At 39.3% G+C, this 72,089-nt stretch overlaps 2 protein-coding genes across 2 annotated transcripts in view; one reads left to right on the forward strand and one right to left on the reverse strand.

The window, feature by feature from the left end:
* Positions 1–2,167: 2,167 nt before the first annotated feature.
* On the forward strand, positions 2,168–50,066 carry LOC124130478 (short stature homeobox protein 2-like). The gene is made up of 4 exons (XM_046493610.2): positions 2,168–2,715; positions 21,094–21,281; positions 39,398–39,455; positions 48,285–50,066. Exons 1-4 carry the CDS (start codon positions 2,490–2,492, stop codon positions 48,620–48,622), a joined length of 810 nt encoding a protein of 269 aa, XP_046349566.1. The 5' UTR covers positions 2,168–2,489; the 3' UTR covers positions 48,623–50,066.
* A 15,531-nt stretch (positions 50,067–65,597) lies between these two features.
* Positions 65,598–72,089, reverse strand: part of LOC124130489 (translationally-controlled tumor protein homolog) — an 11,727-nt gene continuing 5,235 nt past the window's right edge. The window contains exons 4-6 of the mRNA XM_046493619.1: positions 71,258–71,391; positions 68,036–68,157; positions 65,598–65,964 (exon numbers count right to left, since the gene is read on the reverse strand). Of these exons, the coding sequence (XP_046349575.1) occupies positions 65,962–65,964; positions 68,036–68,157; positions 71,258–71,391 (259 nt within the window). The 3' untranslated portion in view covers positions 65,598–65,961. The remainder of the gene's footprint in view (positions 65,965–68,035; positions 68,158–71,257; positions 71,392–72,089) is intronic.

The raw sequence follows: 72,089 nt of genomic DNA on the forward strand, positions 1-72,089 counted from the left end.
TCTCTCAGACATTTACCAGTTCATTGTTGGTTTTAAAGGGTAAGACAGTTTACTTTTAAGACTACATGTATGTGTTATATTTGTACATTAATTTTTATATATATTTATATTTTAAGTATATAAATATTTTGGTTATGTTTTAAAACGTAATTCATCTCTTTTTATAACTTGTTGTGGACAGATAAAAAAGTACAAAAACATATGGATAAAAAATATACGATACGAAAATATTTATTGATATCGAAAACTCCAAATGACAATTTTAAAAGAGTTTTTGTTTTCCGAAAATATAATTACACACAAGGAATTATTGTTATTAAAACGGTTTACAATGAACAAATAGAAGTGTCAAAACCATTTCCACGATCATAAGAAATATCTGCTAAAAACGCTGTATGTTCCGACAATATTATAAGCATGTGTTTATGAATCACTATCAAATATATAGTGATGTCACCAGGTGTTAGCGAAAAGGTGAATATGAACTGTTTTGTAATTATTTAGATGTATTGAAGCCTCACTCACTGGCACTGACTTCATTGATGACAATTGTGTGGCAGGTGCTACCGGAAGAGCAGGCCAGGATCACCATTTTCCCGATCGCGAACACCCGATGTCATCACTAAATTTCAGTAATCCATTTAAACAATTTTCATAATTATATTTCCCTTTTCGCCCAATGGAATCTGTTTCTAGCTATTTCCTGGTATTTGTGTTTAATCTTAATCTTACCGAAAGTTTAATTAAAAGTCAAAAGTAACATGTTTACTTTCAACTTGCCTTCAAAGATGTAATTGATTGAAAGTAAATTAATCTAATTTTCATAATACGAATTATAAAATAGAGAATCAAAATATTAAATGCGAACCATGTAAACGAAGATGTTGATCGAGCAAATGTAATTATCTTTTTAAAATGCTGTAGTAAAACACCAGTGAAGGTACCGGAGAAAGACAACGGACGCCAATCCACAAGCAACACAAAGAAATATCGCCAATCCGGAAGGCTAAACTTTGGTAACTATCGTTCACATTAACGGGGATCCGTTTCAGCGAGGTATTATATTATAAGGGATAAATTCATTCATTTTTTCATTATCCCCGCAGCACCAGCCAGTATATGAAATATGGTTCGAATGAAAAAAAAAGGCTTCATGCAACGACGACTAAGTTTCGAATCTTGAATACCTCACAATAATAATAGTGAGTAAGTGAGTGAGTATTTATAGTTACATTGGCAATATTTCAGCCATATCGTGACTAAAGCAATTTATACGTTAAGAAAACCACAATAATAATTATAATAATGATGATAATAATAATAATAATTATTATTATTATTTATAATAATAATAATAATAATAATAGGCATATTTTTATCTTTATCCTTATTATCGATAACGACAGTCACATTTACGGAACAATCTAATCCCATATATATTATGATATCGTCATTCATCATATCGCTGTATGTGACACAGTCAATTAATCTGTCACGGACCATGCTATTATTATCGTAATCATCCTGCTCGGAAACAGCAGATTCCTAATGACTACAAGCGCGTTATGAATTATGAATCTGGTCCGACAATTCTCATAACTTCCCACCGTGTCGTCCCGGCCGCCTTCTGTACAAAAATCATATCACATTCGGACATCAAACCAAAATTAATAATGTGTTGACAGCATAAAAGCTGGCCGTGACCCCAAGAGATCGTTAACAAACGGTTCTGCGAGATTCAGCTCTCGCCCCCCTCAAATGGACGTATAAAAAAGAAATTTGGAAAAATATAAAAACGGGAGAGAGAGATATAAAGCCATTCACCACAGGCCAATGGATGCTCTGGTTATATTTTCCTAATTTCATAAACACCATTTGACTCGTGCCATAGTCAAGCATATGGGCCGCTTTGATATCGCCAAGTCTGAACGACCGGGCGCGTGCCAATGACAAGCAATCGTTGATGTTAACCGCTTTCTGCGCCCTCTGTCGGCACGTGACGTCACTTGAACTGGCCAATCACAGGAGTTATGGCTTCTACAGTAAATGTTTAAGAAGATAATTAGCAACTCGGCAAATCTATCTTATTAAATTAATTACGCTTCTGTGTTGAATATGAAGAATGGACCGGAGGCCCTTTAGGACGAAACGACTCCGGCGGAGGACGCGAGAGGACACATTGAGCTCCTTGTCCGATAGTCTAGTTAGAATGTGACGAGCTGTGCCGGTCTTTGACGATCCTTCCTGTTCCAGGAATTTGTCCGAAGACGGTAATAAATTCTTTATAGGACCCTGCTTGAAACGTTTTTATCTCGGATCTTATTACAAGCCCTTGGAGGAAAGTATTTGATGGGGTGCCGTGAGTTTTAAGGTTTCCAACCTTTTAAGGACTCATTTTACTATAGTTTACCTGAGAAGAATTTTTTTTGAAAACTTTTTTTTCTTAAAAGTGTATCGGTACTTTAAGGTATTTTTAAACGGATTCAGCGATGGAAGGATTGACGGAATTTGTGTCCAAGTCTTTTGAGGAGTGCACAGATAACATCAAGAAGGAGACACTCAGTATACCCGTGGTGTGTGATGACAAAAACAATTTGGACTCTGAAAATATCAAGATCACCAGTTCGGGAAGTGAAGATGAGAAGAGCTGCGACGAATCTGACGACGACTTGTCCATAGGAGGGAGAGAAAAGGGTGTTCTAACAGTAAAAACAGGTAAGGAAATACAGATTACCTGAACAGTGTAATCGTTATCCGAGTTCGTTCATGGAATATTTATATATTCTTGTCAATATTGTATTGTTGTTTAATTCTACAATCTTTGAACTGAAAGATGAGATTGCATACATTCACATTTGTTTATTTTTCACTTTTAATGTGATTTTTATACAGTAACAAATATATACATAATCTGTTTTATCGTAACATGTGCTATTTAATTCAAATATTAAATATATCGTTTTATTAGAATATTTCACATTTAAATTCTATTGAAAATATACTTTATCAGACCATTTCAGCAGTTATTTGTATGAACCGATTAACCGTCATAATGATTATTATGAAATATTATAGAACATATCTCTTCTATACTACCCCCGACGGTGTGTCAGCATATAAACACTCTTGTGAGTTACTGTTATAAAATAGATAACTAAACAGCCAAACTGTCATAATGGTGTCAAGAAGAGACCATGAGAAGAGAAACGCGTGGTTGAAGATATCGAGGAAGCTGTGTTTACAATGCCGACTAATCGTTTTTTATACATAAATACTCTTCAGGAAAATTGTATAAAATAATATAAAGGGTTTATTCATTCAACTTAATTCAGGGGAAGGGTTATCGGGAAATTGTGTGTGTAGATGGCATCAATAATATTAGATATTTAGATGCAAGAAAATAACGTTTGATTTTATGAATGGTGAAACGTTGTTTTTGTGTTGTGTAAATCTGCACCTCTCCAACACTATATTCTATATAAAGATAACATGAGGTTATTCTTAAACTGCTTCAATATAGTTGAATTTTGTCTGATATTCTTTAAAGAACACACTGCAGTACACATGAACAAATAATGGCAGATACATGACACAAATAAAATACAGTTTCTTTGGTTATTATATATACTGTATTTTATTTCGTTTCATGACGGTCTTCCACAGATAGAATCTCTCTAGTACATTATTCTCATCAGTACATGCATTGTTGTACTGAATAAGATATTCTACACATACAGTCTGAAAATATGAACGAATTACGATAACCTCACCGTGGATATGATATGCTGTTCTTATGATATCAGTGAGTGCATATATTTTATTATGTTTCCATATTATTGTGTATTGTTCAAACCGCTATTATTTCGTTATTATAAAAAAATGTTTTTACTAGAGATAGAGACGGATCATCATTTTTAAAGTTCATAGATGTGCTCGATAATCAGGCAAAGCAACACATTTAAATTTTCACATTTCAATATAATATTACATTCATATTTATAGCCAATCCAAACATTTCGTTGAAGTAGAAATATATTACGTTATTCATTTGATTGTTGAACTGTTATGTATAAAGTACATTGTATTGTACATGGAATACGCCCAATTATTAAATAAGGTTCAGTGAGCAATAAATGCTAAACAATCTTCAAAATATATATAAATAATATATAAACAAAATTGATATGGGCCAATATAATTTTGGAACTAAGGATGCGTGAGGATATAAAGGGTCACATTAAATGATTGTACAGGGTTATTGCAAAGTGTGTTTTGTAGCCAGCAAACAAGGGTATCGCAATATTCATGTACAGTGTCCTATCCATACTTTTGTGATTATATCGCAGCATACTACATAATATAATATTTAAACATTTTGGTGATTATATGAATAAAATTACACAATATAGTGTACACCAACTCCCACATCAAACGTCCATCAAAAGACGATACGTGTATAACACTCGGTCATTTTTACCAAGTATCTAGTATATTAGAATGAATATCCCCTTACACATGAATAATTCTTATAGTCGCAATACAAAAATCTATTACCTTATCTAAAAAAAAAAATATTAATCAAAATAATCGCCCGGGAGTATTATTTCACCATCTCTTTAACGAATAAAACGAGATAATGATCCACGCTTGTTAATAACGGCTCACGTGGTTCATAATACACATGTTATAACAAACCGTGCGTCTGTATAATGGAAAATGTCGAAAGAAGAAATAGGACTTCACTTAGTTCTAGCAATACGTATATACAAATGGTATATTCAGAGTAATATGTATGTAAATACACGCGCTAATGACGGTCGAGTATCCATTCCAATATTTGAACGCAGGGTTTCGCTTCGACGCTGAATCCACGGGAGAAGGGCTTGAACGAGTTATCGTAATATGGCCCGGTGCTGTGTTAATTACTCGTCTCTAATGACTCCCTGGTGAGATTTCAACTAATTTTAAGCGTCGTTTGTTTGAATGTGCATCAGAATTATGGCATGAAATGTCAGAGGTATTTTTCGGTTTTTGTGTGGTATTGCTAGCTTAATATTAACGCGAAGTCATCGAGTGATAAACATTTACAACTATACATTGTTTTATGAAATGTAGTTTTGTTCGTTTACGTATGAATTACCAGGGAGTAAAACATGAGAATTTCTTGTTTGTCGTTACTGGCTTCTCTGTTACAGCCAAAGGGCATTGTGCCAGATGAAGTAATTGTTGTGGTTGGTGTTGTTTGTGCTATGAATTACAAACAATTAAATAAATTGCAACATTTGAATCAAGGTAATTGATATATAAGTAGGTTTCATTTTTTTATGTTGACAGTCTCACCCAAACTCGTGACCTTGCATGAAGGATATTTTTTAACCGACGCGCCTCCACCATGTCAGTAATAGAATATCATTTTCACAGATCTCAGACTAATATATTTGTCCCTTGAGTTCCTTGAAGCGAACGCAGAGTTGTACACTTTATTATTTCATTTTTTCGTTAAAACATTTATATTTCTTCACAGGATTTGAACACAAACATTCATCATCTGTTTTATTACTGTAACAATTTAACCTATAAACAATAGTTTTATTATACACGCATCCGAGGGATGTTTTGATAGAGCTGTTCTATATCATCCAGGAGTAATCATTTTATTATATCATCGTAATTCGTAAATATTTCCCGAACCAGTCTGTATTAATTATTTATTCTACGGCCAATGTACCGTGTTAATGAAATGAGATGTACGTTCTGTTAAACATTATCGCTACTGTGTCTCTCCTGCGTACGAGGGTATGTCTATATAGCATTATATCAGTCTGTACCTCTGCATTATATAAACACAAGTTGATAATGCAATATAATGCTAATGGAACGAGGCCTACAGACACGGGATGAAAAGGCTAATATCACGAATTGAGCGTGTAAACCACTTTAAGGGAACGAGAACAAAAATAAACTCGTTCCGTCCATGTTCTTCTCTGTCTCACATCAGAACGAGTCTCGAGATCTCGTTACAAATTACACCAACTCTCGCGACATTCCCTCTTCTGAAAAATCAAAGCGTCATTGATCTGTCGCGCGCCCTGATCGGAAGCGTTGTTCGCGCTTCATAGGATGATAAGGGCAAGCTTCAAATTAAAATGACAGCGTTAGCCATCGTTTATTACGTCGTGCCACAGACTCCTATAATAAATGCTCGCCTATTAGCTTCCAATTACTAACTGAAAGGAAATAACAGGGTAAGAAATTCGCTGTTGCCCAGGTTGACAATTTCCTTAATAAAATGATAGCTTAGAGATACCGTTAGGGCCTTGCGATAATGACATCGCTGAACAAGAGCTCGTTACTTTAATACATTAAAGGACGAAATCGGTCTAAAATTGTTCTAATCGCCCGCCAATGACTCTGCAATGAATTAGCTGCAATCAGTAATTGATTTTAGCTAATAATCTCATGTAGTAGATTTTTAGCGTCAATTTCTGACACTGATTCTCTCTCTGTAATTTCGTAAATATATTCCGGGGCAGACGAACGTGGTCGGCTTTTTATACACACCAATGGTTTTGAAGATTTGGGCCTTTGCGTTGTTGTCGGGTTCGGAAGTGGCGCACTGCTAGACGAAGAAGGAATTGGTAGATGGATTGTTGGTACCTGGATTGAAATGTGGATTGAGAATAGGTGGATGTATGCCAGATGGGTTGATGGTACCAAAATTATGGATTGATAGTAGATGGGTCAGTCATTTTGACAGATGGATTGATGGTTGATGGATTAGAAATAGAAGCATTTATGATGGATGGATTTGTGGTAGATGGGTTGGTAATGGATTTAGATTTATGACAGATGGATAGATGGTACATGGATTGAAGCATATTCACATATAATAGATACCCGTATCAAATGTATCCCCATCGAATAACCATTTCTTGTTTGTTTCTTGTTCGGCTACCATCAAACATGGGTGCATACTTTCTTTTGACGACAGTTTATGTATTAACGCTGGGTTAGCTAAACCAATTTCTGTATGGGGGAATATATTTGTATTTGGATGAATGAATGTGTGCATGGATGGAGGGATGGAAAGATGGAGGGATAAAGAGATGATAAATGAATGTCATATAATCGAACAACAGTACTGGACAACACATGGATGCCCAAACGTTGAAACCAACCCCGGCATGTCGGTGACACGAACGTGCGACCTCGCCTCTCTGCATCCCACTGGCCGGACAAGTAGATAGGCAGATAAATGGATAGAACGTATGTGAGATAGTACGATATGTCTGTACAAACTCTATTTTAGAAGGCTAAATACGTATTGATAGATATCTGTATACACGGAAAGGATCACATTCAGACAGCAAGGGGATGGGGTGGATGGACAAACATTTTACTATGTTACAGGAGCTATTTAACTACACTGTATTCATTTTAAAATTGCACTTTCCTTTCAAAGCAGTGTTAAAACATCCATAAATTAAAGATATAGCAAAATGATTTGAAACAATATTTTGGAACAATTGTGCTATCTAACTAAATGATTAATGGAATATTTGTTGAAGCTTCTACCCATGACACGTCCATGTGGGATGGGGTATGTTTCCGCTGATGATTCTTCAGTAGATCAGAACCAATTTGCATATAATGCAGGGGCGGTCGAGTAGACTAGTGGTTTAGGGTTCGCTCGTCACGCCGAAGACCAGGGTTCGATTCCCGACATGGGTACAATATGTGAAGCCCATTTCCGTGATATTGCTGGAATATTGCTAAAAGCAGCGTAAAACCATACTCACTCTCATATAAAACAGGCCATTAACATGAGAGAATAACCAGTCTCGCTTATCTGACGAAACAGATTCCATTGGTCGTAAAAAGCAAAATAGCGATAAAGAAAATTATGAATAGATCACTGAAAATCAGGTGTTCGCAAAAAGGGTACGTATATCCTTCCATAATGCAGGTTGTCCATCTCATCACTTCCTTCTACGCATATCCGCTGATAATTTTGTCATTTGATAGATTAGATTTATCAATGTACAGGCACTGCGTAAATGGGAGGACAATTAAGCTTATGACACGTCATGCAACTAACCAATGGCTAGGCATCCTAGGTGCAAATGCATAAATATTTTGTCTCGTAATACTAATTACTGTCGCGTTGTTCAGCCAGCTATTTATTGTAATCAATAGTAAATAATACCTCCGTGACTATAATAAATCAAACCGAGGCTTGTCCTGCTCATTATACGTGACAGGGATTATAGGCTTTTCACCAGTTTGTTTCACGAAGCCCACAGTCTAATCACTAGTACTATTTATACATCATTTGAATTTTATACACGTTTATAGAAATCTATAACAATATCCGGCTTTGGTTTTCATAAGTGGTCTTTAATTTCGAGATGATTAATTTGATCATCAACGGAGCTACATGTATACGTGTTGTACTGACATAGTAGTAAATGTGGTAAGTGAGTGAATATGGTTTTACGCCGCTTTAAAAATCATTCACGCAATATTACGTCAGTGATACCACAAATGGACTTCATATATTGTACCTTTCTGAGGACTCGAACTCAGGCGACTTGAGCAAACGGTTTTACTTCTACGTAACACAAAGGTCTTGTACACCTGTAACCCTTTCTACGCGTAAAGATTAAACTTGACGTTTTACCTTTTTGTCTGCGATGATTTATGTTATATATGCAACTATGAATGTTGCTGAATCCTCCATGATAACATATTTTACATGTTTATGACATATGGAACAGAGACATTGAGTCCAACGCTACCATGCTTGAGCCACCAACAGAGACAAAGGTGTTTGGTGATGTGTCGAGTGCGTCCTTTCCCATCTGGTTAATGGTTTATATTGGTCAATGTTATATGAATTCTATACCACATTAAAGATGATTTAGGACGACAGCTTTATATACTAAGTCCAAAGACATCTTCGTATAACAGACAAGATAATTGTAGCATTGATTTCTATTCACCATATAAACAGAGATAAACATATATACGCAGATGAACATATATACACAGATGAACATATATACACAGGTGAACATATATACACAGATGAACATATATACACAGATTAACATATATACACAGATGAACATATATACACAGATGAACATATATACACAGGTGAACATATATACACAGGTGAACATATATACACAGATGGACATATATACACAGATGGACATATATACACAGGTGAACATATACACACAGATGACCATATTTACGAAGATGGACATATATACACAGATGAACATATATACACAAATGGACATATATACACAGATGAACATATATACACAGATGGACATATATACACAGATGGACATATATACACAGATGACGATATATACGAAGATGGACATATATACACAGATGAACATATATACACAGGTGAACATATATACACAGATGGACATATATACACAGATGGGCATGTATACGTAGATGACGATATATACGAAGATGGACATATATACACAGATGAACATATATACACAGGTGAACATATATACACAGATGGACATATATACACAGATTAACATATATACACAGATGGACATATATACACAGATGACGATATATACGAAGATGGACATATATACACAGATGAACATATATACACAGGTGAACATATATACACAGATGGACATATATACACAGGTGAACATATATACACAGATGGACATATATACACAGATGAAAATATATACACAGGTGAACATATATACACAGATGAACATATATACACAGGTGAACATATAGACACAGGTGAACATATAGACACAGGTGAACATATATACACAGATGGACATATACACACAGATGAACATATATACGCAGATTAACATATATACACAGATGGACATATATACACAGGCGAACATATATACACAGATGGAAATATACACACAGGTGAACATATATACACAGGCGAACATATAAACACAGATGGACATGTATACGCAGATGGAAATATACACACAGGTGAACATATATACACAGATGGACATATATACACAGATGAACATATATACACAGATGGACATATATACCAAGATGAACATATATACACAGGTGAACATATATACACAGATGAACATATATACGCAGATGGAAATATACACACAGGTGAACATATATACACAGATGAACATATATACACAGATGGACATATATACACAGGTGAATATATATACACAGATGGACATATATACACAGGTGAACATATATACACAGATGAACATATATACACAGATGAACATATACACACAGATGAACATATATACACAGGTGAACATATATACACAGGTGAACATATATACACAGATGAACATATATACACAGGTGAACATATATACACAGATGAACATATATACACAGATGGACATATATACACAGATGAACATATATACACAGATGAACATATATACACAGATGGATATATATACACAGATGGACATATATACACAGATTAACATATATACCAAGATGAACATATATACACAGGTGAACATATATACACAGATGGACATATATACACAGATGGACATATATACACAGATGAACATATATACACAGATGAACATATATACACAGATGAACATATACACACAGATGAACATATATACACAGGTGAACATATATACACAGGTGAACATATATACACAGATGAACATATATACACAGGTGAACATATACAAACAGATGAACACATATACACAGATGAACATATATACACAGATGAACATATATACACAGATGAACATATATACACAGATGGATATATATACACAGATGGACATATATACACAGATTAACATATATACCAAGATGAACATATATACACAGGTGAACATATATACACAGATGGACATATATACACAGATGGACATATATACACAGATGAACATATATACACAGATGAACATATATACACAGATGAACATATATACACAGGTGAACATATATACCAAGATGAACATATATACACACAGGTGAACATATATATACACAGATGGAAATATACAAACAGATGAACATATATACACAGATGGACATATATACACACAGGTGAACATATATACACAGATGAACATATATACACAGGTGAACATATATACACAGATTAACATATATACACAGATGAACATATATACACACAGGTGAACATATATACACAGATGAACATATATACACAGATGAACATATATACACAGATGGACATATATACACACAGGTGAACATATATACACAGGTGAACATATATACACAGGTGAACATATATACACAGATGAACATATATTCACAGATGGACATATATACACGCAGGTGAACATATATACACAGGTGAACATATATACACAGGTGAACATATATACACAGATTAACATATATACACAGGTGAACATATATACACAGATTAACATATATACACAGGTGAACATATATACACAGGTGAACATATATACACAGATTAACATATATACACAGGTGAACATATATACACAGATTAACATATATACACAGGTGAACATATACAAACAGATGAACATATATACACAGGTGAACATATATACACAGATGAACATATATACACAGATGAACATATATACAGAGGTGAACATATATACACAGATGAACATATATACACAGGTGAACATATATACACAGATGAACATATATACACAGATGGACATATATACACAGATTAACATATATACACAGGTGAACATATATACACAGATTAACATATATACACAGATGAACATATATACACACAGGTGAACATATACAAACAGATGAACATATATACGCATGAAGTTGACCACCGTGTCACATTGATGTTAATATTAACCAACTAACGATAATAATTATGCATTATATGATGGTTGCCACTGATGACATTGTCACATAAGTATTGTAGCAGTACTAACTGTATTAAAAATCACGACAAAATCATCAGAGATATAAAATTTATCTATTTGGATAAATTATGTGACCAGAGTGCAACCTTATTTTTGGCTGGCAACTAAATCAAGTTCCTGGAACGTGTTTGTACAAGGGAAATATTGTTGCGCCCTGGAACGTGTTTGTACAAGGGAAATATTGTCACGCCCAGGAACGTGTTTGTACAAGGGGAATATTGTCACGCCCTGGAACGTGTTTGTACAAGGGAAATATTGTTGCGCCCTGAACGTGTTTGTACAAGGGAAATATTGTTGCGCCCAGGAACGTGTTTGTACAAGGGGAATATTGTCACGCCCTGGAACGTGTTTGTACAAGGGGAATATTGTCGCGCCCTGGAACGTGTTTGTACAAGGGAAATATTGTTGCGCCCTGAACGTGTCTGTACAAGGGAAATATTGTTGCGCCCAGGAACGTGTTTGTACAAGGGGAATATTGTCTCGCCCTGGAACGTGTTTGTACAAGGGAAATATTGTCACGCCCAGGAACGTGTTTGTACAAGGGGAATATTGTCACGCCATGGAACGTGTTTGTACAAGGGAAATAATGTTGCGTGTGGAGATATTTCCCTAACTCTTCCTAGCGTTGCTGTGCATATGTATTGTGATGAATGATATATCCGACACCCCATCGTTCTGAACGCCGTACACACTACAGCGTGTTACCATTAAGTCCTTGCATGAAATGTCAATGCCAGGAAAAGACGCGATCAACTTGCTCCACATTGAGAATAACAACATTTTCAAAATCAGTTTACATTAACCCATAGAGTGTCCTGATTGCATGTAATATGCCTACGCCCCCTTGTGCACAAACAACGCAATATAGTATTATCTCACATAATGGCATGGACACCTTCAGCGTTCTCCAACAGAGAGGTAACGCTTATTTCATTTATGCTTTATTTTATCATCGAACCTAACGCAGCATGTGTTTCATAAATGTTAACGCTGCTGTGTGTGTTTCATCAATTGACCGCACATATAGAGAAAACGTGCATTACATATTATGTATGGAATTTAAATTCAAATGACTTAGCGTGTTAAAGTGCGTGTTATTGTAGGCGCGCTTTGCACGACGCAATACTGAATAACAATGCGTGGGGACAAACGCCCTTGTAGTCCTGGTGCAGAACATGCTATATGGTGCATAAAGTGCCAGGGTAGATATGTTCAGGACCACAAATTTTGACTCATCAGTGACAACAATTATGTCCGATGCAATTCCCAATTTTGCCTTGTGCGATATGTTCCCGTGTTTATATGAACAGTTGACTTGTCTTTGCGTGTCGGAATCGTACAATCGACTCAGCTTTAAGAAGATATTTCTTCTGATAGTGAAAATAGTTTCTGTGTCATTTATTTACGCGACACAATACTGAATAACGATGCGTGGGAATAAACCCAATCGCATTGTCATTACGTGGTCTGGATATAGCACATGCTTGAGAAATAACTTGTTCATGCATGGAGATTATACCATCTGTCTGGAACATTTTGCACAATATTTGTTCTTTACATTATCTGGCCTCCAATATGAGCCAAAGAAAATTATATTTTATTAACAGCTTTCTGAGTTATGATTTTTCCAAATTATTAAACAGGTAGGAAGACAGTTGAGTTCACTATTGACATGATCGATACCTATAGGGAATTGATTGATTTTCTTTGAATCAATATTTCCTCATACTTCATACAGGCACACGTACACATCCTGGCTTCGCTAATCTTATCATACCACGTGTCAGTTCGCTGACCTTGGACATGGCATGACATAACACACAATGTGTAAATTGAATGACAGCTCTACATATATTTCCGGGTCTATATATGCCACGCCCCAGACATGTAATTAACATCACGTAACCAGCAGTTACAAGAGAAATGCACTGTTAAATATTTAGGTTGCGTTATCAAATCTAGCGATGCGCTCAGTACCTTACAATACCTAGCTTGATAAAGGCATATGTACTAAAACGATAAAATAGTTGAAATTCGTATGTCTTTATTGTTACTAAAAGTTCTAAAATGTCACTAAAAGATAACACCTATTCTGTGTTAAGGTATTGAAGGTTACCGTATTCAACGTAATAAGCTCCCAGGGCGCTCTCAAAATTATAAATAGGGGGCGCTTATTAGAATATTATTTTGAGTTGAAAGACCGTAAATTTCGTGGTTTATGCTAACAGTCTGAAATGTTTACATACGACAGATATATTTTTCAAGAATTTAATTGCCCATAATTAAGGGTGATATAACGCACGAGTGCGTATTATACACGAATAAATAAGTCTTGTGTACATTGATCAATCGGAAGGGGTGATAATTGGGATTGTTTTCTAGCCAATATATTAGCAAATATCGCCGTGGGCGCTTATCAGAGCGGGGCGCTTATTACGTCGAATACGGTATTTACATTTTGTATTATTGTGACCTATGTGATACGCATGGAGACGTAAGGCCCTATGTATCCTTACAGATAAATGTCACACAGAACCCATGCCGCCTTTGTCCAAATGATACCGGGGGCACGCCGCGATTCGCTGTGCAGAGTTGCGTCCCTTGGGCACGCCAGAAACCTATGATTGTGGGTTCGAATCCCGGTTCGCCGCGATTATGTTTCTAGGTTTGTCAGCACCATACCTGTGCTCGTTGGTTTCACAGAAGTGGTAAACGTCTGAGACCTGCATCACTTCGGGCTTTCCTCCCACATTAAGCTGACACGCCGCGATATAACTGGAATACTGTTAAAAGCGGCGTTAAATCCAACTCACTCACTCACTCACTCCAAATGATACCTGTATTTCCGTAGAATACAAAGTATCTCTTTATTAATACCAAGTTATGATATTAAGAGAATGTGGCATTTGCATGTATTTGTGACGGGTGCCACCGGTGGGGTAGGTGGGGTAGGTGGGTCAGGATACGCTCACCCCCTCGCGAGCACCTGGTACCTTCTCTATTTGGTATTGAATCATGAACACATGCTTATGATATACAGTAAACTACGGTTATAACGAACACGATTATAACGAACTGACGGATATAACGAACTACTTTTTTGGTCCCGACTATTTGCTGTAGTTATGCTGTATGTATGCTTATAACGAACTACGGTTAAAACGAACTTAAAGTTGTAGTCCCTTTGAGTTCGTTATAACCGTACTTTACTATAGTCGGAATCGTACAGTGGGCTTATTTCTCTTACGAATGTGGAGTTTTGTCGCTTATTTTCATTAGGATCAAAATAATTGATGTATTATACAAGGCATTGTATGTAATACTATGTGTACTGCCCGAAAGCCTGAGATAAAGTACAGTTTTTCTTCTTCAAAGGCAGAGGATGACAGATAGAGTGCAGGTACACAGGAGCCATGACAACTGCGACAATTCCGACTCACCTGTAGAACGGTAGAACATTTAATGTTACAAGAAAACCTGGCTTGCATTGCTGATCATATTTATTGCAGTTTGAATCGACAGAATTTCTGCCAATAATAATTCCTCGTAAAGACGAGATTTATGTAGTTTTTAAAACCATGTAATAACGATTCACCGATGTTACTTAATTTGCTATTACATGCGTAGGGACATAAATCTGAAATAGAGCTTTTCCCCAAGTTACAATTCTGAAGTCGGTATTCTGGCGCTCTGCGGGTAATTCTAACATTCAGTCCTGAACATAGAATTTCAGTACTGCTGGCTTTATAGACAACAGATATAATGTGCTCAAATAATAACAACATGAAGGAAGAACAACACTAATTGAATGTTTTGAGCATCAGTGAGTCAGCTTTTGGCTGTGTTTGTTTTTAGGTTAATGTGGGAGTAAAGCCTAATGCGATGAAGGTCGTGCCACTACTACTACTACTACTACTACTACTACTACTACTACTACTACTTCTACCACTTCTACCACTTCTACTACTACTACGACAACTACAACTACCAATACTACTACAACCACTATGACAACTACCACCACAACTACTACTACTACCACTACTACTACTACTACTACTACTCACCACCACCACCACTACTACTACAACTACTACAACCACTGCTACATATTTGAACATTTACGATTCAAAAGGGGACGATGTTCCACGGCTTTTGACTAGTATCGTTTCATGAAAATGAGACATCGCCTAATTGTTTTTAAGTTAAAATAGAATGTTATACATAATTACAATTAAAATTGAGTAAGCAGACAGACAAAGTGGCGTTTAAACAATTGCTAGGACTGCCATTTGAATCTAGCCTCTTCCTCAACCCCCATCACCCTCTCTCTCACACACACCACCACCATCTTAAACTTAGCATTTTAAGGATCTTGGGGGTAGTCTAGCAGTTAACGTGTTGGGTCGTCACGCCGCAGGCCATGCTCCCAGTCCCCACGTGGGTACAATGTGTGTACCCCTATTTGATGCCCCCGTGGAGATAAGGCTGAAATAATGCTAAAAGCGAGCGGCGTAAAACCATACTCACTCACTCTTACTCTTTCAGATGTGGCGTTCATGAAATGTCACCTTCTTTGGGTGTTTTCGTTTCCATGGTAACGTCTAGTTAATCTGGATTCTGAGTTTACGAAAAAAGGGTAGAAAAGATAGCATCATCTGTTCTTAATGATATCCGCAAATGTAACTTCAATTTGGCCGCCATAATTCGCACTAAAGTACCCCTGTTTGGGTGTTTCTGGTCAACTCGTGTTTAAAGTAAAGTATTTTGCAAGATTTATATTTGTAAATGAACATTGTTATTTTTCAAACCGACTTAAAACAACAAACGCTTATAAAGTTACCGATAGATAATTTAGTCTAATATAAAAGCATTCAGTAAATAATGTAATGTGCCGAAGGTAAAATATCATAAAGAGGATGAAAATGCAATAATCTTAGAAAGTAGAATATAAAGCCAGCTAATTGAATTACCTCTGGCGCTTCACGATGTACTGTTATGTGATAGTTATAAATATCTCTCTAGAGCAGATTTGTTATGTTCATAACAAACACTAAAAACCTTTTTGATGTCAGATTTAATTTTAAAGTATTAAAAGACAGAGTTTTACTAAAATTTGATAAACAATTCAGTATGATTAACTTATGCAATGTTGACAAAACATCTTAAAAGAATTTTCTGTTCGAACAGCAAATGTAAAATTACGGACGGTTTCTTTAATATCTAATGGGACGAAACGAATCTTCAGACAAGATCCCTTGGTGATCTCTCAAGCTGAAATATTGGTGGGTGTTTTAATCGTATTTCCCTTGATTTGCCCGCCACTGCATAACTCTTATTTCTACACAACTGTGTTCTATGTAAAGCAATCACGAAAATTACAAATCCAATAGAACGAAATAATGAAATTCCAGCCAACTCGGCTATCGTCTCTTTCGAGAACGAAATCAAATTACGAAATTCTCACTTTTTCTCGTCTCTATCATTTAATAACACATAAAGCTCAAATTTCAAGCCCAAGTCCAAAACAAAAGCTGTTATCGCCAATTGAAAGAGACGTGGATACATTTCATATGATCTCGTATCCACTAACTACGGTTGACTCGCGGATGGCGAAGCTAGCTCGGACCCTGCGCGGTACGCTGCTCTAACGCAGCTTTCATCGAGCGATGTATCATCTTAATTGATTTTACATAACACTTCAGCATTGTAGCTGTCGCCCATTCCGACTAACGGCGAGTGTATCCAACTGATTGAATATGATTTTCACTTAGGCTAAAATTCTCTTCACACGCGGGTTTCAACTTGTATACGGGTAATTGTCTCCCTTGTGACAGCGTCCTGTCATGCTGCGCACCGCAGACGTTGCGCATGTCTCTTGCTGTTAAGCCTGACGTGCGTCGCTGTGTCATCCGACGGTCAGACGGACATTTTGTGGTACAAAAGCAAGCCAGACTGCTATCCCGATCTAATTTTAGCGTTACGTGTGTCAATTTGGGGTAGAATTTCAAACGATTTTTTTTTAAAACGAAACTGAACCTTTATTTGCATTCACTTGCTTTGGCGGTGGTGGGTAAAGGGGCAATAACTGACCTTGATTTGGATTTTACTTTCATTTTTGGACAGGTTTCAAATTATTTGATATCATCGTACAATTTTATTGATATTACTTTCAAGCCACGATCTTAACTGTCGTGGCGAATTTTTATTGATTTGGTGTTATTTTAAAAAAAATAATTTTTATTACAATATACTGTCTCGTAATGTTATTTTTTGTTGTTGTGTTGTCTGTTTCTCATAAGAATGTACTGCGTTTATGATTACCCGAAGGTGACGACTGTCAAACACAATTATTGACTCCGGGCTGGGACAAAAAGAGCAATACAGGAGCATGACGTGTACTTATTTTTTAGCAGTTCTATACACAAAAGTGAATCTGATGTCCCACAAGTGAACCGTTTCTATTTTATCTTCTTCACATCTGTATACGTCTACATTATTAATACATACATATGTAGTTTCAGAACAATACGAACACGTGGTATCAGCACTGACTTTTCGCTGATCCATTCCTATAATTTCCACCGCTACATTTAACGTTTACGACCAAAGAATGGAATCTTTCGGTGGATAATCGAGACTTGTTATTGTCTGGCTTTGACGTTTTATATTTGCGTATATTTTAAATAGGAAACTAACGAAGGAATAACATTTCACGAGTAAATATAAAACATGCTTTTTTTTCAACACCAGTGTTGTAGGAGTTTATTCAGAAATCAAGGGAATGGGATTTGGGTTACATGATTTGTGACGTCTCTCAAGTGTTTGTGACGGATGCTACCTGTGGAGCACGTAACGCTCACCTTTTTTCGCGAGCACCTGGCATCATCACTATTTGATAGTGATTCATGAACACATGCTCATGATATATTCGGAATCGTACGGTCGACTCTGCTTTTGGCATAAATTTCTATTGAATATGGAAAGGGTTTTGTCGCTTTTAATAATTTATTTCAGATGATAACAATTGATTAAAGAAGACAATAAACAGTGACCTTAGTCTATGAAGACGTCTCAAAATTCAAAATGAATAAGGGAACAAAACAAAGATAATTTAATAAAATCACTTGCAAATGAAGCACTGTTAAAATATACATGGTAAGAAAGTAGAGGTCCGTTTCGTTTCTCTATTACCATATGTTCGTCTTGATGCACCGTGAAATGTTGGTTTCAGGTTTGATGAATGACATAAGCTTTAGACGCACGGTGACAGCGGTGCAACGAGCGGTTTAAGTTACATTGTGTAATTTGTAGCTTGTCATGTTCAATGTAACAGACTCTTCTCGTATTGTTAGTTTATGAAATATTAAAAGTGTTATTGCAAATACAATTGCTCATGGGTGTTCTGCCATCAAATTGTCGAAGATGGTTTCTAGTGCAGCTGATATACGACGTCAGGCATGTGGACAGCGCGCATCTAGGGTTGAATAAATGGAATTCAACCATCAGCATTAGAACCGGAATGTGTCATGTGGTGAAACGGTTCAAATCAAGTTTCTACGTTTTAAAGGTGTCATGACTTCACGCGAACACCTGGTGTCAGTACTGATTTTCACTAATCCATTCATATACAGTAAACTACGGTTATAACGAACTCAAAGGGACCACTAATTTGAGTTCGTAATAACCGTAGTTCGTTATAAGCATACATACAGCATATATACGGAAATGACCGGGACTAAAAAATAAGTTCGTTATATCCGTCAGTTCGTTATAAGCGTGTTCGTTATAAACGTAGTTTACTGTAATTGTCACCGCTAGTTTGCCTTTTACGCCCAGTGGAATCGAGACTTGATTATACTCTGGCGTTGACGATACAGTTTAACCGATGGAGCAGAATACGCTCAACTTTTCGCGAGCACCTGGTGTCACTATTCGATAGTAACTCATAATTGCATATCCATCATAGGCGGAATCATACAACGGACTCTGCTTTGAGCAAATATTTCTTAGGATTACGGAACGGGATTTATCGCAAGATGTAACAAATATATACATACATAAGTATCAAGTGAGTGAGTGAGTTGGGTTCAACGCCGCTTTTAACAGTATTCCAGTTATATCACGGCGTGTCTGCTTCATGTGGGAGGAAAGCCCGAAGTGATGCAGGTCTCACACATTTACCACTTCGGTGAAACCCACGAGCACGGGTATGGTGCTGACAAACCTAGAAACATGATTGGGGCGAACCGGGATTCGAACCCACAATCATAGGTTTCTGGCGTGCCCAAGGGACGCAACTCTGCACAGCGAATGGCGGCGCCTTAAACGACTGGGCCACCCCCGCCCCCACCCCCCACCCCCCACCCCCATTAGTATCAAGACAATTGTTGATTCCAATTAATAATGGTTAAAATACTTGCATTATACCAGGATAGAAGTACAGCGTATGTAGATAAGTATTAAGTTCTATCAACATACCTTGAGCCAAAGTAAGATATCCGCCTTAAGCAGAGGTTTCTTATGATTATGGAAATGTTTTTTGGCGATTCTATTTCAATCTAACTATTTCAAAAAGAAGAATAAGTGACACCACTTTCCCATTATTAAAATATTTAAAAATTAAAACGTTAATTATTAATTATAATTTCGAGATGGGAATTCATAGAAAACATACAATTTGATCCACTTAGAAACAACTCAGACAACACTTCAAACTAACAAGGCATAAATAATTATATTTTTCTTTGCATACCGTATCGACATGAAGAAATGTAGTATCTGAGAATGTCAAGAAATTATTTCGTCTACGAAGCATCAATAAATATCTCAACAGGTCATAGAGTATTGTTGACAAGGATTGAAGTTCCTCTGCAAAACATATATCGTCCAAAGTAAACAATTGACTTGCCTTTGCAGGTGTTTGTGACGGGTGCCACATGTGGGTCAGGATATGCTCCCCTTTTCGCAAACACCTGGTATCATCATTATGTGATAATCATACATAAACACATGCTCATGATAAAGTCGGAATCGTACAATCGACTCAGCTTTTGGCAGATCTCTCTTGTGAGTGTTGAAAGGGTCTTGCAGCTTTTATTTATGTATCAAAATATTGTTTTGTTTACAGATTTGAAGGAAGGAAAAGAGAAGGAGGAAGAGGGCTCCCCTAAAGTCAAACAGAGACGCAGCAGAACAAACTTCACCTTAGAACAATTGAACGAGTTGGAACGTCTCTTTGACGAGACCCATTATCCCGACGCCTTCATGAGAGAAGAACTCAGTCAGAGGCTTGGACTCTCAGAGGCCCGTGTTCAGGTGAGTTTTTCTTATCAGGTATAGTTTCGAAACTCGGTAATAGTGTTGGTTTGTGTGCTGTTTAACGCCACCCTCAGCAATATCTGTAAATAATCGAATCTGGACCACACAGTCCAATGATTGACATCGTGAGCATCGATCAACGCAACTGGGATACGATGACATGCATCAAGTAAGTCTGACCACCCGATCCCGTTTGTCGCCTCTTACGACAAGCATGAGTTGTTGAAGATCAATTCCCACCCTGATCTTCACGGGTTACATCGGTAATATTCATCTGAGATGATTGACATTGACACATACTCACGCACTAACACGACGAACTCAACAGAAGCATTTTCAAAGACAGTTACACAAACAACTAACAATATTTCAGTTATTAAATCAGATGTTGTGTATATAAATATTATATAAAATAAATAGAAATAGAAATATATAATTGGTAATATCTGAAAACATTCGTTAAATCAATGCCAATAACGAATTAAGTGTCCAAACTTGAAACTATCGACACATTTACTGGGTTCAGAATATGTGCTAACACCCAATAATACAGAAACTAAAATTTGTAAAAATCAACACGGATCTATATTTTTCGTGTAATATTATTCTTTGTGTGTAAACACTCAGACTAAAATAAACAAAACAAACGAAGCGACACGAGCCCTGCTCATTTAAACCCATTCACAAAACCCTTATACCGCCTTGCAGCATTCGCTCTTCTTTTTAACCATCACAAGCTTCATCAAATAATCATCTTTTTAACCTAAAGGAAGGAAATTAGTCTTTCTTTTCTTTCTTCATAAAAAATAATGATACAAACTGAAATATCTGAAGGGCTTTGGACGAGAGAATCTGCGACCACTCGAGTCTATTATAACGAAAACAATGGCAACATGGCCTCTCCTCCTTGGAAGGAAGCCGCCAATTAATGCCCATCTGTGTCAGAAACTCAGCAACTCCCGAAATGCCCTGTTAAATGGGGAAATTATTCCAGTCAATTGACACGAAGAAGGCAATAAGGCCTGAGTATAATTTGATTAATCGTAAGGTTCGCAGATTAAGTGTCTCCTTGAAAAGTAGAGGTAGCGGTCAGTAAATAAAGGACAACTGGCCCGTCTGCGCGTCTTAATCCAGTCGAAAATAAAGATGGCGGACTAGGGTTAGGATTAGTCTAGGGGAAGTAGTACTTTTAAAATTAAAACATTCGAGGATATTAAGTTGAAATTTAAAGTTCTCAATTTGCTTTCTTTAGTTTTTTAGGGGGTCTTTATTTCCTGGAGAATCTCAAGCCGTAATTGCATGCATGTCGATCTGCAGTTGGAACCGTAAGTGATGCAGGAAGCTTATTTATAGCGTGGCTCTGCGTTGAACGTTCGCAGTGTCTGGGTTTAAGGATAGGCAAGACATTTATGAATTATCTATTGTTTATAATACCGCATATGCTAATTAGTTACAACGTTGAAATGTGCCTAAGGAGATCTCTATGAGGTCCCATGGAAGATAACCCGGTCTAGGATCAACATTAATATACTTTTGCAACACTTCTTGATAACATAACTATAGTTTAAGCAGCATTTGCCATGTACAGTGACACCCCGTTAATCCGTTCCTTTCCAGTATCATCTTCCGGATAAACGAATGTCGGGAATGACACATCACTGTTCTAATTTAGACGTTACCGACAGTCAGGAAGACGGAGTGAGTGAGTCAGTTGGGTCTAACGCCGCTTTGAACAGTATTCAAGTTATATCACGGCGTGTGGGGTGATATTCAACACCAAAAAGTATGCACTTGAAAATAGAATTGGACCAAAAAATTAAAACGTTATCAAAACGTTAATCGGTTGAAAGCAGTTCAAATGTAAGGTCCGAAAGGCAACAATGATACCCGTAGAAAATATATAACCATCGAATAACTATTTCTTGTTTCCTTTCAGACAACATAAACATAGATGTATTCTTCCTATTGCCCATCACTTGAGGTTAATAAACATGGATTTTCACTAATTTTGATAAAAATAATTCTCTGAGGAAGATAAGATACAATGTGCGATTTGAACGTGAACAGTGATTCGTGATCTCTGAATGTGAGTTAATACTAGTTAGTTGGGCAGATAAGTTGCGAAAAAGGATATGTGCTGATTCTTCGGTTGCATTTAGAGATACATGTGACTGGTTTCCATACAGTAAACAAATACTGTAGCTTCGTTCATGTACTGATAAGAGGAGAATGTATAACTTGTTTAGATAATTTACTTGGTAAAATGACCCGACGTAATATGTCTTGACTAGTGCAATTTCAGCGCAAAACACAACTCACACGATTAATTTATATGTTATGTAATCATAAGTATTCTTCGAAGAAATAAACATTTAAAACGCCATATACACTGTATTGTGACGAAATGCTGTTCGTACAAATATGATCATGTAGGTGAATGTTTTTCTTGTGCACAACAGAAAAGTACTGTTATTTTAAACTTATTTTAATATATGATTTAATACATTTTTGTACTCATTTACCTGGAAGAATATATTACCAGTGTAATATAATTGGAGCAAGTTGTTAATATAATTTTACTCAAAGGGGGATAACTGCAGTGTGGGGGATAATTTCAACAGGAAATAATTTCATGGGAAATTTGTCGTCTCGTCTCTCAGCCCCGGATGTGATACTTTGATCGCACATGCGTGAGTGAGCGACACGTGACTTACACGTGATCGATCAGATAAGCACGTGCAACCCATGCCCTTCTCATTTCGCTCTTTTGTTAATTCATTTATAATTGATTAACATTGTCAAAACAGGTCTTTTACTCGTGTACGCTGATGAAAATCGCGTCTTGATTCAATGATTAACTCTTCTTTGGGGCAAAGTTCAGTACTTTCCAATTCATTATAATTAAGGTACAATATTTCTTCATTATAAATTTTTCGAAAATAGGAAAATTGGGTGCATGTTGGACATTGTATTATTTACGCGCGGGAAGTAAATGATTCTTTTTTTTAACTTTTGTGCCAAATAATACACTACTCAAAAGAAGTTAAAAGAACATAAACATATTTAAACAAAAGGTTAATGGAATGGGGCTTGGACCACGTCTCCACCTTCTGAAACATTCTGTTGTGCCTGCATCTGTTTCAAAACATGTACCCAAGGCGGTTATTGAAGAATGGCGTGTTGCCTTTTCAAATAATCAAATTAAAATTCGAATTCACAATACGATTTTTGTAAAGAGAAAAAATATGTTTACAACATACAAATGCCTTAAACGGCTACTGAAACAACGTGTAGGGGAATTATCTGTTTAAATAAATATAAACAAGACGGTTATTTTAAAAAATGTTTATTTTGTAAATAATTACAAACAAACAAGACAAGACAAGGTCTTTGAAAGGCATTTAGAAGTAATTCACATAAGGAAGAGAATATACGGGTGTCAACTTCTTTATTATGAGGAACACAACGTTTCGGAGTTGATGCTTACTTCTTCATCATTCGCCTGATGAAGGAGTAAGCAAATACTCCGAAAGGTTGTGTTCCTCATAATAAAGAAGTTGACATCCTTATATTCTCTTCCTTAAGACAAGACAAGATATCTTGAAATATTGTGCTGCTGGGTTTTTGTACAAACCAAATCTTTTTATTTGTTTGTTTGTTGTTTAACGCCGCACTCAGCAATATTCCAGCTATGAGACGGCGGTCTGTAAGTAATCGAGTCTGGACCAGACAATCCAGTGATTGCAATCATGAGCATCAATCCACGCAATTGGGATACGGTGCTATGCATCAACCAAGTCAGCGAGCCTGACCACCCGATCCCGTTAGTCGCCTCTTACGACAAGACCAATATTTTTACCATTCTATATATACACAACAGTTAATTTTCTTCATTCCGAGGTTATCAAATTACACCCCGCGGGGAGTCCAATGAAGAATAGGCTCCCAGTATGCAATGCTTGTCGTAGGAACCTTGCAATGAACATTGGAATGTACGGCTGATTGTGTGTGATCGTACCCTTGTTGGACATCGCTCATGCTGTCAATCACTGGTTCACCCAAACTCCAATGATATAGCTGGAATACTGCTGACGGCATGTAACAACATTCACTCACTCAGTCATCGACTCGTATCGATAAGTCATATCGACTAAATATAATTTTGTACAGATAGAAGCTTACACGAGTATCATACACAAGAACTCTTGTAATCGATAAAGGGACGGTCGGTAGGGTAGCCTACTGGTTAATGCGCCCGCTCGCCACGCCAAAGATCCCGGTTCGATTTCCCACATGGGAGCAATATGTCAAGTGACTGGAGTACTGAAATGTGAAAATTAAAGAGACAAAACCCTTCAAAATCATACAAAAAATCAAAACTCACTCACTCATTCCTAAATAGGATGAAGACTAATTCATAGCCGATGTTCACGAAATCTTAATATCAAAAGTAATATCATATTATTCATTCATCGGTATTGGCCCATTTTCAGTACGTACGCCCGCTTCTTCCTCTTCACTTGCAGAACCAATTCTTAGTGGCTGGTACCCACTCAGATTGGTCTTGTTCACTCACAATTAAATAAAAACTATCAAACTTGAAAAAATGCTGTATAAAATCTACACTTAATATTGTAACAGAAATAATAAAACAGTAACTAATATCCGATATATTTCATACAAAAATTCTGATTTTATTTCTATAAATCTAATATATGATTATAGGCAAGCACACACAATGAATGCTCAGCCGTCAGCAACAAAAGAAAGCACCCGTACCCATGAGACTGTATCTATAGACGGTATCCTAATAGTACTACTTGCAACGCTTCTTGAATATTAAACCAGTCCTTCCGACATGCACAGACGTATGGATTCCAGCCCCATATTTATAACTGTCGACGCCAGCAACCGTCGGGGAATAAGAAGGGGCTGAGTCAAGGAGAGCCTCTTTAATCTTTCATATTTATCAATTATACTTTATAATGAATATGGTATCACTCAAGATCACCTTCGGTATCTGTAACGTTAGCGTAAATTGCATTTCCTTAAGCTTGAACAATAATTCAATTTCTCGTAGGAGAGTAATTGGATTATAGAATATGAGGACGTATTTCACGTAAGATGGTATCGCGTGAGGCTCCAGTGTTATGGCTTAATTTTTTTTATTCATCAACCATATCACCACAAGTTTTTAATAATTTGTTTGTCTCGTAAGGACAGTAGTTAAATCGCCGAAGTTCTGTCCAAGGTTTTCCCAATTGAATTAATGAAATGAAATATCACATAGGTTGATGAAATTCACGTTTTTTGGATACGTTTTATTTGGATTTTTTATCACAGAAAATAGATTACCTTACAAATCTTGTTCATGATAGCGAGACAAAGAGGGCTAAAAAGTGAAAATTATTCAATATAAATTTTGAATTATTTAGTCGTTGCATCGGAGGAATTGAAGAGAGGGAATTTATAAAAAATATTATTAAATGAATTATCGCTTTAAAAAATACCATATCAATAATTGCATATATATCGTAACTGAATTACGTATCACGAAAATGATTCTATGGGCAAATGTATTCTGACTGTAAGTGAATAGTTTACAGTTGTAAGTTAATAGTGATACGATGAAAAAGGGAAGTTACAGGTGAAATGTGAAAATAATATAGTGCAACTTATCGATCTCAAAGATTCTACCTGTAACTGAAGTGTATTTATCTTGAGTTCTTTTAGAACAAACAGGAATTGTGATTTCTTCAATATTTTCTTATTGCGATGTTGAAGTTTTCACTTGTAAAAGCGTCACCTTCGTTTGTGAATAAATGTCAATATCCATATATCAAGCTTTATGGTCACCTGGAAAGGGGCGGTCGAGTAGCCTAGTGGTTAAAGCGTTCGCTCGTCACGCCGACGACCCGGGTTCGATTCCCGACATGTGTGAACCCCATTTCCGGTGTCCCCCGCCGTGATATTGCTGGAATATTGCTAAAAGCGGCGTAAAACCATACTCACTCACTCACCTGGAAGCTATATGTAGATAAGATGTTGAGTATAAAATCTTGGAATCAGAAAAAATTTCAGTGTGGAAAAAACATGCTTTTACACAACTGCTTTGATAACTGGTGTTATAAATGGGGACCTATTTCTTTAAGTAGCAAAGTTGAAAGATTTGTTTCATATTATTTAATTAATACAACTTTTTCGGATTGCATGCAGTACTTGTACATTCGAAGTAAAACCCCAGAGATTTTATTTAAAATAGAAAAGGTTTCAATTTCACGAGTTTTATTTTTACGAGAGATACACCACTAAGTGCCCAATTTTGTACTCGTGTGATTGTTCAATGTGATTGTACAGGGTACGTACGATAACTTCATGTTGAACCTAGACCAAGTGGGTAAAAACCTGCGTTGAATGACATCGATTGTTATTTATGATCATAACATAATAATGATATCCTGTCTATGGTCTTTGTCCCAAGAATTTATTTCATCCTCATCTTAACTGTGTCATCCCATTATTATTGTGTTATTAACATGGTTCATATGTCACTGAAGGAGTGCAAAGTGCTGACAAGTTGAACTGATCTAGAAGCTAACAACATTGCAGGCGAACTGCACCAGAAACTAACAACATTGTAGACTAACTGCACCAGAAACTAACAACATTGTAGTCGAAATGCACCAGAAACTAACAACATTGTAGTCGAAATGCACCAGAAACTAACAACATTGTAGACTAACAGCACCAGAAACTAACAACATTGTAGTCGAAATGCACCAGAAACTAACAACATTGCAGACTAACAGCACCAGAAACTAACAACATTGTAGGCAAACTGCACCAGAAACTAACAACATTGTAGGCAAACTGCACCAGAAACTAACAACATTGTAGATGCACTGCGCCAGAAACTAACAACATTGTAGTCGAAATGCACCAGAAACTAACAACATTGTAGTCTAACTACACCAGAAACTAACAACATTGTAGTCGAAATGCACCAGAAACTACCAACATTGTAGACTAACAGCACCAGAAACTAACAACATTGTAGGCAAACTGCACCAGAAACTAACAACATTGTAGACTAACTGCACCAGAAACTAACAACATTGTAGATGCACTGCGCCAGAAACTATACAAGTCAATACGTGATGGCACACACGTGACGTGATTATTCAGGTCAACTTTCATGACAATTTAAGACATAATCATACAGGCCTAAATACTAGTAGTTCCAGCAATCAGACAACGTGTAAGATGGAAGAACAATTACTTTGTTAAGCTATTACAAGTATACGGATTGTGTAGATTAATTCTCCCTGGTTGTCTGGAGTGTGGTTAACACCGTTCTGGAGATAGCTTACATGAAGCTTGATATAGATATATCTGTCATCCTTTGTCACACAGTGACGTGTAGTTTATAAGAATACACTGTACTGAAGAATATTCAAGGACGTGAGTAGTCTCCTTGTCGCAACACATTAACACAGTACAGTCATTGTGTTATGAAATGTGGGGAGACCATGGATGACATCAACAGGAACACTTCCTTCTTCTGTGTAACGTAATGTTCTAAAAGTAGCTAAAACTGTCTTTTACAAACAAGTATAAATATTCCTGATTAAATAAGATTTATGTGATTATTATGAATTGAGACTGTACCCACAGCTTGTTTATTTGTCTAACTGTTAAACAATATGCACTTAACAAATTGGGCGGTCGGGTAGCCTAGTGGTTAAAGCGTTCGCTCGTCACACCGAAGACCCGGGTTCGATTCCCGACATGGGTACAATGTGTGAAGCCCATTTCTGGTGTCCCCCGCCGTGATATTGCTGGAATATTGCTAAAAGCGGCGTAAAACCATACTCACTCACTCACTTAACAAATTATTATTATTAACAATGGTGACGATGATGATGATGATGATGAGGAGGAGGAGGATGATATATATTTCGATGTTCAGTTCGAATCCGTGGTTTAGTCCATCAATTCGTCATAATAATTCTAAGGGAATACCATTACAAATACACACATCATAATATATAAGCAATTTGCACGTTATTGCCACAATTACAACAAAAATACTCTTCAAACAAACAATTCCAAACTTTTGTTTTGTTTCACCAAACACGCAGTGTAATTTCTGGTTCCGTTCCCGCTCGTAGATTTTCAAACAAAATATTCTCCTGTAGCCGTTTGACGTCCTCTCCGAGCATGATACTACTTACTTCGCTTTTTTCTGCAACCAGAGCTTGTCATCGACGCCATAACAAACGCGGCTTCAACAATATCATACCTTTCACTTACAGCCCGCCATCGAAATCAAATCATATTTCGTAAAAAAAACGTTCCTGATTGATAGCTCTTCCAATGTGTTCGCACGCATTTTGCCTCTCGCAAAGGCTATTCGTTACAATGTTCATCAATTGTATTTAATTTACACCAGATACATGATGTGCTATTATTGTCTTATGCTGTCCTCTCCATTATCCTATTGTCGAGGTGTTCTGAAGATGTAATTGAAGCTAATTTCCTATTGGGACAGAAATTTAATCGCCATACTGCACACGAGCACTCTGTCTCGGACGAAATTCCATTTATGTCAAAAACTCCCTACACTGTCATTTTGCCAATTATACTGCGGTTTCCATATGAGGTCGAAGGCAGGCGGGCAGTAAATAGCAGTGAAGTGGAGTTTCATTTTCTAAATTTGATCAAGATGACGGGCCGTCATAACGTTGTGACATCGGTTATTAAACACGAGAGCATTACGAACGAAGTAGTTGTGACCTCTGACCTTGCATGCATTCCCGTCGGAGCAACACCTGGTACGCGCGCGTGGACTATGTAATTAACACCTCCTCGTGGCACGCGCATGAAATGGACACCACTGTCGCGGCCGCAACTTGACAAACGAAAACATACGGTGTGAATACGAAATAGCGGTTATCGGAGGCCGGTGAAGATTTCTAGGGATTTGACGATTAGCAAAATTGGGCGAATCAATAACTATATTGCAATAGCGCTGTGACAGCGATTAGAGCAAGCCATGGCGAAGGAATATAATTCAATCGCCGTTGCCGCCCTGCACTCTTGGGACATTGTTTTCGCTAGAATGATAGACAATTATGAATATGGCTCTGTGCTCTCTATTTTCGCGAGAAGCGTTTAGAGGTTGGCGGCTAAACACTGCAATGAAAACATCGCGCCTAATTTGGAAATTTTAGTTACTGTAGAGAATAAGAATTACATTTTCGCTTTCATACACAAATGTCCCATTTTTGTATGTAATTGAGGACTGGATTCTATCTCCAAGATTCAATTTTATAGTGTGTATTTAATCTTGTAAGGTGGAGGCAGTGCATGATATTGATATCATAATTCAATGGGTTTGTAAATTTGTATTGTTCGCAGCTCGACTGTGAATGTAATCTAATAAACAACCGAAGCCTTTTCATTTCTGATTGGCACTGGAGAACACGCTTTTAATTCACAGACCCCACAGAGCAATTTCTTCCGCTTGCGAAATTATCATTTATATTCATATTTCAAGGGAAGGGAAACAAGAATATGCATTAATAGTATTATCGAAAGTGGAAAAGATACCCTTAGGTAATATAACTTTTCAATTTAAAATCTCTTTGCTCCAAAGAGCGCCTCGAAATTGCTATGTTTGATTTAACAACTTACAACTGCAATAACGCCGCGAACTTTTTACGAACTTGGGATCAGGGAATAAATTGTGGGATGCTAGGAGCTTTTTCACTTTTTTGTTGGAAGATATTATTTCTTTGTAGGGTACACAACTTTATCGATAAACTAATGAAGGAATATTGAATCCTTATCGTCGATATTATATTGGGATTTTAGTGCAGTGATTTGATTGGATTAAAATATTCATGCACAAGCTATCAGTTCGTTTAGTCGCCCAGTTGATTATAAAGAAGGATTTATTGGCTAATGGAGGCGATTTGTTGGTGAGGCTCACTAATGACCTACATTATTCCAGATTAGACGTGCACTATAAACTAAATTAAGTCGTTTTAAGCTGCAATAGCAACAAGGACGAGAGTAGCAGTAGGAGACGTGTGGCGGTGTTTCAAATATTGTGTTGAAATTTTCACGTCATAAACCCTGTATCGCTGTCAGCGGTCCTTGTGGAATAAAGAACGTGTGGCAATATTGTGTACATTGAGTTGCACGTAGGTGTACAGTGGGTGAGTGAGTGAGAGCGTGAGTGAGAGTGAGAGCGAGGCTAGAGTCATGAGTGAGAGTTTGAGTGAGAGCGAGAATAAGTGAGTGAGTGAGAGGGTGAGTGAGAGCGAGAGTGAGTCATGAGTGAGAATGAGTGATAGCGAGAGTGAGTCATGAGTGAGTGAGAGGGTGAGTGAGAGAGAGCGAGAGAGGGTGAGTGAGTGAGCGATTGTGAGAGATTGAGTGAGAGCGAGAATGTGAGTGAGTGAGTGAGAGTGAGTCATGCGTGAGTGAGAGCGTTAGTGAGTGAGTGAGTGAGTTCGGTTTTACGGTGCTCAGTGTCTCTGTTGTATCACGGCGCCACACCTGAACGTGAGAAAAAAGCCCAGATTTTACGAGCATGGGCATGATGCTTAGCAGGCAGGGATAATACATTGGGCGAATCTGGATTCAAACCCATGACATCATCGAATCCTGGCTGCCAAGGAATTTTTTCTGTCCCAGCTGATGGGAACACCCCTGGCTTCGTAGTTGTAGAACACGTCGTAGTATTGTGTAGATGTAGACGTCGTGACAGTAGTTGTTGAAGTAGGTAATAGGTAGATGAATGGCGTCAGTAATAGTCCAGCTTTATTAGGTCGGTCTGATAAAACTCGAGTCTGACAAACCTGTGAGACATGAAATCGCCGAAGTGAGCCATCCAATCCCAGTTAGTCGGATCTAACGACAAGCACAGGGGGCAGTCGAATTAGTTGCTACAGCAGCAGTAGTTATTTTATTTGTTTGTTTGTTTGTTTGTTTAACGCCGCACTCAGAAATATTCCAGCTATATTAGGTCGGTCTGTAAATAATCGAGTCTGGACCAGACAGTCCAGTTATTGATATCACAAGCATCGATTAACGCAATTGGGATACGATGACATGCATCAATCAAGTCTGCGAGTCTCACATCCGATCCCGCTAATCTCCCCTCACGACAAACATGGGTTGATGAAGATAGATTCGAACCCAGATCTTCACGGTTCGCAGCAGTACTGATTGATGCACATGTAACCGTTGTAGAGGTAGTCGTGTTGTATGTTGAATTTACAGTGATAGATGTACATGTAGTTGCAGTTACCTAATACGTCGTAAAGTAGATGTGAGAACAGATACAGCAATAGACGTAAATGTTGATGTCGGGACGTCAGCCTCATGGAGCGTCTCTGGCTACAGGTAGAGTTATTGATGTTTTGATATGAGCCGCACTTTAAGCGTGGGGCTTTAGGGGAGAGTTCTGAAACTAACGCAACTGTTGAGCCTGGAGGTGGACATGTTTTTTTGTTTGTTTGTTTGTTTGTTGTTTATCGCCGCACTCAGCAATATTCCAGCTATATGGCGGCGTAGGGCTGTGGGGTAGACTAGAAGTTAAGGCGCTCGTTCGTCACGCCGAGTCTCGCGATCTGGTGCAATTCGGAAATGGAGTTTGGCCACTTATACCCAACTTTTGGTTCATTGCAATTGGATACGTTCAGCTCAGTGGAGAAAAAATATAATGCTGTTCAGTTCACCACAAGACTGATCTGTATAGCAAATTTCATCTCCGGAAACGAGCACTACCCTCATTTTCAATAGAAGTCCAACTTGTCGCCATGAATAAAACAATAAAAAGTCTCAAATCTACAAAAGGCACCAGTTCACCAACAGACTGATCTATATAGCAAGTTTCATCAAGAAATATTTAACGGTTTTGGATTTCCGCTCCGGAAAGGGAAAACAACTTGTTTTCATCATGAAAATGCATGAAAACAAAACAAAATAAAAAGAAAACAAATTCCAAATCATCAAATGGCACCAGTTCCCCCACAGGCTTATCAATAAAGAAAGAAATATTTAACGGTTTTGGAGTTCCGCCCCGGAAAGGCAAAACGGACGTTTGACGGGCGGACATGTTGATCGCTAAATCTCTCGATTGTGTCGAATGCACGATTGTTACCATCTATCCAATTCTTGGCTTCAAACACGCCAAAAACTTCTTATCCAATGAAAGATCGTCTTTTGATCACGTGTTGTAAATTACACCACACTAACTGCACAATAGGAATGTGTGCTGCACGTGCATTCCATGCGAAATTGATATTTAGCTGTGCTTAAAGCCAGGAACCACAAGGCAGAACATTCTCCGAACATAAGAGCAGTACTTTAATCTCGTGGGTTTGTACAGGCACTCTCCTTCTTACTATTCGTCATCGAGGTTTAAGAAAATATCATTATTGTCAGTTTGTTCTGTGCGGCCTTTAATCTAACGCAATGTATCGATAACATAAGTTTCTTTGAACATGCCAATAATTTATTTGCGTTATTTTAAATCAGACAGACGATGCAAAGGGTAGATTCCGGGTTAATCACCGACATTAAGGCCTCCGGTTTTAGACACTTAATTAAAACATTTAAGTTTTCGGGGTCAGCATAAATTGAATTAAAGGTTTGGGTTAAACCAGGGGCTTAAACCCAAACGCTGGTATTTAAGGATTCTTAATTTCAACCAAACACACATCTTCTGTCCATTTTTGATTAAAAACATCAATCGCGAACATAAATATAATAAACCCTCATTTATGAGGTGACAACTTGAAGCCAAGCACGTGCTCGAGACGAGACAAGCCCACATACGCTAGTTCACCAACGTGCCGCAGGACATCTTTTACTTTGTCAGCCCATAAAAACTAATGAATACGAATTGAATAAACCCCACTCAAAGCTATAGCTACCGCCTCTTCAATTGCAGTCAAACAGCGAAACAATATAGAAACTATTTGCTACAATTTTCCGCGGATCATTCACATGTCGAAATTTAGTGCAAATATCGTTTACGATGATTTAGTCAAAACCTCTTCTCTCAAAGACCGGGGAGAAGGAACGTGCCGGGAGAAAGCAAAATTCAATTACGGATTTTGAAGAATTCTTTAGGGCTCTTATCAGTATTATACGCCCGGTACATTGTTGATAGAACTCGTGCAGATACGTAAAGAAATCTATGCAGGGGGGCACAGACGCACGCGCTCGACGTCGCTTGGTTGTCATGGTTTCACGTGACCAAACAATGGCGGACAGGCAAGACGGTGTCGTTTGGTGGCGGAGTGTGATGTCCTTAAATCAGAGAGATTTTCTTTGGGATTTCAAGAATTTTAGACTTCTGAACTTACAGCGTTCGGTTTATAACAGCAATTACCCAAATTGGCTCCTTTACGTCCAAATCTCGTTGTGTTTCTGGGCCAATTATGGCGAAAATGAAGAACGTGAGTCTGGTCTTGGAATCCTAGGTTAAACGTCATCTTGGTTTCAGCGGTGCCGGATTGAGTGTGCGGTTCCATGTTGGGCCGCTCTACAGAATTTGTGGCGCGTTCAGATTATATCCAGGGCAAGCGGCGCCAGTACCGCGTGTTTGTGCTCACGAGATTTAGTTCGGATGGCAAGAACTCGAAAAGGCGGAATTTCCGAAATATCCTACAGTCTTACAGATATGTAAGAAAATAGTTCTAAACATGTCACAGTTACATATCATCATAAGTTAACAGATTCTTTGATAAAAACAGTTTATGTATTTCTCAAGATAATAAAGTAATTGTCTAGCTGGAGAAGATGTACTAAATTATACCAAATATGTCATTATAATGAAATTACCGTTTCCCAGGACACTTCACGGAACAAAAAAGTCCACCTTATTTGTAAGGTCACACCTAAAAAATGGATAGTAAATGATACAAAAACTCACGATTTCCTTGATGTGTGTTTCACATCGACTGATCATTTTTAAAAAAAAAACTTACTTCAGAAAACAAAATCATATTAGATCTGTTTATTTCAAATTAATGTAATTGTTACTTTCTGTTTTGCGTGTTAAACAAGTAATGTTTTATCAAAATATCTTTCACAAGAAAATTAAACGCAATTATTTCTCTGCATGAATATTGAAACGGCAGAGAGTTTTTGCGATGTTTTGTTGAATTGGTCTAGATATCGAATTACATTGAAAATAGCTTGTACATCTCTATCCAGAATCAACATTTAAAAACATCCCCCGAAGGATGACGGTGGTTCAATGTACTGTTACATCGTCTACGGAGATTTGATCCTTAAATTAAATCAAAGTCTCAGCCTGCAAAGTTCTTTGGTGTTTCTTTGCCTCCTGTGCTGGGAAAAGGGTAATTTAATTTATCACTTTTGTAATTCCAATCCCATTTCAATTTGTCATTTAGCGCCAAATTAGTAGTCAAACACCAAAGAAGCACGTTGTTCGGGGCGTAGGTTTCTACTGTTGCCTTTCTGGACGATGTATATCGAGCCTTTGTTGTTGTTTCCTAGATCAGATAAAACGCCTACCTTACTGGGGCTCAAAAAGGTACAAGCTTTTTCGGGAGAGGTTCCTGAAGGAATATGATTCATACGGGTTTTTAAATTGTTATAACAGTTTTTTTATAATTGAAACCAGCTATTGAGGACTGTAAAGTTCCTAGTCACGGTATTAACGAATTTGGGTACCAGGTGATATGTTTTTAATTTTAAGTAAATGTTACCAAGAGTAACTGTCCGGAAGTCGGGGTTTCTGGATTAAAAGGTGTCCGGACTGCAGAGGTTAAACTGGAGACTAAGATTTTGTTTTATTGAAGAAATATCCATGGGAATATTTTGCTAAAGTGCCGTGCTAGATAAAGTATCCATCCATGTTTGATGGTGGCCGAATGAAAGAAACAAGAAATGGTTATTCGATGGTGATGTATTTCATACGGGTATCGACCCGTGAAGATCCGGGGTAGAATAGGTCTTCAGCAACCCATGCTTGCCGTAAAAGGCGACTATGCTTGTCGTAAAAGGCCACTAACGTGATCTGGTGGTCAGGCTCGCTGACTTGGTTGATGCATGTCATCGGTCCCGATTGCGTGGATCGATGCTCATGATATTAATCACTGGATTGTCTGGTCCAGACTCGATTATTTACAGACCGCCGTCATATAGCTGGAATATTGCTGAGTGCGGCGTTAAACAACAAACCAACCAACCAAATCATACGGGTATCACAGATGTGTTTTGGATCTTCAGTTTACCGTGTTTCCGCGACCGTTTTCAGCCGAGTAGCGTTTCGATTTATAATGTTTTGGTCAAATTCATTATTCAAGTGTATACTTTCTTTTGCCCGGCAGTTAATGTACAATGTTTGAAAAAGAATTGTAAGGAGGTGTAAGGACATCTGATTGATTTGGTGTTTTACAGTCATACATTGTTGCTGTTCATTCCCTATTCAATGTCAAAATAATTACTCACTGGACAACATGCATCGTGATCGATAGTGTATGAATAAATACGGTAAGGCCACATGAAATGCATATATTTTGTTTGACCCAGTTGCTTGGCGAATTCTATCATCATTATTTTCATAATCATTCTGAAATATTATTTCATTCGGTGAATGAAATATCGTTTCATTGAAAGCAATGCCTTGATGTCATTTCTTGCATGACGTCTACTGTTTAATCAGACCTGTAGTCAATATCAGCCACCAGAAAGCCTATTAATTCAAATCCTTCTTTAACTTTGAAACTGCATCGATTATGGGTGAAATATGTGGTCAGATGTTTTGCAAATTGATAAAATCAAGGAGCCAACGTAAAATTAAAAATAGAATATATGATATGAATATAATGCTCTAAATAATAATCAGATGTACCGGAAAACAGTTTAAATATATCTTAATATATTTGGAAGCACAAGTTCACATAATGTACCCAAACCGACCAGTGACGAGCGTACATTTGAATTAGTGAGTGAGTGAGTTTGATTTAACGCCGCTTTTAGCAATATTCCAGCAATATCACGGCGGGGGACACCAGAAATGGGCTTCACACATTGTACCCATGTCGGGAATCGAACCCGGGTCTTCGGCGTGACGAGCGAACGCTTTAACCACCAGGTTACCCGACCGCCCCACATTTGAATTAATTAGCTACAGCCACCACCCATTAAAAGAGGTATCGCAAATGCCGAAGTTTATTTGTCAAGAAAACTCCAAGAATGATGTACACAAGAGAGACCCTGGGTATGTGTTCACGGAATACATGGTGTGGTATGTTAGGTATAAATGTTAGGTATAATATGTGTTTGTGTAATATGTGTAGGTATAATATGTTATGTATAATGTGTTAGGTATAAATATGTGTTAGCTGTAATGTGTTTGTGTAATATGTGTAGGTATAATATGCTATGTATAATATGTGTTAGGTATAAATATGTGTTAGGTGTAATGTGCTTGTGTAATATGTGTAGGTATGTGTTTGGTATGATATGTGTTAGGTATAAGTTTTGAAGGTATAAATATGTATAGGTATAATATGTGTTGGGTACAACGAGTGTTATAATATGTGTTAGGTATAAATATGTGTTAGGTGTAATGTGCTTGTGTAATATGTGTAGGTATGATGTGTTTGGTTAATATGTGTTAGGTATAAGTTTTGAAGGTATAAATATGTATAGGTATAATATGTGTTGGGTACAACGAGTGTTATAATATGTGTTAGGTATCATGAATGTAAGGTATAATGAGTGTAAGGTAGTATCAACGTAGCCCCTGTGACCTAGCTCGCTTTGGGAGTGGTACTCAACATAATCATATTGTGGCGCATTCGGGGGACGGGGACACGCACACACACACACACACACACACACACACACACACACACGCACACGCACTCTCTCTCTCTCACACACACACACACACACACACACACACACACACACACACACACACACCAAAAATCGAACATTCATATTATTGATAAACACAGGTGTAGTATACACCCTTGTCTGACCCAGTGCACTGTCTCCCCGGTCAAAATGCTAATTGAATATTACAAAAGAGTGGCATAAAACCCTATTCACTCTAACACTAAAGCGGTTGCCATCCCTCATCTAGTCCAAATACTTACCAAAATTATTGCAGGTAAGATCCCGTTCCATATATTGGACTCTCACTGACGCTAAGATGCAAATTAAGTACATGTAAATGTATGCCACAGTTGGAAACCAAGATGCAATGCACGAGTGTTGGACTCAAAAGCTCTCTTTTCTGATGCATGTTTGTACCAGTCATGTCCCGAGGCAGGTCTTGCTAATCCCTTTACTGTTTGACAAAAATCGTTCATAACATAATATCTAACCGCATCGGCTTTGGAATATTCCGTTCCCGCGAAAAGTGCCAGATTTTGGAAGTTAAGCAAGTGATTCATTAGACTTGCAAATACAGAATGTGTTATTCCTTATTAAGGCTTCACCAATAGCCCTCATCGTAAATTGAGTTTCCAATTTATGATTGAGAAATATTGAGTTAGAATTGCCCAGATAATTGTAAAATCAGATGCAAAGCGTAGACCCTACATCGCACAGTTTGCCCAGTACGAACAGTCAACGCCTAAGGGTTCAAATTTCGTAATTCCGAAATCAGATTATCCCGAAATGTCTCAAAACTTTCCGTATTCTTATCAAATTCGCCACATCTCGTGCCGAGAAGGGGTGTCGCCCTAAGGACCAATCTGTGACTAGCCGTAAATTGTCTAAATAAAGACAGACAATGCCTAATACGTCGGTCTGGCGTTGAAAAGAGGCGAAGGTTCTTAGCGGGAAAAAAATCGCAAACTCCTCTTATCCTCTGCATATCGATATGAGAGAAGGTGTTAGAAATTTGGTGCGAAATGGCTTAACCTAATAAGCAGAATGAAGTTGGAGAAGTTTTAAGGATTAAGTACACAAAGAAATGGGAAAGAAAAACTCGGCGTAATTGAATCAGGGGGAATAACTCGATGAGCAAAACAGGCAAATTAAATTAACTGTGAAGCATTGTGTTTCAAGGGATGGCTTGTCAATCTGCGCATTTTCCCCTTCAGGTATGGTTCCAGAACAGACGTGCCAAATGCCGGAAACAGGAGAGTCAGATGCAGAAAGGTGGGTTCTCGTCTGCTTCCAAGCATGTAGCAGACGACATATTTAGAATGGATGAAATAAACTTCATTCAGTCTTATTTTGTGAAAATATATGTAAGTTCGGACACAAATTTATAGCTCCAGCAAGTGATCGGTCCAAATGCAGAATGATGGATTATCGTCTGCTCCTGTAATGTAACAAATGAGATGTTAGAAATGGATGAAATAATCTTCCCTGATTTGATGAAAAGAAGATGATTAGTTTGGATATGTATTTTCTAGTATGTAGGCACAAGCCAATATTAACATGATCCATCCCAACACAATACAGTTGCACTCGAGTGCAGTTCGCAGTTAATTGTCTCTATCTTGTTTTGTAAGAAAACTGTCAACGGGTCAGAAACCTGTGGGCAGTAGAGTTCGTCACCCAGTGTCCAGCTTGGCACAAGACAGTCACATAACTAGAAACAAGCAACTGCTGCCCAGTCACTATAGCAGCAACTACAGTTGCATCACAAACATACATTCCCTTGAAAACATCTACAGCCTGGTCAGAATTGACCCGCTGTCTGGTGGCGACAGGCTCTGGTTGTAGACAGGACAGGGCTAGCTAAGGCAGGGGTATAAGATTACTTGATTTTCACATACTTTTTGTGATTTTCATTGGATTAGGTACTCGGGACTTCAGCATGTTACAAGTGCAAATTGTATAGACTGTTTAAATGTGTCCATGGTAGCCGTTTGTAAGTTACTTGTTGGACCAATGGTTAGGTGAGGTGAGGTGAAATGAGGTTTAACGTCGCGTTCTATATTATTGAACTTACATAGCGACGTGCATGCGGGCGCGCGTGTGTGTGTCTGTGTGTGTGTCTGATTGTACTAGTCCGAACTAATGACAGTTTAATAGTGCTAGCTCACTGAGATACCATGCCGCCGTTTAACATGAATACCCCAATCGGACACAGTATACTGACTCCGAGCCGACCAGTCCTTGTTTTAGCCCCTTAATGCTGAGCACCAGGCAGGGTAACAATAAGTACCATCTTTTAATGTATTTTGGTTTTACTCGGCTGGGTGTGGACCCCGACCTTCCTCTCTCCGGGCAGACGCTCTTCCACTGGACCACGGAGGCGGTCTGTGTAACTCCACCTTAAAACACTGACGACTATGGCGAATAACGACTTTACTCTCTTTGCGTCCAACACTTTACACTCTCTTTACGTCTAATATTTAACATTCTCTTCACGTCTAATATTTTACATTCTCTTAACGTCTAACACTTTACACTCCCCACGTCTAACACTTTACACTCCCCACGTCTACGACATGGGTACAATGTGTGAAGCCCATTTCTGATGACCCTGCTGGAATATTGCTAAAAGCGACGTTAAACCATACTTAGTCACTCACTTGACGTCTAATATTTTACATTCTCTTTACGTCTAATATTTTACATTCTCTTTACATCTAACACTTTACACTCTTTACGTCTACCACTTTACACTATCTTTACGTCTAATATTTAAATTCTCTTTACGTGTAATATTTTAGATTCTCTTTACGTCTAACACTTTACACTCTTTTTACGCCTCATATTTTACATTCTCTTTACGGCTTACACTTTACACTATCTTTACGTCTAATATTTTACATTATCTTTACGTCTGGCCCTTTATACACTCTTTACGTCTAATATTTAATATTCTCTTTACGTCTAATATTTTACATTCTCTTTACGTCGTGCACTTGACACTCTCTTTACGTCTGACACTTTACACTTGCTTTACGTCAAACAATTTACACTCTCAGACAGTTCATGCAATTACAAAATATAATTATTAAGATTTTATCAAATCTACTGCAACCGTGCCTTTCTAAGATGCCTATTTCAAACTACATTGCCCTGAAAAAAAATGCAAAGTATAGCAATGAATGTTCAAGGATGCTGTTGAAAACAGAAAATGTTCCAGATTACTTCACAGAAAAACAATTCCTAAATCAAATTTCTCATTGGATGAATATAATTACTTCAACATTAAAAACTACTATGTTAACGTGAGACTTGGTTCTTCAGCTGTACCTGATGTCCGTGCTCGTTAGAATCATACCGTCAGCCCAAAGTCTTTAGTTTTTACTAGTCACGAAAAATGAATCGCCGTAATTGAGATGGGAAAGCGAGACTTTCAAATAAGGTAATGTGTTGAAGACTGCGCAGAAGAAAACAATGCCATTAATGAAATCAGGGAAGAACATTTAAGTTGCAGACGCCTGATGGATGATGCGATGATTTCTGTTGACACTTTCGATCAAGAACACTAATTGAGTCGCGAAATTTACAGTTTAGGGAATTGATACAAGGGATGAATAGATTATCCCCCTTTGTAGTTTTTGTTGCCACCAGGTGGCGTTAATTCCGTTGTGGTAGGTGTGAATCATTTGACCTGTTTATTATATTAATTCCTCATAAATTTTATATTCATGAATTGATCAGTGACATGGTAGATTTTGTATCCCACGTGTACCTGCTAGAGAGCACGTCAAACAAAATATGTTTCAATGAATGGGCAATGATGCTGTTCAACATAATATATATTAATATTGCAACAGCTAAACAGTGAATTGTAAGAGAGAGAGAGAGAAAGAGTGACACAGAGAGAATGGGGAGTCAGGGAGAAAGTAGGTGATGTTTTGTTTGTTGAGGGCTGTAAATATTCCAGCTGTATCAATGTGGCTTGTAACCCATGAACATCCGGGTTAGAATAGGTCTTCAGCAACCCATGTTTGCCGTAAGGGGCGACTAACGGGATCGGGTGGTCAGACTCGCTGTCTTGGTTGATGCATGTCATCGTATCCCAATTGTAAGTATCGATGATCATGATGTCAATCACTGGATTGTCTGGTCCAGACTCGATTCTTTTCTTTTCTGACCGCCTTTATATAAATATAAATGGAACATTGCTAAACAACAAATAAACAAAAAACAAAACAAAAAAAACAGCTGTGTTGCTTGTTGACTGACTTAGGCAACAGCCCGCATTATCTGAGCACGATGACCCCCAATCGTCCAGGTCAAGCATTATATGTACCCACTCTTCAGTTAGCTCTTCCGACACACGTTGGGGAACTTGGTGCATATTTTCAATATACGATAAAGATCGTAGGCGTGACATTGTTTGTTGTTTAATGGGACAAACAGCAATATTTCAGCTGCATGACATCGGCCTGTACATTATCAAGACCAAACAAACCAGTGATTGATATTATAAGCAACGATTTCCACTGTCAGAGCACGATGACACGCAAACAACCACGTCACCTAACCATCCGATCCACAGCCACCTCTTACAGCATTGTGTTACTGTGAAACTGTTCTAACTCCAAATCCTAACTCTTACAGCATTGTGTTACTGTGAAACTGTTCTAACTCCAAATCCTAACACCAATATTATACGTTTATCTTTCACCACGATAACAAAACAAACAAGAAGCTATTCCTGTTATGAAGATTTTATTATTTCTTGTATTTTATTTACGCAACTGTTGTTTTAAGAATAGTTTGTATATAAAATGTTTAATACAATTATACGAAATAGTTCATCTTACTGAAAGGGACAAAGACCTTTATCGACCTATTGACGTTTTACAACAAAAACAGAGACGAGTTATCTACAATACATTGTCTCGTATAATTACTTGATTCAACCCAAATTACCATACATTTTTTTTAATGTTCAAAGGTTATTTCTATCCCTCCTCTCTCTTATTTTTTTCATTGATTCTTATTAAATCACAATTCACGACTTTTTAAAATATAAATCCCGGTTCAGATTTGGAGCGACATTAGTCGGGTTGATTTAATGTGTCGGGATTAGAAGACTGGTGCGAATTTGAATCTTTGCCTCAATTGAGAATTTCAGGTCTTATTTCGGCATCAAAGAGATTGGCGGTGCGGGTCACAAACAATTGTCGTCTCGGACGGGGAAATGATAGGCGATAACCGAACGAGCGCGTGAGCTGCAAGTTTGTCAAGGAAATCCAACGGCCCCTTCCTAGACGAAGATCACCCATAGAGCCTAAACTCCGTCCAAATTGGCTACTGTTTTAATGAATATTTTACAAATTAATCAAATTAGGCTGAAAAATACTGTCAAAGGCCTGGCGACTCCCATTAACCTTGTGTTAAGCATTCAGCGACCATACTATCTTAATTAATTTAATTTGGGTGATATATTCGGCTAATTGAGGGTACCACAGCTATTGCTGGGGCTGATGGCTGAAAGCGTTGCGAAGTGACGTCCTCTCCCTCGTGGGTTGATTGCCCAAATTAACGCAAAACAGTTCATCTTTATTTAATTTTCTTGGAGGATCCTCGATACTTCCCGCGCCATTTCAAATGCCCGCTTTGGGACAAGAAAAAGAGACTCGATTACTTAGCCCAGTGGTTGGGTCACCAGGCGTGACATGGCATCGGAGGGGACAATACCGAACTGGCTACAATAGGCTTCCTTCCAGGGCTTCAGGGAAAACCGAAATGGAAACGTGGAAACGCTTTGTTCACCCCGTTTGGCAACTAAATGCCGCTTCTGTTAACACAGTTAATTTAGTGGCGAAGATGTTTTTTCCCCTGTCTGAACCGGGTTCAAATTATCGACGTCCACAAACGCCCGGTTCTGCTAAGTAAAGAAGTTTCTTGGGAGAAAGTTTATTGAAATAAGAAGCTTATTTGATCAAGTAGCAGCGGGTTAGCTGAATCGAAAAAAGGAAGTTTCAATTTGAAGTATAGTTTTACGGTTTAGGACAAAAACGGTTAATTGTTAATTTGGTTAAGTGTTCATGCTTAAAACACGATAGGTAGGCTACGCGATAAGAAGTTGGTTCGGAATGACAACAAACTCTAGGCAGAAAAAGGAGACTCGGAATAAGATAAGAGTTCAAATTAATAGAATCATTAATTCGGTGTTAAAATATATGGGCGGCGAGAACTGAAAGCCTATTTAGCTCTACGCTGAAAGAGAGGCTTTCTCTTTAAAACAAAAAAATCACTTTGGAAACAGCTAAATAGTTTGAACGAATGTTATATGTTTTGAAGTTTATTTCAAGTACTAATGGCCATCGAGTTAGGACATAGGCGCTGGAGTGCAGTCGGTCAGGCTTATACAGTGTTTCGATGTCCATTTCAAAAGACCTACTTGTAGAAAGGAAATAGGCGATCAGCTGTCACGCATTATTTCCCGTTCGTCTGGACGTGTGGGCGTTTGTGTACTGCTCCCTTGTCTGTTTCGGTATACTAGTGTGTGCTGTTGTGCGATACACTTGAGAAATGGGTGACTTTTAAAAGCACCCCTGTGAGGTGAGGTGAAATTGGGTTTAACGTCGCGTCCAAGATTATTGCACTTATATAGCGACGTGCATGCACGTGTGTGTGTGTGTGGCTGCTTGTACTAGTCCGGACTATAGTCCGATTTATAGTGCTAGCTCACTGAGATACCATGCCGCAGTTAACATGAATACCCCACTCAGACACAGTATACTGACTCCGAGCCGACCAGTCCTTGTTTTAGCCCCTTAATGTCGAGCGCCAGACAGGGTAACAACAAGTACCATCTTTTAACGTCTTTTGGTATGACGCGGCCGGGGATCGAACCCCGGACCTTCCGCTCTCCGGGCGGACGCTCTACCACAAGACCACGGAGGCGGCAAAAGCACCCCAGTAATGATATTATGCTTCGAGCACCACGTGTCCTATATAAATCCTATACATATCAATTGATCGATCAATTTCACTTCCGAAACGACCAATGCAAGTTAAACTTACAACGGATCTATATTACCCGTTCCATGAAGGTCACACTTTGGTTCAGTTTGTCTGTTTCAAGGTTAAATATTCAGGCCTACACTTCCTGTACTCTGGTCCATGTGTGCACGTGTAATCACGTGTGGGATGTTAATTCTAAACACTACAACCATATTAATACTCCAGCTTTGCCGTATTCTATGTAGGCTATGCACGTATGCTGAGTAATATCTCCGAAACACTTATTTGAGTGGAGAGGGAACGTTGCATCATGCTACAATTATCAATGCCACAACTATACATCGTCGCTTGGCTACTCTCGAATATTTACGAATAATATTTAACTCTACTTTGACCTCTAAGATAATAACGAGCTGGGAAGAATTAAGGATGATCTGAGTGAAAAAGACCCAAGCCTCATGTCACAAAATTTATTCTCTCGGGACAATCCGTAATTTCTGCTGGCTCGAACGTACAGATAAATATCAAGCTTTATTAAGAAGTAAATATGATTTACGGGGTACATCAGGACTCGTGTACATAATCACCATTACAACATTCTCTTAAGACAGATCTTTATTCTTTTATCATCAAATCCCAACTATCCCGAAAGAATCCGAAATAAATTGTGCCGAATGCTTTAATCTCAATCGGACCTTTGGAGAAGTCTTAATAAGGACGCACGGTAACCATATAACTTACTTTGAGGCCGTTGACTGAGAGTATACACTTCTATATTATCGACCGACTTATATGGCCGCAGCGTTAAGTGATGAAGTGTTAAACCACTAAAACCTGACCGTTCCATTAAGTCACATAGGTATACGCCTCGTCCCTATAACAGCTGTGGGACATGCGCAGTTGGTTGATAAGAAAAGTACGAGCATTGATCCGCCTCTTCTTTGGAGCATCCTCATAAATAACAACATATCTTTCCGGAACAAACAACCGGGCCGCGTCGGAAATTTTCCAATTTGCCGACTCTAATTGTACACGCGACATCGGTGCCCCCTTCCCAGTTTATCCCCGCCGTTTAATCAGTAGATTCGAAGAGAAAACTGTCATGGTGAGCTGAATTTGTACTCTATGGTATCATTTAATGTCGTGTTATCCATCTAATAAAGCAATTACTGGGTGTCTCTTGGATGAGCCAAATAGTAACATCGCCAGTTTCAATAAGCCAGTGTTTATTTTCCCCGCTACGCGAGGATGATCTTTGGTTCGGCGTGTCTCGTCGCTTGATGAATGAGTTTTGTTAAATATTTGATCATCAGAGATCATCGGATACAGGTCACATTTTCAAATTTCTTTCATTCAAAAATTGACCCCTTTCCCCTCTATAAAGCCGAAACGTACATTTTTATTTTTGACGATTGCGAAGTATGGCTCCGCGGCGTTGAGGGGGAGCAATTGAACGAATTAGCCCAACATAGGGGATGTCGAGTTGTCGGATTGGAATCAGTTGTTGGGATAGACGAATACAATTGCTGACACGAGGCGATGACTCTCACTAGCTATCATAATCTTAGACACGGGCGGTAAACAGTTGGCGACACTTCAATTAGGACGATAGCGCGGGTTTTATGATAGATCACTAAATAAAACCCCTCCTAGAATCAATTAGGGCTTTACTACAATGGCCAACCATGTCCAATAATTGTGAGGGCTGCTCAAATGAAGGGAGTAAATTTGACAATATTTACTGTAATTTTCCTGTATTTGCTGTTTCGGAGGAATCAGGGTGTAATAATCAGTGGAGGATTATAGTTTTATTGCCGTGGTTCTGTGTGAAAGACTTCGCGGCGTGGTCTGAAGGAGATAAAACCATTGGAACACTACCAAACAGTATAATGTCGAGGGTCCGCTAATATTGGAACATCACAACATGAGGGAGTTGAAACTAAGTGGTGGCTCGAGCCCGGGTGATCGTGGAGGCATGGAGCTATAAGGGCATTGTGTGGATATGGTTTGGACAAGGGGTGGGTACTACAAGGGGGGAATCGTAGATGGAGTAATAATCATTCTGGATATATTGACGAAGATGTTGGGGCGTGACAGATGATTAGCCCTCCACACACACACACACACACACACACACACACAGAAACTCAGACACACATATTCGCTCAGACACACACACACACAGAAACTCAGACACACACCCATACTCTCTCTCTCTCTCACACACACACATACGTACTCACATACTGAGACACGCACATTCATAAACACACCCATACTCTCTCTCTCTCTCTCTCTCTCTCTCTCTCTCACACACACACACACACACACACATACACACACTGTTGAAAGAAATCAATTATAGTGAAAGATCAACTCCACAAAATAGCATACGATATGCTAAGATAACACGATATCTCAAACACTATTTATTTACCTTTACAAAGTGTAGTGATGTACGAATGTGATTTTAAAGGGGCTCAGCACAATAGAGAAGAAGTGGAGGGGGGACTTAATGGGAGCGTCACACATTGTACAACACAAAGTTCAAAGGTGTTATGCGGGTGTGTTTGCTCGAATACCCGACCCCCATGACCTATGAGACTCAAAAGTATAACAGATGTCACCCTGCTACCCCGGGGTGTTGTTACCCTGCCTGGCGCGGCATTAAGACAATAAAGCAATGGTCGGTTCAGAGTCGCCTGCAGCATAGTATCTCAGTGGGCTAGCACTATAAAGTTGGCATTTGTCCGGACAAGTACAAGTAGACACACGCACGCACGCACGCACGCACGCACGACCTGTTCTCTCTCTTTTTCTCTCTCTCAGATGACAGATGATTAGCCATTCACACACACACACACACACACACACAGTCCCACTCTCTCTGTGTGTCTCTTTCTCTCACACACAAACACATATACACACACCACACACTCACTTCGACTCTCTCTCTCTCACACACACACACACACACACACTCTACATCGACACCCGCGACCTGCTCTCACGGTGTATATCAGTTTTAGCATGTTTACCTTATTGTTAATATATTAGTCTGTATCTGTTGTTGACGTCCATGTCTGTTTATTTCAGCCGGTCTTCTAATGCAGTCTCAAGGTACCCCCCTAGACCCGTGCCGAGTCGCCCCCTTCATGAATCTTCCCCATGTGCGAGAACCCGGGATTGAGAGACTGCCGTATCCACCATTCTACCCCTTTCTACCCCTCCATCCCGCCGCTGCTGCCGCTGCTGCTGCTGCCGCCGCTAGCGCCTCTCAACATCCAATTCACCCGATGCTTCTTTATCATCACCACCTCGCTGCCCTCAACTACACCGCACTTCCGGATAGCAGCTTCCGGTCCGCCAAGAACTCAAGTATTGCAGATTTACGTCTCAAAGCGAGGCAACATTTGGCAAGCCTCGGGATATAACCCGGAAAAAGACAATTGAATAGCAAAAATTAGGAACTTGGTTTGCTGAAACGGATAAAGAATGTTTTCCAGCTCAAAAAATGACAAATGTACGAATGCAGTAAAATCATTTCTAGACCAGATGAGAGGTTTATTAACAGAAATGATGCGATCAAAATTACATCAGTTGCCTTCGTGCAAACAAAAAAAGGACCGTTGGCCTGGGAAAAAATTGATTGTGACAAAACTTATACAGCGTCAAGAACGCCGAGGCTGGTGATCAATTTGGCTACGGGTGAACGAATTTCGAACCAACCATCCATGTCGCTGTGCGAACTTGCCTGTTTCATACCTCATCTTCGCAGAAACCATTTTCACAATTGCCAAAGAAAGGCGACCTTTTCAAGCCGGACTTGAGCCATGAAGATTGTTCTAGGCGCACTTCTTTTCCAAAAGGGCGGAGTAAGATGTACACAGCCCGATCACTCAACTCACAGTTTGGACATGCGTGGTTTCATTCTCATCCGGGTCCTTAAAGGACCAATTGAACAGTTGTACTTTTTCTTGCACATTACCGTGTATTTATGCATATCTTTTTAAATGTGACGTTGTGTGTGTTTAAATGGGAACTGCTACATAATTCAGTGACTAATTGTATAGACCCAACTTCGTTAGTCGGGATGTTGTTTATCCAATAACTATCGGGTTTGTACAGTGAACCCCCGATAGGACAGAAACCCGATATCCGGGCGATTGCCGATAGAAACGTATGTAAGTATACTCAAGATAGAAATTGATTTGGTAATAATATCGCTGTGGCTCGCAACGGTACCGACCGGATAAACGGGGTTTCACTCGACACTTGAATAAGCTCCTTTACAGAAACCCGTTCACCCGCTCGATACTGATGCCGATTGCGGTTTGTCCAGATTCATGAGGTTCGACTATGATACTTTTTTTTTGTAGATATCCTTTTTAACTCTTAAATAATCCATGCATATTCTCAATAAACCGCAGCACATACATTTCATGAAAAGAACAACACTGCAATGTTTCGCTTTGTATAAATGTGTTGGATATTGCGGGGTATCGACACGTGCAAGTCTGTGTTGTTATTTGAGAGTAAGAATCCCCCTCCTTGTCTCTCTGCTACAGACCAGTGAGGAGTCAGGACACTGTAAGCCGTGTTATTCAAGGGATGTGTAAAGACACACCCTCGCGATCCTTGCTGTCGCAGTTAACGTGGGATATGTTTATGATTATGCAAAGCAGTCTGAAATCACTGAAATAATTCCATTGGCAAGAACTGCTCTGATTTCAGTGTTAGCGTGTTTGTTTACAAAGAGGAGAAACGTCCTGTCACGTGGTATGCAAATTAGATTAGGCAGTGGTGTAATGCTGAGTGTAAGACTGTCATAGCAATATGATAAGACCTACTACTACTACTACTACTACTACTGACAATAATAATAATGATAATAATAATAATAATAATGATGATGATGATAATAATGATAATAATAATAGTAATAATAAGGTGCAATGCTTAGTATAATTACGACTATCACAGCATTTTCATAAGCCCTGCTACACCCACTTTATTATTATTATTATTATTATTATTATTATTATTATTATTATGATCATCATCGTCGTCGTCGTCATCATCATCATAACACATCTCATGTGCATAATTACTTAAAGATAAATGGGAAGTAAGTGTATGTTATCTTCATTTTAATTTGTATGTGATTTTGGTAACAAATAGAGATATATGGTAAAAGGCTAACAATCTGCTATCCAGGGTCCACTGATTGACCTTTCTTTCTACGTCGAAGGCATTTAAAACAATGGCCTTGGGTCGAGATTGGAAATGACGGATCAAACTTAAAAACTGAATTAAAAAATAGATTTTAAATCGAGCTGTGATAAAATTTTAGTACATGATATATTTCATGGTCTAACGTGTGGGCTGCCCTCAAAATATGAGGAATATAGGACAATGGGAGATACGATTGACTTTGATTATTCATAATATGAATATTTATGACTATTTTTCCATCACTTCAGTGAATCCCTTGTTCAGAGTGAACATGTTAAGTTCATATGGATCTTACCATCCTCGATAGTCTTAGGTATTATTTTCCCACCCATTAATTAATACATTGGGCCCACTCGCTTCCACAGCTTAATTACACCCCGATTTGAATGCACGACGCATTAGAATAGTCAAATTACTCTTGTGGACGAGTGAGATTCCATGCTGAGCTACAGATAGGAGCGATGGCGGTGGTGACGTCACTTCCGCTATGGTTGCGAAGGGGTCCAAGGTATTTATCACGATGGAATAGCGGCATAAGAGTCTGGACAATCGAGGGTGGAGTTTATCGGGACCTGACATGCTGTAAGGGACAGGTTTATGCAAATATGTGTTGGCTTCGGCTGTTTCTACCCGCGGTCGCTGATTCTGTATGCGGGAACACATGGACATTATACATTGGTGAAACATGTGGACATTATACATTAGTGAAACACATGGACATGATACATTAGTGAAACACATGGACATTATACATTGGTGAAACACGTGGACATTATACATTGGTGAAACACGTGGACATTATACATTGGTGAAACACGTGGACATTATACATTGGTGAAACACGTGGACATTATACATTGGTGAAACACGTGGACATTATACATTGGTGAAACACGTGGACATTATACACTGGTGAAACACATGGACATTATACACTGATGAAACACGTGGACATTATACATTAGTGAAACACATGGACATTATACATTGGTGAAACAGGTGGACATTATACATTGGTAAAACACATGGACATTATACATTGGTGAAACACATGGACATTATACACTGGTGAAACAAATGGACATTATACACTGGTGAAACACATGGACATTATACACTGGGGAAACACATGGACATTATACACTGGTGAAACATATGGACATTATACATTGGTCATACACATGGACATTATACACTGGTGAAACAAATGGACATTATCATTGGTGAAACACATTGAAATTATACATTAGTGAAACACGTGGACATTATACATTGTGAAACACATGGACATTATACATTGGTGAAACACATGGACATTATACATTGGAGAAACACGTGGACATTATACATTGGTGAAACACATGGACATTATACACTCGTGAAACACATGGACATTATACATTGGAGAAACACGTGGACATTATACATGGGTGAAACACATGGACATTATACATTGGAGAAACACATGGACATTACACACGGGTGAAACACATGGACATCATACACTTGTAAAACACATGGACATTATACACTTGTGAAACACATGGACATTATACACTGATGAAACACACGGACATCATACACTGGTGAAACACATGGACATTATACACTGGTGAATGTTAAACCTTAACTTGTTATGTAGTGACCCACTTTGATTAAACTTTACTTGTATCAAGATGTGTTCTTTGTTTTTTTATATTAATCAAACAGCTGACAGTAAGCCATGCAAGCCCGCCGCCATGACCACCAATGTGCAGTGGGGTAGCCCAGTGGTTAAATCGTCAGTGCATGAGGTAGAAGACCCGGGTTCGAATCCGCACGTGGGTTCGATGCGTGAAAAACCTGTTTTCTGGTGGAATAATGTTAAAAACGATGTTGTCACTCACTCCAAACAAATAATATGGCAAACGTGTTTATATACTACTATGGTACTACGACTGATAGGGATAATAAGATATGCCATTCTATTTAAATATACACTCGACATGGTATGAGAATTAGTTTTGAGTATCATGGAAAGATGAACATATCCCTATCAGTGGAGTAATAAATGGTCCGGAGTTACGGGGTGTCCGTATTATAACGAGTGATTTAAAAGAGCGGGTGAGCGCCAGTGATATCTGAGCCATGTCAAGAGATATCATGTCTAGTGTATAAGATTTCCAAATGTGCAAACTGAGTTGGGTAGTAAATACTCGCTTGTTTGATGGGTGAGTGAGTGAGTATGGATTTACGTCGATTTTTACAGTATTCCAGTAACATCACGGCGGGGGACACCAGAAATGGGCTTCAGACATTGCACCCTTGTGGGAAATCGAACTGGGTTTTAGTCGTGACGATCGAACGCTTTAGCCTCCAGATTACCCCACCAAACATCACGACGGGTTTGTTGTCCATGTATAATGGCCCCGCTGTTTACTGTTACAACCGTGAGACTGCCCGGTGAGCGGGAGGTCGGTGGTTCGATCCCCGGCCGCGTCATACCAAAAGACGTTAAAAGATGGGACTTGTTGTTACCCTGCCTGGCGCTCGGCATTGAAGGGATAAAACAAGCACTGGTCGTCTGGGAATCAATATACGGTGTCTACACGGGACATCCCTGTTAAACTGCGGCATGGTGTCTTCATGGTTAGCTCTTCAAAACCATCTTCCCGAGGCAAGAGAGTTAACTGATTTTAAAAGTCCAGTTTCCACCCTTGCCGAACTAGGCTGGAATTCCTTGGCTCGATCGTAGCGCCACCAGTGGCTATTGCGAGTTATGTCCTTTCTATGCCTCTCCTACTGGCCAATCAGATTCAACCTCTCGTATCACTTGCATTTGCTTCAGACAAAACGGTGGCGCCTAGTCAAGACGATCTGATCGATAATCAAGATCTATATTGTGATAAAACGAGTCTTACATCGCGAAGTGCATCAAATCACGTGAGCACCTTGATTAAAAACATGAAAAGATTTAGAAAATATCTGTTGACAACGAGTTAGCGGTGCACATGTTTTGCAAATCCTGCAGTCGACCGAAATCTGCATGACACTTTACGAACCGGATTTCGATTTCGGTGCGCGATTATGATTGGACTATGCATAGACTCGTTAGTCCAGCCAAAATGTAACTCCATAATACCAGCCTAGTTCGGCAAGGGTGGAAACTGGACTTTTATAGTCAGGTTAACTCACTTGCCTCAGAAAGATGTTCAAAACCGGAACTAGTATGGACTAGTACAAGCCTACACAGACACACAGACACGGGCGCGCGGGCGTTGCTATGAAAGTGCAATAATCTTGAACGCGACGTTACACCGCATTTCACCTCACCACCACGCATTTATTGAGGGCACAGGTGAATTGCCTCTCCTAGGTGTAACCTGATCCTTTAATTATGGATCATCGATTCGCCCTGCGTAGCTTTCTTGTGTTTTTCAGCACCATATCCGTGTTCAAGGGTGTCTTAGGGGTTTACACAGAAGACCTGCGACATTTGGAGCTCCCCCCCCCCCCCCCCCCCCCCCCCATATCACGCCGTGATGTTACGGAAATCCTCAACAAAGCGGCACAAAATAAACTCACTCGCGATTTAAGCTTCTCAATTATTCCATATGTGTGTCGTCAATTATGCCATTCTACATTCTATCCCCCGTGAGGATTCCAGGCTATAACAGCCCCAGCCACCTACATGTTTGTCGACAGTACAGTTTAATGGACCGGGGGTCGGGCTCCGTGACGAGGGTGGGTGTATATTATCGTACCCCCTCTGCGTAGAACGCTTATCGAGATATCAATCACCCGATTTTCTTGTTCAGACTCGTTTGTTTACAGGCAGCCGTCAAATAGCTGGAATATTGTTGAGAGAGGTTTGGGCAACAATCGATCAAATAACAAAAATGGTGCTCATAATATCAATCACTGTATGTTTCCTGTCCAGACACGATTATTTACAAGCCGTAGTTGAGTGAGTAAGAATTTTCGCCGCTTTTAGCAACCAGTAATATCACGACAGGGGACACCAGACATGGGCTTCACGCACTGTACTCATGTGAGGAATCGAACCGGGTCTTCGGCGTGACGAGCGACCGCTTCAACCACCAGGCTACCCTAGCACCGTAATTGCGGCATGAAACAACAGACTACACTCCATTCATCCAGTTGTCACTCACATACTCCGTCATTTATGTTAACTGGTCCACAAATGGAGCAGTTTCTTGCTTTAAATCTTTTCTTCCCGGGACGGATTACTACAGTGACAGTTTTCAATATCCACTCAGTCCTGTCAGAAACAGTTTACACCGGTCAACCAAAGCATCGTGGACTCCTTTTACGTACGCATCTTTCACGTTCCATTGACATCGATTTTACTCTTTTACACAGTGTGTAGGAGCACGACCGGCCAGGGATCCAAGGCGTCAGAAGTCGCTGGGTAGAGTTGTGTCCCTTCACCACTATAGGATCAGCTGTAATTAGCTTTGTTTGTTTGTTTATTTAACGCCGCACTGAGCAATAGTCCAGTTATATGACGAGATATATTATATTAGAGTCTGGACCAGGCAATCAAACGATTGATATCATGAGCATCGAATCAAGCATTTCGGATACCATAACATGCATCACCTCTTAGGACAAGCATGAGTTGTTGAAAAAATATTCTAACTTGAATTTGCCTGTGTGCCTGCGTGCGTAGATAACCCCCTCAGACACAACGTGCAGAGTCAAAGCCGACCCGTCCTTAGTTTATCCCCTTAAAGCCAAGCGCCAGGCAGGGTAAATGAAATTCATTTCGTTTGAACAATGTCAATCACAGTTTTATGAAATTCTCTTTGGTGGGCGAGCCATTCTTAAAGGGAACTAACTCTGGTATAGAGGGCGCTGCTATGTAATATAAAAGTCTCGTCAAATTGCGGGAAGTTCCGTGAGCGAAATACGCATAATGTCGGAAAGTGCATGTTAAATCTCCAATAGTAAGTAAGTAAGTAAGTGAGCGGGAAGTTCATTCTCACATCCGATATAGACCTTGCCAGAGCCTTTGGCTTCCATCCTGTTTATACGTATTTTGTCCGCCATGTTGTAATTTTGAAAAATTGCCAGCACGTCTGACAACAAGCTGAAGCTGGACGATATTTTATCCTTGCTTGCTTCGTCCAGAGAAGATGTAGCTAGACGAATCCAAGTTTGCAGTGTTGCAAGACAGTTTTGCTCAAATTACGGCTGATTTGTGGAAACGTATTAGTGAGAAACCCTTTGTTTGGAAACGTGAAGGACAGACACTTCAATATGGTTTCATAATTTACATCGTTGACAATTTGAAGTACATGAGTTTTGCTCTTGAATATGATTGAATTGATTATCTCGGGGAGCTCATTTCCATCGAAATCGCACGCACAGAAAGAGGAAATAAGCTTATTAAATTAATTAGAAGCTCTGACGTGGGTTGAGAGACTACCTCAATATGCAAGTTGGATGACAAGGCGACCGTGTAAGCTGATGTTGGGGCTGTCCGGAATTTGGAAAAGAAAACAAATCCACCAGGTTAAAAACAATTGCCGCATAGGATAGATATTTCGAGGCCTTCGTCGACTGTTACCCAGTCTAGTTTGGATAGCACGGCTTTTCTTCTACTCGTCACTTAGCGTTCTTGTCGTCAGCGCTCAATGGCGTCGAGCGCTCTGATAGGTAAATATCACCATGTATGTTTGCATTCGTCACCACTCGCCCCTTTCCGTAACCTGCACGAGTTGGTCACGAACGGTATGTTTGTTATGGTTGGAGCGCGGACCAATCAGAGCGCTCGACGCCAGTGAGCGCGAAGATTTTGTTAACTTCATTCCCAATTACCGCGATTGAGCCAATATGTCGATAAAATCACCCAATATAGGTAATAAATTGCGACAAATGAATGTTTGTGGCATGCAGTGCGTATGCGGAGGGAGGTGGGGAGGTGTAGTGAACTTGACATGCGTACACTTCCATTTTATTCAAACGATACAGCAGATTTCAACTTCTGCCAAGATGGCGAGTGGCGTACCTTGTTTATTTTATATATATGGGTCCGGTGTTCAGTAATATCACTATCCTGCTTCAGGGGGCCGCGCTCAGCAAAACCCCAGCTAACGTGTCTGGGCCAGACAATCCAGTGACCACTCGTTAGTCGCCTCTTACGACAAGCATAGTCACCTTTCACGGCAAACATGGGCTGCTGAGGTCCTATTCTACCACGGATCTTCACGGGTCCTGTGGGCCGTGGTACACCTCAATGGAAGCACTACACGGTAATCAAGGTAATAGTTTAGTATTCGCCGATGATCATTGTTAACAAGACAATTCAGAAATGAGTATGAGAGCGATTGTGTAAACGTATACTGACTTTAGATTTTATGCAGCATGGTTATAAAGGTTTGTTACCCTTGGTAATGTCCCCCTACAGTGCCCGGTTCAGTGATTATATGGTGACAATAACTATGTCCTAAAACAATTAGCACGGAAACGGCGCGTCAGATACGACAGCAAAGTCTTCACAAGTGTCACCACGACCATCCGACATTTGCCCCCCCCCCCTCCTCCAAGCGAAGACAGTAAAAAACTAACTCAAAGGGACCACCAATATTAGTCCGTTATAACCGTAGTTCGTTATAAGCATATATACAGCATATGTAGAGCTGATGGCCGAGACGAGAACAAACCAGTTCTTTAATTATAGCCGCCAATTCGTTATAAGCGTGTTCGTTATAAAAGTACTTTACTGTGTTTGCAAAATGACCCAAGTACTGTCCATTAATTTGGTTATTGTGAACACCAGCTGCTATAGCAGAAGAAAACAGCAACGCCACCTTCCCGGGATGTTTGTGGTGTTTTCAGAGAACACAGGCCTGGAGATGATATAGAGTTCACTAAAAAACATGTTCTGACAAAGCCTTGTCAAGCGTTGTCATCATGCATGTTTTCGTACCCCAATTGCGTGGATCGATGATCATGATCACTGGATTGTCTGGTCCAGACTCGATTATTAACAGACCGCCGTCATATAGCTGGAATATTGCCAAGTGCGGCATAAAACAACAATCAACATCAACATGTGAATGTGATGAGCCATATAAACCAGTTGGTCATTACCTCCCCTTCTTTGTCTCTCGCCTAGTGCTGCAGAGTTCGAACTGTTTACAGTTTGTTGTTCCTTGTGTGTTGCTTACGTGGTGGGGGCGGTCGAGTAGCCTAGTGGTTAAAGCGTTCGCTCGTCACGCCGGAGATCAGGGTTCGATTCCCGACATGGGTACGATGTGTGAAGCCCATTTCTGGTGTCCCCCGCCGTGATATTGCTGGAATATTGCTAAAAGCGGCGTAAAACCATACATACTCACACACTCACTCACTCGTTTACGTGGTGATGGAAAGATCATATGTCGCGGCCCGGACCGAGCTTCTGATAAACATTGACTGCCTGGGTGTCACTAAGAGTCAAACACTTCTTCACAAGGAATAAATAGCTATTTCTTCATTTGGGAAAACAATATTTCAACACAATGCTTTCTCATAAGTTGATCCGATCTCTCTGAGCTTAAGGGTTTATTGTGCATAGACCAGTGTCAGGGCAATGTAAGTATTGCCTGTAACTATAACGGCATCTTCCCGAGTTAACTGACTATAAAAGTCCTGTTTCCACCCTTGCCGAACTAGGCTGGTATTATGGAGTTACCTTTTGGCTTGACTAACGAGTCTATGCATAGTCCAATCAAAATCGCGCACCGAAATCGAAATCCGGTTCGTAAACTGTCGTGCAGATTTCGGTCGATTGCAGGATTTGCAAAGCATGTGCACCGCCAACTCGTTGTCAGCAGATATTTTCCAAATCTTTTCATGTTTTTAATCAAGGTGCTCACGTGATTTGATGCATTTCGCGATGTAAGACCCATTTTATCACAATATAGATCTTGATTATCGATCAGATCGTCCTGACATTTTATGTGAAGCAAACGCAAGTGATACGAGAGGTGGAATCTGATTGGTCCATAGGAGAGGCTTAAAAGGGACATAACTGGTAATAGTCACTGGTGGCGCTACGATCGAGCCCAGTAATTCCAGTCTAGTTCGGCAAGGGTGGAAACTGGACTTTTAAAGTCAGTTAACTCTCTTGCCTCAGGAAGATGCTATTATGGAAGTCCAATGAACTTTCGTGCTGAATTATCTGGGGATGGACGGAATCTGACATTTAGAGTGCCAGAGTCGGAATGAACCAGTATGGAGCTCATGGTATTTATGTGTGTGAGAAAATTACCACGTCTGTTTTAGACCAATCAAATGACGAGAAATGGCGTCCCGTACTTCCTTATTCCCTTATGGATATCTACTTTCACAACGTTAAATCACTGACATGAAGTTGAAGGCGAACAACCTCAGGAGGTAATTTAGTTAAAAAATGAATTTTTATACCTCTCAATAAATAACGTCTAATTGATTCTATATTGCCTGCCAGTATCACAAAATAAACAGCAACGTCCTGCTACGTCCCCGTTGCCTGCCGAGGTGACGTAATAACAACAAACAACATCGACTGGGAATCACGATGGACAATTCAAAGAGGAAGATTACAAATGTCAGAAGGCAATTTGAATTTATCTGAGAAATAAGATATCCAATGCCACAAACTGATCACTGATACGATTTGACTGTTGCACTGGATGTCATATTTAAAAAAACACGTTCATAAATAGTGATGCTAAATTCCGCGCATGAATACATCAGCGAAGATAACACAGTTCCTGATGTCAGAATTAACAGCAACTTTAACACGTCTTAACATAAAGACGCATAAAATACGATTTGGGGTTCATCTGTACGTAATTCATCAGACTGAATAAACTTTAAAATGCAAAACACTAATCTTGAGCCAAAGTCAGTAACTTCATTTCGACCCAAGGTGGCTGTCACTAAGTTAACGTGTGGGTGTCACCGAAACACGTAGGTCAGTCCTGATCACACATTCACAAAAATATAGCTAAATAACAATCTGTCAAGGGATTAATTGTGATGTGTGTGATAAAGGACGAAGGTATGATTCATCTAGATCTGATGCTTAAGTTGCGTAACTGTATTCTATTCCTTAGAACGATGAATTACGATCAATGGAAAAGTATTGAAAAAGTTTAAAGATCGTTTATCTCAACAATAAGCGTTACGTATAACATGGCGTTGACAAGATTATTTTACGAATAACGTGCGATGAAGCTCCAAAACAGCAAGCTATGTGTGAGTGAGTATGGTTTTACGCCGCTTTTAGCAATATTCCAGCAATATCACGGCGGGGGACAACAGAAATGGGCTTCACACACTGTACCCATGTCGGGAATCGAACCCGGGTCTTCGGTGTGACGAGCGAACGCTTTAAACACTAGGCTACCCGACCGCCACAGCAGGCTATGAACCTGTGATAGATTCCTAACCAATCAGATTTCAAAACTTTGAATTACGTGAACACGAGGTTGCCAATAATATACTGGTACACACCTGCATAACCAGTTACAGTTTAATGGATAATTAAGATATAATTTGTGCACTTGTTTTCGCCATATAACCATCAAAATACAACCGGGAAATATTTCTTACTTTCTAATTATCTACAAGATTTATCTACCCATAACTTTTACAATTAAGATACATTAATCGTGATGGCCATCGAAGATAAAATAAATTTCGTTTGTTATAACGGTGTGAAAAGCAACGGAATCGATGTCTCTTTGAGCAAGCCATACACAAAGGGCGGTAACTCTGGTATAGAGGATGTTATTATGTAGTACAAAAAGAGACGTAAAATTGCGGAAAATCATTTTCACCTGCGGTCTTGTTCCTGACAGAGCTTGGATTGTCTGGTCCAGACTCGATTATTTACAGACCATGGTAAAACCGTAAGACAGCTAGACCACGCCTACTATCGGTCTACTGTTTCCTGATAACAGCATGGGCTTTTGTTGCATTACTGCGCTGATTTCGTAAACGGCTAATCGCCATACCTCACAGAACCAAGCCACAAAAGTGGCGTGCACAAAGGCCCCAATGCAGTCAACGAAACAGTGCGGTTCAATGTGACAAATGGTAATGTAGCGCCAACAGACTACAGTCAATATTGAATAATCCCAAAGACAACCAATGGTATAAATACTATGCAAAAAAATGTAAGGGGTATTTTATTTTGATGTGAAACTACAGGAAAATACAGCAATGTCTGGCAATGAAAGTGAGTGATTTGTGTGGCAAAAACATTTCAGAATAAATCAAGCTCCCAAACACAACACTGTGACAGTCGTGAAGCACGTGACCCCGGACAGCACGTGCAAAAGGTGGTATGCCATATTTAACATTGTCACTCTGTCAGATCACAACCGAGTCACAACAAATATTAATTTCTTGGAACTAAACGCTCAAAGACACTTTATTAAACACATGTAACGATTAAGGAAGCAACAGCATTGATCATGCGACGTTTGCACGTGCTGAACGTCTACGTGACATAGGCAGGTTGCAGGTGGGCACAAGTCAGAATATTATTGTCCAAACGCTACATGTTTCTCAATTGCCATCAGCAGATTGTGGGTCCGATACCAACAAAGACGTAACGTCGATGATCGACGCCACTCTGGACGCCCAAGGATAACAACTCCTGGCCAGGACAGACGAGTCGGAACGATGGCATTAAGAAATCGGTAGTAAACCTCCACCGAGATAACGGACCGGTTGCAACAGGCAACTGGTGTAAGGGTAGATGCCCAGGCGGTGCGAAATCGTCTGCACAGATGGCATTAGCGTGCACGACGTCCACGTGCCGTCCCACAACTTACTGCACGTCATTTGAAGCAGAGGCGTCACTGGTGTAGGGAACGTCAGCACTGGGATAATTTGACGTCGGGCTGATGTCATTTTTTTCTGACGAATCGCAGTTCACTCTCCACGATTGAAGGAATCCAGTTTGGAGACGTCCTTATGAGCGTTTTATGGACGTTAACCTCGTACAGCATGATCGTTATGTGGGCGGGTCCATAATGGTATAAGGGGGTATCAAAATGGCGGGATGAGCTGCGCTTAATAATGTCCATGGCAGAGTCACCGGTTTATACTTTCGGGACATCATTTCACACACCACTCAAGACAACTCAAGATAATGCACGTGCTCATCGTGCCAGGATTGTGACCAAATTCCTCCAACGGTGGAAAGCCACGCATCTGTGTTGCTCTCTTGTGGAAGTCAAGCTCACATTGGTCGACCCATCGGCCGCATGCCTCGAAGAATTCGTGCATGTCTGGCCAACATAGGTGCTTTTATCGCTATTAGTGACGTTGGCTGCAAATTTCGAATTCGACCCCCGACCTCTTTAACGACCTTAGAACCCATCAGATCTGATCGCCTACTCCCCAGCAGATATGGTCATTCCATTTGCCAATACAATATCGATCAGATGTTGTGTTTGTGCGGTGTAAGGGAGACAACTCTGACACTTATTACAAGGTTGACGACAGTTTTACACATGGTAAAAACGTACGTATCTAGTTTGGCATTTCAGTTTTCCATATTCCGAGGCGTGCTTATTTAAGTTATATCAGGTTTATTTTTAACCTCCACATAATATTTTGCAGATGTGATGCATCTTGATTCAACACAGCAATCCGTATCACGTTCTGCACTTCGTTGTTGCCTTGCACTCTCGGTTTCATTCGGACCGTCGTGTGTTAGTTTCATGTCCTTACGGAAACAGATTCGTTTGTTTTAAACGCCACATTGGCTGCCAGTAAATAATCGAGTTTGGACCAGACAATCTCGTGAGCACTCGATCCATAGAATCGCATCTTCGACCATCACAGCCTGACGGGTTGCTGGGGACCTAATCGAATCCGGATTCCGCAGGGGCGAAACTAGAATCTGGGAATCCGGATTCCGCAGGGGCGAAACTAGAATCTGGGTGTTTGCAAAAACAGAACCAAACCATTCGCAGCCAATTACCCCAAATGTTAACATAACGTGTACGTCCTGGATGAAACATTACTTCCTGTTTGTTTGTTGTTTAATGCCGCACTCAGCAATATTGCAGCTACATGACCGCGGTCTGTAAATAATCCGAGCCTGGACCAGACAATTCAGTGTTTGACATCATGAGCATAGATCCACGCAATTAGGATACGATGACATGCATCAACCAAGTCAGCGAGCCTGACCACCCGATCCCGTTAGTCGCCTCTTACAAGCACAGTCGCCTCTAACATTGCTGCTATCATAATGTAGTTTAATGTACATGAATCGTAGGAACGGGGATTGACGTGAATCTTAAATATTTTGGTTTTGGCAAGAGAATTTGTCACCTTATACGGCCATCATCGGTTGCTGAACACATATTCTAACCCGGATCTTCACGGGATTTTGCACACAGCTAGACTGGGAATATAGAATGTCCCTCTCATGGCAAAATATTTTAATGCTGCGATTTAGTCGTCTTAAATACAGAGAACATCTTTACGGAATAGATACCAGGTATACAACAAAAGATAACACTTTGAAAAAAGCAAAACGCGTGTATATCCAATCGACGTTATGGAGAAATCATGTGATTCAACAGATTCAAGTGATATCTCAAGACTTTAACCATGTTATGGTAATTGGTTGATGCATAATGTCTCCATTACATTGCAAGTGATACTGGCATGTTCGGAATGGCCAGTGAATTCCTGGCTAGGAATCAACTACAAGAACAATAGCACGAGTCATTTAGGTTTAATTACCAATACGCCCCCTTGGACGAATTACATCCCAATTTTAGTCTACTAAGTCAGTTAAGGCAAAGTCAAAATCCATTCTGCCCTGATCAATGCTAAAATCCAGTGCTGCTCTGAGAGAAAGTAACCAAAGTGGTGCAAACTAACTTGAACCCGATCCCTAGTGAGAAATCCTGTGGTCAATGTGGCAACAGATCCACCCATTCAAGGCCACAATAAATTATTTTTATGCAGTTTCTTAATTAGGTGAGGTGAAATGGGGTTTAACGTCGCTTCCGAGATTATTGCACTTATATAGTGACGTGCATGTACGTGTGTGTGTGTTTGTGTGGTTGCTTGTACTAGTCCGGACTGATGCCGATTTATAGTGCTAGCTCACTGAGATACCATGCCGCAATTTAACATGAATACCCCACTCAGACACAGTATACTGACTCCGAGCCGATCAGTCCTTTTTTAGCCCTTTAATGCCGAGCGCCAGACAGGGTAACAAGTACCATCTTTTAACGTCTTTTGGTGTGACGCGGTCGGGGATCGAACCCCGGACCTTCCGCTCTCCGGGCGGACGCTCTACCACTAGACCACGGAGGCGGTCAGTTTCTTAATTAAAATAGGAGGCATTTTATTTCTTAGCTGACGAATATTTCCAATATGGAAAGGTTTTCATAATGCAATCAGTGGGATTTATAGAACATGCTGATTAGCAACAGATGCAGAATGTCCAGTTGGATTTAACTCCACTTTGAACAATATTCCAGTCATATCACGTGTGTCAGTCCTTGTGATACATGTCTCAGACGTTTGCCATGGGTATGGTGCTGACAAACCTGGAAACAACGGGGGTGAACCAGGATTCAACCTGCCTTTGTAGGTTTCTGGCATGCCCAAGGGACGCAACTCTGCACAGCGAATCGCGGCGCCTTAGACGACTAGGCCACCCGCGCATGTATGTTGCTGGGATTCTAAAATCATGTATTGGTTTTCATCAAGAAAAGAAAAAAAAAAAGATTATCATCTACAGTAATTTGGGCAGATGAAAAATCTAACAATTACTTAATATTGGCTTAAGGTTCTCATTGCAGTCAACAAACAAGCATCATATGAGTAGTCTGTAGCCATGGTATAAATAGTCAATAGATGTAGACCAAAGTGCTGCCGCACATTGTACCAACTTTAAAGGGCAAGTTCACACGGAAATGAACCAATTTTTCTTGTACTTTTTCCACATTAAAAGTGTTAACATAGAAGTGTCATAGACAAAAATATAAAAACATCATATTTAATTAACATCTTTTTTGCATTAAAACGATTTATATTTTTCACATTTACCAAGTGTTCTATTTCCATAACAAAAACACCATGGCTTATGCCCCTTGCAATATGACGTCATTGGTGCCAATTGATAAACATTATGACGTCATCATGCTATGTTAGAGCCGCTTCACGTGGTGTAGGTACAGTTTTGTGATTCTAGCGTCTCAGATGCCAGCCAGAATTGTGTTATGCTGAGTCACTACTGCGCCGGAGTGTGTCGTAGACCATGTTGTTTTACCGCAAACTGGTCCTTGATATCTTTTGCGTTGAGAATAGACAGGGACCCAGTTGAATTGGCACCAATTACGTCATAATCTAAGGGGAATAACTCAGGCCTATTTCGCTCGTAAAACGAAGGCCTCATAACGGCATATCATTTTAACACTATTGTGAGCTTCCTACTTTCACTGTGAAAAAAAATGAGTGTATATTTTCAAACACAGATACTAATTAATTCTAAAATTCCGTTTTGTTTAGAAAAAGAAAGAAAGTGATTTTTGCGTGTACACTTCCCCTTTAACCACAAAGCTACCCTAAACCCCAACCTTACCAGTAGACTAGACACGCCTTTAAGAGATCACAGCTGTTTGAAGAAAAACCCGACAAAGGTTAGTTTGAGTGACATTTTTATACCAAGAGCAGATCAAGAAGAACAGTGCCTTTCGCCAATCACTGAACTGGTCTTCAACCATATGGAGAAACACTGAATGATAAACATGTCCTTAATCACAGTCTACTGGCCAACAGTGAGGATTTATGTAGAGCCAACATGTTCCCTTCACCCTGTACATAAATCAGCCTGGAAGAGGAATGAGAATGTTTATTTTCAACAACAAAAAACACTGAGAGTTAGCCGAGTGTCTTGGGGAGTGATTTGTGTGTGTGCTGTAGCGGCATGCATCACAAAAGTGACCCTTGACCTAATGGAATCCATGGGGGAACTTCTCCAGTGGATGAAAGTATTGGCAGTAATAATCCTTGCATCGGGGAATGATCACACAATCATCACAGCTCCACATTATAATCATCCGCTTCTGGCAAGCAGGGAATCCTGGTCACATTCTGTCCTTGAAATCCTTAGGGCCCGGTCAGGAGAAATGTTACACGAAAAGTCACACAATATAATATTTATATAAGCTTTATTGATCTTCTCAAAGCTTACCCGTTGTGACATCTTTTGGAAATCGCATCATGTGAAAAGTTATATTGACTGCAATGAAAGCCTGTCAGCATACTAAATGTTAGCATGGTCAAGGCTGATCACGTTATTTAAGCATAAAAATGTTGTAGATCCCTTACAATAAATTACATCTGTACAAATATTGACGAACTGATCTTTGGCACCTGCGATTTCTAAAAGACATGAAAGATAAAAGCAGAAAACTGCGTTGGGTGTAACTGTTCTCATGCCAAATGTCTGACAGCAGCTCTTCTGAGTCAAGTCCAGCCAATCTGAGGAGCTCCTTTACTTATATATTGTCCTTGGTTACTGGAAGACAAAAGTAGGCAATCATATTTCAATACATAAAGGGCATGTCAGGTTGAATGTATGAACTGATAATTATAATAAATCGCTTATTTATCCATTGGATCAAGCAGATAATAAATATACCGAACGATCAATCATGGCAGTGGTAGAAACTAACATTTTTAGTCCACTGGTCGTTGTAATGACAACATATAGCAAGACTTAGACTAGTGCCAATTTCAAACCTCCCCCAAAAATGGACATAATTGACAGTCAAACGTTGTGGACAAAACGGATACCGAAAATATATCCCAAAATATCAAAAAGATGTTTGTCAAACAAAAACTTGCAGCTATGACAGAAACAAGTTAGAAATGATGTTTTGACAAATTGTTCTCCCAAACCATTCTCAACCACAAAGTGAAAGTAGTATCACAAAATGGCTATCATAGGTGGGTATTCGTACTTTGAAAATATCAGTGTTGTCAAATAAAATGTAGTTAGTAGTAGTGGTGGATATAGCACGTTTGTACAAACTAGACCAAATGTCGTCGTGGGCGCTTATTAGAGCGGGGCACTTATAATGTTGAATACGGTAAGTCATCCTATGACAAGCATAGGTAGATGGGGACAAATTCTAACCCAAAATCCCCACAGGGTGTTGAGTTGGAGAAGTAGGCACAATATTTTACCCTATGTTATGGTTAAAGTGTGTGAGAGTCAAGTGGGTCTTATTATTGAATGCAATGTTCAACAAACACACAAATCTAAACCAGTGAGACAAACCCTTGTGTCTACCAGTACTGACCTAAACTTGGCATCATTTTCAGAAAAAATTTTTTATTTATTGTTTGACGCCACACTCAGCAATATTCCAGCTATATGACAGCAGTCTGTAAATAATCAAGTCTGGATGAGACAATCCAGTGACTGACATCATGAGCATCGGTCCATGCAACTGGGATACGATGACATGCATCAACCAAGTCAGCGAGTCTGACCACCCGATCCCGTTAATCGCCTCTTACGACAAGCATAGTTGCCTTTTACAGCAAGCATGGGTTGTCAAAGATGGGGAATCAACCCGGGTCTTTGGCGTGACGAGCGAAATTCTAACCACTGGGCTACCTGACTGCCCCTGTACCATCATAACCTCAACTTGGCAGACCAAACAGAATTTTACTAGACTCGGGCTTCAGACTGTTGGCTAAAATCACAGACTGCTAAAATAGATATAAACTTCCTGAACACATTAATGGATATCCTAAAATATTCAATAAATGTCTGTAAAACATTAACTTGCAGCTATGACAGAAACAAGTTAGAAATGATGTTTTGACAAATTGTTCTCCCAAACCATTCTCAACCACAAAGTGAAAGTTGTATCACAAAATGGCTATCATAGGTGGGTATTCGTACTCTACATTAGAAACTGGCACTAGTCCTACAGCCATTGCCAAACAGGTCAATAGCTAAAGCAGCGTTAGAAATTGGCACTCGTCCTGTTATCCTTGTCAAACTGCCCAATAGTAAAGGTATCATAAGGACTAGTAGAAATTTGCCAATTTAGGATACCTTACAGGGGTAGAAACGAAGGACAAGAAAACATTTTTCTATCGCTGAGTGAGTTTGAATGGGTGGAGATGAACATAGATGGCAAGGACTTATTTGGAATTATTTTGTACTGTATGGCGTAAATGATAACTAAGAACATAAAACTTTATGAAATTTAACAGAGTAAGTGAAACAATTTCAGGACGAGAACAAAAAATTATCTAGTTACCCTGCCGGACATGTTAGGATTGACATTTTTCGAGTCCTGTATGTTGACGACTCGGTATGAAAGGCCATGTGTATTTAATATCGAAGGAGACATGTCCAGTCTGTGCCAAAAACTTTGAGTCTACTAACCCGAACTTAGCTCTAAGCAGTAAGCAACATTTTCAGATTTTACAATTTAATTTTACATACACACTGTTATTAGCCGAGCTTAGTAGACCAATCAGAATTTGACTAGACGCTGATTTCAGACTGGTGCTGTCGAGTCCACAGACAGGGTTGATACTGCTACCAATTTGCAGCATGTACTTACACATTTCTCTTCCTTCAGTCCACGTCGAAAGAACCACATGGTGATGACGTCTGTTTCCGAGCAGCGATGAAGGGGAATAATGAAGCCGTCAATATCTTTTGGGTCTTCATAATCGATGGGGACTGCAAATCAAATCAAATCAAACTACACTGAAACACCCTTCGACTTCTTTGGAAATGAACTATATCTGCAATGTCTTAGGTAATAGCAAGTAGAGAAGGAAGAGCATATTTTCGCCATAATTGTTGATTTGTTTTGTTTCTTGTTTTACGCCACACTCAGCAATATTCCAGCTATAAGACGGACGTCTGTAAATAATCGAGTCTTGGCCAGACAATCCAGTGATTGATATCATGAGCATCGATCCACACAATTTGGATCGATGACCTGCATCAACCAAGTCAGCGAGCCTGACCACCCGATCCGTTAAGTTGCCTTTTACGGCAAGCATGGGTTGCTGAAGACCTATTCTACCCCGGAATATTCACGGTCACTTAATTAATGGAGTGAGTGAACATGTATGGTTTTACGCTGCTTTCAGCAATGTTCCAGTTTAAGGTCCATACAGATATGGAACACTAACATTCAAGGCTGCCAACTGTCATTTCAGGGTTTTTAGCCATAGTCTCTATTTCATTAAATCCAGGATACCATGTATCAGGTATACAAGTTGTGAGAACTAAAAAGCAATATGTCCATCACACATTTTCCAACAAGATTTATATTCAAGACTTTTCAAGAGAGACCTAACACTTAAGGCTTTTTCAAGCCTGTAAAAACCCGGCAGTAATATCAGGAGGGGAGACACCTTAAAGGACAAGATAGACACAATTTTATGGATATCTTGACATCCGTCAACTTCTAAGTAATGCCTATCAAACAATTTACCTTTACACATTGTAGTGATTGAGTGAGTGAGTTGGTTGGTTTTAACGCCGCTTTTAACAGTATTCCAGTTATATCGCGGCGTGTCAGCTTAATGTGGGAGGAAAGCCCAAAGTGATGCAGGTCTGTGACGTTTACCACTTCACAGGTATGGTGCTGACAAACCTAGAAACATAATTGGGGCGAGCCGGGATTCGAACCCACAATCATAGGTTTCGGGAGTGCCCAAGGGACGCAACTCTGCACAGCGAATCGCGGCGCCTTAGACGACTGGGCCACCCGTGCCCCCCTTTACACACTGTACCAATGTGGGGAATCGAAACCTGGGTTTTCAGCGCCATGAAATAATGACCTGATTGTGAGACCTTCTGGAAATATCTGACAAAGTAGTTCATTTCAAACATTATTTGAAATGATAAACTTAGTCAACTTGATGTCCCATCAAAAGCGCGACCATTTAATCAATGTTGAAAAGACGGCTATCAGAGATGGTAACCATGGTTACAGGAGGCACAATTTTCAAATTTTAGGATAATGTCTGATCATAATTGACAGGGGTTGAAAAATATCATTGCCTGCCGCCCGTGACAAGTAAGGTTTAGATGTCGGGCGAGTAATATATGTTTTCTAGCATGCCCGTGGACAAGTGGAGCACATAAAATGAACTGGGTCAAGTTTCACGAGAATGTAGTCATGTGATCATGTTACGATATTTCATTGGCTAATATTTTGCTGATGTCTCTGACTGGCAATCTAATTTGCATACAGTTACACTAGTCAACCAATGGGATTAATACACATCGATGTCAGGCAGGTCAACGATGAGAACCAGGCTTGTTTCATTGATAAATTATGGTAACACTTCCATATATAGCACATGCTTCTTAGAAATTGAATGACGGAGAGTTGACTACATTTCTTGGAATTTGTATTGCGAGGTAGGTGTAATGCTGACTTTTGAAGCACGCCACCAGCGCATACACAGCTTTGGTACAACTGATCGCTGTTGCCTGATATTTGACCAGTCACCGTCGCTCGCGACAGTGAAAACATTATGTTGACATAATTGTCAAACTACAACAAATATGACTTTCAGCGAGTCAAAGTATGGCATTTATGATAGATATATTTATTCTCTATCCACTAAAGTTTGTTTCAAGGCATCAATAGCAATAATCTGACCATGGCTGCTGTAAATAACGATGAGTTGTGCGATCTACCGATCACTTCACACATGATTTCGCCTAAATGAATGTGAACAAATATTGAATGTAATTTTAAATAACATAAATAGTGATCAGCTGATAATGTTTTTGTAGATGAGGGGAAAAACATTGTGTCAGTGTAAGACTTGACTTTATAAAATATGTACCGTAAGTACATTTTGGGAGCCATGCGTTATGCATTCAAAACGGGTTATCGCTATATCGTTGGGCGCAATAGCGAGGGTACACTGTATCTCTGATTCTCAGTACTGTAGATGTACATTTTTTACTGAATTTATAAGCTTGATTTGGGGCAAGTACATTTTAATATAGGGCAAGTAAAAATGTTGGTCATACTTGCCCTTGGTCAAGTACGTTATTCATAAATGTTCAACTCGATTCAAAATAAAGTATGTCATCATAAGGAGAAACATCCATCATACATGCCAAACAAAGTCAACTTGTTGAAAACAGGGTGCAGTTGTACAAAACCTTAGCACTGCGACTGTCGAAGTCTATGTCAGGCTAAGGGAGTTACAATCACCTTAGTGCTGAGATCGGTTTGCAGGGTTAGAAATTGGCACTAGTCCTAAAGTCCTTGCCAAACTGCCCAATGGTAAAGGTATCATAAGGACTAGTAGAAATTAGCCCTTTTTAAGGGTTTTGCTATACGTTAGCATTATAAGGACTAGTGGACGAAAAATGTTAGTTTCTAACCCTTGTTTGTACAACAGCACCCTGATCAAGTGGGTTTTTTTTAGGAGTACTGTTTACATTCTTAGGAAATGCATTTTGGGAGGGAATTTAGTGGCATAGCTAAAAATCAACATATTGTGAAAAACAGAACACGTGTTCAACCCCACTACTTACAACACAAATTGCATTGCCAGATTACATTTTGAAGGAAAAATGGCGGACAAAAGGCCAAAAAAGCTTCAGCTTCAGTATGGATGAAAGCTCAAAGGTCACAGCAAGCAGGGCTGATTTAAGAACTTGATTTAACTCGCACCAGGTGCATGACCTATTCTAACCGGATCTCTACGAGGCCACACAGACAGACACTGGACAGGTAGAACATGACATTTAAGTTGTAACTGGACTTTCATTCGGGTGAGATAAGACGGAATCTTACATCTAAAGAACTGGATCTCATCAAAGTTCTTCTTAACTAAGCTGGTAAATTTCACAGCCTCCTCCTTGAAAGAATTGGATTGTGCCTTTTTGTCTTCATCACTCAAGTCAGATTCCATGATGCCAGCTATAATTCTGAAAGAAAAGCAGTCAGCCGACTTTACACGTTTTCTTGCACCAGCAATATTCAAAGACTTTTCAGAGTTACACAGGCCCACTGTGAAAATCTAGACGAACTAGTTTTCCCCCCAAAATGTAGTTACATTATGTAAAGCACAGGTCTTAAATAAGTAGGATATGACCAACGGTGTTTACCCCCGAATATTATGATGCAGCTTATATAGAGGTCATCATAGAAGCATGTGTCTTACAAAGCGAGTATGAATTATGAATTCTTACATGATTTTTCATAATTCAGTACGACACACATGCGAGTATTATTTTCTTTATTGCAGATTATTTCATGATAAATTTAAGCATCCCTTTAGAAAAATGCACTGATCACAACCAATTTCTTAGAAAACCACAATTGTTGGTGGCCCCAATAAGATTGGAATGACGTAAACAACTCAGGTGAGGTGAAATTGGGGTAAACGTCGCGTCCAAGATTATTATATAGCGAGGTGCATGGACGTACGTACGTGTGCTTGTATTAGTCCGGACTGATGCCGATTTATAGTGCTAGACCACTGAGATACCATGCCGCAGTTTAACATGAATACCCCACTCAGACACAGTATACTGACTACGAGCCGACCAGTCCTTGTTTTAGCCCCTTAATGCCGAGTGCCAGGGTAACAACAAGTACCATCTTTTAACGTCTTTTGGTATGA

This window comes from Haliotis rufescens, unplaced genomic scaffold (genome assembly GCF_023055435.1).
Source record: "Haliotis rufescens isolate VD_foot unplaced genomic scaffold, xgHalRufe1.0.p SCAF_9, whole genome shotgun sequence".
Taxonomy (NCBI): Eukaryota; Metazoa; Mollusca; class Gastropoda; order Lepetellida; family Haliotidae; genus Haliotis; species Haliotis rufescens.

Bases quoted from the DNA above. Each gene is read 5' to 3' on its own strand.
- LOC124130478 (XM_046493610.2), top strand. From the start codon at position 2,490: ATGGAAGGATTGACGGAATTTGTGTCCAAGTCTTTTGAGGAGTGCACA. The intron at 2,716-21,093 runs GTAAGGAAATAC...TTTTGTTTACAG, and splicing joins TGTTCTAACAGTAAAAACAG to ATTTGAAGGAAGGAAAAGAG. The intron at 39,456-48,284 runs GTGGGTTCTCGT...TGTTTATTTCAG, and splicing joins GGAGAGTCAGATGCAGAAAG to CCGGTCTTCTAATGCAGTCT.